This window comes from Topomyia yanbarensis, chromosome 3, assembly GCF_030247195.1.
Source record: "Topomyia yanbarensis strain Yona2022 chromosome 3, ASM3024719v1, whole genome shotgun sequence".
Lineage (NCBI taxonomy): Eukaryota > Metazoa > Arthropoda > Insecta > Diptera > Culicidae > Topomyia > Topomyia yanbarensis.
Genome location: NC_080672.1, coordinates 288069440 through 288141528, shown reverse-complemented (window position 1 = coordinate 288141528; position 72089 = coordinate 288069440). Strand labels below are relative to the sequence as shown.

Genomic DNA, 72089 nt, shown 5'->3' with positions numbered 1-72089 from the left:
GATAAAAGTTGAGGAATGCTATCTAGTTGTTGTGTGTGTTAACCTTCCAAATCCCACTGGCCGGCAGCGTCATTATGAAAAAAGTTTCCTGCATATGGTCTGGCTTCCCCAACTTAATCTCGGGATTTAGTAAGTGTTAGTTCCAATGACCCATTTCAGAATGACAGAGACTTAGCGGTACATTCTGAGGTCATTTTCCCGTCGGCAAGCCCCGCTCAAATATAATACGAGTATCAAATTCATACCTGTATTATTATTAAACTTTCGATTCCTTGCCACGAAAATGTGCGCATGGAATTGACAAGTATTTAGTGTATATTATATTATATTTCCTGATTGTACATCATATTATCATGATTTAATCTGTTCCACAATATTCCGCCACGTCACTCGGTCAGTTGCTGCTTGTCTCCAACCTCTCAGGTGCCCGATACTCGCCAGGTTGTGCTCCACTTGGTCCAGCCACCGGGAACGCTGCGCTCCTCTCCATCTTGTACCTGTCGGGTTGGAGGTGAAAACCAACTTGGTGGGGTTGCTGTCCGGCATCCTCACAACATGCCCCTCCCACCGTACCCTTCCAGCTTGAGCTACTTTCCGGATACTTGGCTCACCATAGAGTCGCGCAAGTTCGTGGTTCATCCTTCTCCTTCACACGCCATCCTCCTGCACACCACCGAAGATCGTTCTCAGCACCCTTCTTTCGAAGACTTCGAGTGCTTGCCGATCCTCCCCGAGCATTGTCCACGTTTCGTGCCCGTAGAGAACCACCGGTCTAATCAGTGTGTTGTGCATGGCACATTTCGTGCGGTGGTGAAGCTTCCTGGATCTCAAAGTTTTGTGGCGCCCATAGTAAGCACGACTTCCAGAGATAATACGCCTTCTGATCTCCCGGCTGGTGTTATTGTCCGCAGTCACCAATGAGCCTAGATAGATGAACTCGTCAACCACCTCGAACTCGTCGCCGTCGATCGTAATACTACTGCCCAAGCGTTCCCTACCGCGATCGGTTCCGCCGGCCAGCATGTACTTCGGCTTACGACACATTCATCTTCAAACAATTCTCAACAATTCTAGACAAACTCAAAAGCCAAATGTCAAAATCCTCTTTAAGGAGAAATTCTGGAGAAAATTACAGAGGTATCTCCTTATTGTCGTTGACTGTAACGAATATGCACACTTGGCTTTAGTGGTTACAAACCTGCAAATGGCAGAGGCAATGAGAGGGTCAATACTTCGGATAATTATTGGCACTCCGATACTGCCATGATGTTCTCTATATCATCATCTAGACTTGTGAAGCGGTGCCATATAGTAACTACTGGGATAGGTTGAGAGGGTTCTACTGTGAACGATAGAAAGATAAATGTACTAAACTTGGGCATTAATAGTTTTCAAAAATATATAGATTAGAAAAATGTATAGGTTGTCACGTCTTACTAGGACATCCCGGACCCTAACATAAGGTAATCTACCTCCGGCCCGCAGCGAATCTATTAGTTGGGACTTGTTAACACAATTCTCATCGCACAACCAAACAACATACTTGATGTCGATTCTCACAAACGCAATGATTACTCTCAGCAAGTCCTATACAATGGAGATAAGCATCACACGGAAGCGAGCAATTTGGCATAATGGGCATTTGGTATAACGGTTATTTGGCATAACGATCATTTGACATAATTGATCACACTTAATGTCATTTGGCATAATGGACACTTGACATAATTTATTTTATCTCCAAGATAACGGTCATTTAGCATAATTTATAATTTTGCGTAATCTCACTGAAGGCCATTTAGTATAACAGACGAATGTGTAGTTTATCAGGTGAATAACCCATAAGGTTAAAACTGCACTAAGCAATAACAATAATGTGTTCATTACCTGATATTGAATATATTTCGAGTGAATATATTTTATAACTGATTTTGCCTTTTTTAAATATGGGTAGCTCTTTTTATTTTCGGCGAAGCGGCGGCCCCTCACAAGCAAACCTGTGATCCACCCGGTAGCCCGGATTACTCAAACATAAGGGCTATAAATTAATTTAAGTCCGGCGAAGCGACAGCGATGTCGAACAACACGCGACTTGGGCGTAAATGTTATTTATTAATTTGTAAAGAAGAATAAACTTAAATAATTAATTTAGGTTCAAGTTCAATTTTAATACTATTAGTAAACAAACTCGTTTAAATTCATTTTGAGGGGACGGGCATAGCGTATTTGGTAAATCGATTGCCTTGTACGCAGCTCACCTGTGTTCGATTCCCAACCCCGCACATAGGGTTAGAAATTTTTCTAAAGAGATCATTCTGACACGAAAAAGAGGCGAATGACAATAAGGTTAAAACCTCTATAATCAAAATCAAAAATTCATTTGAATATTTAGGTAACTGCCAGCTGGTAGCTTAAACATTTGAGCTATATGCCAACTGCTTACAACTGCATAAGTAATTTTCCCTCGAACGATGTGCATTATTGTCAATTTACAATCAAAAAGCGTAATACATATAGGAAAGGGATATACCCAAAAAACATCCAAATAATTAATAACTTTATAACTACATATCCCTATGCCAAACGACCGTTATGCTAAATTACTGTTTTCCTTAGCATAAAAATATTTATGCGAAAAACTTTCAGCAATAGCGCGGCTCAAAATTATGCCGACTTCTCGCACAGTCTTAAATTACGTGTTTCTCTGTAGTTGTAAAAATGGCAAATGACCTCCACTTCTCAAAATTATGCCAAATGTGCGATATGCCAAATGCCCGTTATGCTAAATGACCTTATACCTAATAATTTTATGCCAATGACTTTATGCCAATTGACCCAGACCCGCATCACACGTGTATTGGTTGGGCATGATCCATGACATCCTACAAATAAAGTCCCGGCTAGCATTCAAGCCCTTCAGTTAGCAGCAAGCTTCCGTGCTGATCGGTCGATTTATCTCGGACGCGTTAAACCGAAGCCTTTCTCACGAACTATTCCAATAATTTATTTGCCAATTTTCAACTATTCCAATCGTTTATTTGACAATTTTTCATCGGCGCTCTGAAGCATTGCGCTATCGTCGCGACAGTGCCTTTCCCCATTGCGCGAAAACACATTTCGCGTAGACTATTCGTAGTTTCCGAAACACCTTTCCCACGATGTAATCTTGAAACTCGCCGGAAAAGAACTCGGTCTCACACGAGAAAATGTGCTTCAAATTCAACCAAGCAGAAGGCTGGGATGTACCTTTTGAAGGTCAACAACCTTGTCTGGCAGAAAAGATCGTCGAAGATCACGATAGTAAACACGAGTTTATACTCGACGGCAAAGCACACAAACTGCGGATTACGATGGAGGACGGGGCGGTGGAGGTGCAGATCTTTGATCTACCCGAAGACATCACCAATATCTGCTTTCCTAGCTGAATACCGTGAAGTACTTAATATTCGTGACCTCCTGTGGGACAACCGATATGGTCCTTTCGAAGGTGTGAAGACCGGCGTTCGTGTCGCTTGAATGGTGGTGAAGAAGAACATTCCTTGTCTCGTCACGATCCAGGAAGAAGACACCGCGATCGGTTACAAGGAGCAGCGGCAAACTTGCCTACACTGTCGAGAATTTGCACACATCGGCATTCCATGCGTGCAAAATAAAAAACTGCTTATACAGAAACTCTCAGCCGACCAGTCATGCGCAAACGTGACAAAAATGCATGCACAGCAGAAAGGACCGGTAGAACCGAACAAAAACCTACCAAATTGGGCGAACCACTACAATCAACCGGGATCAAAGCTCCCGACACGAGAGTCGATGCCACCCAGTCAACCAACCTCAAAACCTCGAAAAGCCATCGGGACACGATCTGCAGCCGCACAGCAGAAAAACACCATACCTCCTCGTGCGGCGCCATCCATCACGAATCAGAAACCCACAGCGACTCAAGTGACAATCCAACCTCTCTCGGCCCTAGCCACAATCGGAAACGTCATCACACAGCGCAAAAGCGATGGCAACGAGACAGACAGCTCTCAAGCATCCCAAGCTTCGGCTAGCAACCGACGCTCACGCAGGCTACTGCCGGGGAAGAAAATGCGACACGACGAAGACGATTTCACCACCATCGAACACGGACGCGTCCAGATCTCCGACGAAGAAATGTAAACAATGGTAGACTTCATCAGTTGTAACATCGGAACCATCAACACAATCACCAACACTACCAAACTCAACGCCCTACGCATATTCGTTTGCTCGATGGACCTCGACATCGTGTTCCTCCAGGAGGTTGAAAACGTACAACTCACCATACCTGGCTAGCCTAGACGGAAGATTACTAGCTTTGCGTGCAAATAACATCACACTGTGCAATTTGTATGCCCCGACGGGATCTGCCCAACGAGCCGAACGCGAGCGCTTCTTCAATACAACGATCGCCTACTACTTTAGCCACCGAACCGCACACACACTCCTAGGAAGCGATTTTAACAGCGTGCTGCGAGTATGCGATTCCAGCCCGCTCTACAAGCGACCGTCCAACAGCTACATCTGCAAGACGTGTGGCAGCAACTCCGACCCCGAGAGATTGAATACACTTACATTACACACAACTCTTTCTCCAGACTCGATCGCATATATGTCAGCGCAGGGTTTCGAAATCATCTGAAAACAACAGCAGTTCATGTCTGGTATTTCTCAGACCACAAAGCAGTCACAGCGAGAATATGCCTTCCTCTCCCGGATCGAGCACATGGTCGTGTGTTTTGGTCTTTCCGTCCCCATCTCTTGAGCACCGCAAATATCGACGAGTTTTAAATTCAGTGGCAATATTGTACTCGCCAGCGCTGTAACTTTCCGTCGTGGATGAAGTGGTGGCTATCGTGTGCCAAACTTAAAATAAAGTCATTTTGTCGGGAGAACCTATCTCAACCTACCAGCCTGCGGAGCGAGAAAGATGAAGAACAATCATTGAACAACTACGGAATGAGAGAGACGAAATCATCGACAATTCAACTGCCATCCGGAATCAAATGGTTCAGTATTTTACCGACCTGCACGCACGAGCCGATGTGGAAGAACTACAAAGCGACGGTCCCTTCCGATGCGAAAGAATCATCCTAGAGCACGATATCGAAAATGAAGCCACAATGAATGAAATCACGACTGTTGAAATTCTAACTGCCTTCCGCACCAGTGCCTCCAGAAAATCGCCAGGCCCTGATGGATTGGAGAAAGAATTTTACCTGCGAACATTCGACGTCATCCACCGTGAATTAAACCTGGCATTGAATGAAGCAATCAGATCAAACATTCCAGACCAGTTCGTCGATGCCTCCAAGAGGGAGGGAAGAGAGAAGGTCGATACAGGCACTCAGACAGTGGCCTTCACCTTCTATGGAGCAACCACGTCGCTCGGAGCGGCGGCCGAGTTCCCCTCGAAGGGAAAAGGCAAGGGCAAGGGCAATCGTAAGACGGCGCCGAACGCGAAGCGCCCTAGGAAGTCGCAAGGCGAGGGTGCAAAAACCGACACCACACGGCGTGCAACCGTTAAGGCCAGACGCCGTTTGGTCGAGGTAAGCGAAGGCGAGAGTGACCTCGCTGAGCAGAGCGTTGGTACCAGCAAACTGGCGCGACCGGGGCAGGGGGGCGTTAACCCCTGGACGCTGGTCACCAGGAAGAATCTGGCACCGAAACCGGAGGTAACGCGGCCCGCGAAGAAGGCCAAGGACAGAGGCGAGGCCTTGTGGTTAAAAACCGACAAGGACAAATACGCCGACGTCCTAAAGTCGATGAAGGCAGCCGAAAGCCTTTCGGCCCTTGGGCAAGATGTGCGCAGCGTGAGACGCACCAACACGGGAGAAATGCTTCTGGTGCTGAAGCGAGGCGCACAATCTAGTGCGGTGTACAAGGCCTTGGCCCAAGAGGTCCTTGGTGAAGGCGCCCAGATCAGGTTGCTATGGGCGGAAATGACTCTCCAATGCAAGCATCTGGACGAGTTCACGACCGCAGAAGATGTCGTCGCAGCCGTTAAGGAGCAATGCGACGTCACAATCGAGCGAACTTCTGTGCGTTTTAGAGAGGGACCCTCTGGCACCCAAGTAGCCTACCTCAGGCTACTGAAAGCGGATGCCAAAAAGGTAACCGAGAAAGGTAAGCTGAAGATCGGCTGGTCGGTATGCCCAATTAGCATACCCCAGCCGCCTTCAGTGGATTTGGTATTAGTTTTCAACTAGCAATAATCGCACCTCGGTTGTACCTAATTGGTTACGATATCGCCACAAATCCTACGAGTGCAAGGGCATAGACAGGAACAAACTATGTCGTCGCTGCGGCGAGGAGGGGCATAAGGAGCGGGGTTGCACTAAGGCGCACAAGTGCCTTATCTGCACCGCTAAGAAGCAAGCCCATAAACATGCTATGGGCGGACCTTCGTGTCCCTTCGGTGAGGTAAATAAGAAGAAGCCGTGAACGTCACACAGCTAAATCTTAACCATTGTGCAGCAGCCCAACAGCTGCTATGGCAGTCGGTCTCGGAGTCGAGGACAGATGTCGCCCTCTTATCAGACCCGTACAGCATCCCTGCCGGCAACGGCAATTGGGTGTCGGACGGGTCTGGAATGGTGGCAATCTGTACAACGGGACGGTTCCCGGTTCAAGAGGTAATACACTCCTCCGCCGAGGGTGTTGCGATTGCCAAGATCAATGGTGTATTCTATTGCAGCTGCTACGCTCCACCAAGGTGGCCAATAGAACAGTTCAACCAGATGATCGACAGGCTCTTGTCAGACCTAGTGGGCCGGAAACCGGTAGTCATAGCGGGAGACTTTAACGCTCGGGCAGTGGAGTGGGGCAGCCACTGTACAAATAGCAGGGGTCAAGCGCTAATGGAGGCGCTTGCGAAACTCGATACTGTGCTAGCTAATAATGGCTCCGCTAGTACATTCCGTAGAAACGGGGTGGAGGCGTGGATTGACGTAACATTTGCCAGCCCGAGTCTGGCTCCAGGTATGGAATGGAGGGTAGGCGAAGGCTACACCCATAGCGATCATTTAGCAATCCGCTTTAGGATCAACTATAGTGTGCAGTATCCGAGGGCGGGAGATCCCTGTCAGGTACGCGGGTGGAAGTCCAATCACTTTGACAGCGAAGCTTTCACCGCGGTCCTGGGACTGGAGGCCAACACCGACAGTCTAAGCGGGGATGCGCTGGTAGCTGTTCTATCACGTGCGTGCGACGCCACTATGGCGAGAAAAACACTGCCAAGAAACGGCAGATACCTGGTATACTGGTGGAGTGCCGAGATTGCAGCCCTACGGTCAGCCTGCCTCAGAGCTAGACGTAGGATGCAAAGAGCTCGCACCGAGGATGCAAGAGAGAACCGCCGTGAAGTGTTTCGAGCTGCGAAATTGGCCCTTAACAAGGCTATTAAAAGCAGCAAGAGAGCGTGTTTCGACAACCTGTGTGAAAGTGCCAACGCGAATCCGTGGGGTGACGCCTACAGGATAGTGATGGCCAAGACCAAAGGGGGCTCTTTACCCCCAGAACGGTCTCCGGACCGGTTGGCAACGATTATCGAAGTGCTATTCCCGTCTCGAACCACAAGCCCCTGGCCACGTGCACTACGAGACAATGCGGGCACGGCCGAAATGGTGGCTCCAGTGACGAATGAAGAACTACTCGCAGTGGCTAAATCCCTAGCAATGAACAAAGCTCCAGGACCGGATGGAGTTCCAAACAACGCTCTCAAGGCAGCGATCATAGCGAACCCGAACATGTTCAGGCTAGCTATGCAGAGATGCCTTGACGAGTGCCGTTTCCCCGATAGATGGAAAAGGCAGAAATTGGTGCTGTTGCCGAAGCCCGGGAAGCCGCCAGGCGACCCATCGGCGTACAGACCAATCTGTCTGATCGACACGACTGGCAATCTGCTTGAGAGGATCATCCTCAACAGGCTAACCCCGTACGCGGAAGGTACGGACGGCCTGTCAAGCAACCAGTTTGGCTTTCGGAAGGGTAAGTCCACAGTGGACGCTCTCAACTCAGTGATAAATACTGCCGAGATAGCGATCCAACGGGAAAGGCGAGGCAGTCGATACTGTGCCTTAGTGACACTTGACGTGAAGAACGCATTCAACAGAAGAACGCAAGCTGGGATGCCATCGCGCTCTCGTTACACCGGCTTAGCCTACCGGTGGGTCTGTACCGGATCCTGGAAAGTTACTTCCAGAACCGCGTACTGCTATTACCGCCGGAGTCCCGCAGGGCTCGATCCTAGGCCCGGTGCTATGGAACCTCATGTATGACGGGGTTCTGAGACTGAAGTTCCCTCCGGGGGTCAAGATCGTCGTAACCTTGGAGGTCTACGGGGAGTCAATCCCTGAGGTAGAACTAACCGCAGAACACGCGATCAACACGGTGGAGGAATGGATGAGCGCGAGAGGCCTGGAGCTCGCTCATCATAAGACGGAGGTAGTTATCGTCAACAACCGCAAGTCGGCACAACATGCAGTTATCCATGTGGGAGAAGTCGCGATCACTTCACAGCGAAGTCTGAAGTCTCTTGGAGTCATTATAGACGACAAGCTGCCCTTCGGCAGCCATGTCGACTATACATGCAAGAGAGATGCTGTTGCGGCTCTATCGAGGATGATATCCAACAGCTCGAAGGTGTGCGCCAGTAGACGTAGCTACACAGACCTAGGTTACTGGCAGGCGTTGCCGTATCTATCCTCAGGTACGGCGGCCCGTCATGGTCAAGAGCACTGAGGGTAACCAGTTACCTACAGAAACTGGAAAGCACCTACCGCGTGATGTGCCTCAGAGTGATATCTGCCTACCGCACGGTATCACACGATGCATCCTGCGTGATAGCGAGCATGATGCCAGTCGGCCTCGTCATTCGGGAAGATGAGGAGTGTTTCGAGCTACGTGGAAATAGAGGAGCCCGCGAGCGCACCAGGGTGACCTCGGTCGCCAGATGGCAGCGTGAGTGGGACAACTCCTCGAAAGGTAGGTGGACCCACCGGCTGATACCTAGCATATCAAGCTGGGTGGGAAGACCCCATGGGGAAGTTCACTTCCACCTGACACAATTCCTGTCAGGCCATGGCTGTTTCCGACAGTACCTCCACAGGTTCGGGCACGCGGAGGTCCCAGCCTGCCCGGACTGCCCAGGTGTAGACGAAACTGCCGAACACATACTGTTCGTATGTCCTCGGTTCGACGTCGAAAGAAGAGCAATGCTTGACGTCTGTGGCTGGGACACAACCCCTGATACCCTTATTCAGCGGATGTGTCAATCGGTGGAGAAGTGGAACGCAGTCTCGGCTGCTACCACCCAGATTGCCTGTAGGATACAGGTAATTTGGCGAACCGAGCAACAAACGACGGGCACGGCTAACTAGTGATTGGTTAGTTGGAGCGAAAAAGGCCGAGCGCAAAAAAAGGAGTGAATGGTCTGTTCATGCTGAGGCAGGTTTGGCGCAGTGACTGACAACCGCGTAAGGGGTAAACCCAGCCTCCCCGAAGCAAGGCAGAAGAGCGAGTGTATAGGCGTATAAGTGGACTGCCTCATGCCAAGATGGGAGGGTCGTAGCATAATATGTTGGGACTTGGCTATCGATGCCTCGTGGCGTGGCAGAGGAGTGAAAGGGTGAGCATCCAAGTCAGTCTCACACGGTATGTTAAGGGTGAGCACAAAAGTCAGCCCACATGGTATGGTAGAGGCTAGCACAAAAGTAAGCCTAGCAAGGAATGAAAAAGATGAGCACACAAGTCAGCCTCGCATGGTATGTCAAAAGTGGGGCCTTAAAAAAATGTCCCACATGGTATGCCAGGGGGAGTGACAGGGGTATAATAGAGTGGCACGATCGAGAGTGAACCAGATGATAGGGTGAGCACCCAAGTCAGCCTCACATGGTATGGGTGGGGCGAGCACAAAAGTAAGCCTAGCAAGGAATGAGTAAGGTGAGCACGCAAGCCAGCCTCGCAAGGAACGAAAAAGGTGAGCACAAAAGTCAGCCTCATGTGGAAGTGTTTGAGAGTGAATCAAGGTGCGATAGAGAGAGCACCCAAGTAAGCCTCATACAGGACGTATGAACGCGTGAGTGAGAGTGAATGAGTACATTAAGTACAGCCATCCCCCCAGAAGTAATACCGAGAGGTAGTTCCTGGGAGGAACGATGGCGGAGCCCAATGGAGTTTAGTCGGTATTAATGGCAGCGTCACCATTCGAGCCCGACACGCCCCCAGTGCACCCCGTGCGGTAGCTTGGACCCTACCAATAGCACGTGTACTGGGATAGGACGTTAAGGTCTTCTCCATTCTAAAAAAATTAAAAAAAGACCAGTTCGTCGATGGGGTTATTGTACTCGCGAAAAAACGAGGGGCATGAGGCACCATCTGTGCGTACAGGCCAATAAGTCTGATAAACTACGACTATAAAATTCTCTCTCGGATCCTAAAATAGCGTCTTGAAAACGTTCTTCGTTCGCACAGCGTGCTGACCGACGCGCAAATATGCTCAAACCCGCACAAGAATATTTTTCAAGCCACCCTGGCCTTGAAAGATAAGGTCGCTCAACTAAAAACCAACAAGCGAGGAGGAAAATTAATTTCAATCGACCTCGACCACGCGTTTGATCGAGTCAACCACAACTTCTTATTCCACACCATGCTTTTACGATGCCCAAAACAGGCGTGTGGACAGCAAACCAGCTGAACGAAATGCGGGCTTTGTTCAAGCGATTCGAACGTATCGCAGGCGTCCGCTTGAGCGAATCAAAAACTACAGCAATTGATGTGGGGTTTACGGTAGATCAGCTATCAGTACCGTGGCTCAGGACAGAAAACAAAATCAAAATCTTGGGTATAATCTTTACCAACTCGGTCCGGGAAATGACATCGCTAAACTGGGACATCCTCACGATGAAATTTGCTCGCCAAGTATGGATGCAATCGCTGAGCAAGCTGACCCTGCCCAAAAAAGTCACACTACTAAATACCTTCATTTCGTAGAAGATGTAGTACATGGCAGCAAACTTACAACCGACAACAGCTCAAATGGCTGAACTTACGGCAAAGAAGACGGTGGTTTAAAACTACAACTCCCGGCGATTAAGTGTACAGCGCTGCTGATAAACCGCCACATACAAGTGATTGAATCCTTCCCCTATTACAATTTGAAGTCACGTAAATAAAACTAAACAAAATTCCCCTATTACTCTTCCTTCTTCCGTCAAGCAAATCCCTCGCGAGCAATTTACCTTTCCTGCCTAAAAACTATCTTAGAAAACATCCCAACACTTCCTACCTAAATTCGCCAAAACCCAATCACCGATCTAATTACCCGCTTCTTCATTGAGCGTACCGACGGAGCCAAAGTGGAAATTTCCAACCCGAGAACAAACTGGAGACGTGTGAGTAAACCAAAAAGTCCCACTACTACACACTATGAGGAGAGCAGACGGTGATAACTGCACGTACTGCGTAGAACCAGTGGAAACCATGCAGCACTAATTTTTCGAGTGCGACAGAGTACAAGAGGCCTGCACACTACTACGAGTAAAAGTGCTGGCGGTGATCGGCGAATGGCGTTTACAAAACGACGAATTGATAAGACCTTCATTAGCACGATTTGCGACGACAAATGACCTTCAGTGTGATCAGTTCTCAAAATAGTGCCAAATGAGCATTGCCAAATAACCGTTATGCCAAATGTCCGTTATGCTAAATGAACTTATACCTAACAATTTTATGCCAATGACTTTATGCCGATTGACCCAGAACCGCATCAAACGTGTATTGGTTGGACATGAGCCTTGACATCCTGCAAATAAAGTCCCGACTTCCTTCGGGAAAATAGAATGTAGCCACCGTCCCAGAAGCCCATTGCTCCACGAAATTTTCCACATATCGCGCGTTCTCTAACGAGAAATGCTAAAAAATTCATTGAAGCAAATTGGTCCATCAAAAATGTCACCTTTTAATGCGCCTACCTTGGCTAAAGCGTCCACAATCTCATTGCCCGCGATAGAGCAGTGTTATGGGACCCAATCCAAGGTAATCTGGTAAGATTTTTTCAGATAACGCACTTTCCCCAGGAAAAACGGTGAGTGCTTTCCAGGCTTCGCAGTACGGAGGCCCTCAATGCAGCTGAGACTGTCCGAAACGATGAAATAATGGTCGACGGGCAAGGTGTCCATGATTCCAAGAATGCCAACTAATTCGGGGACGCAAAATGAAGCAGGATAACTGAGTTTGAAAGAAGCAGCAACATTGATTGGTTGAGAATTGATCCGTCAGTGTAGAACATTTTGCCGCAGTTAACTTAGAAAAAATATTTGCGATCGGTTGTGGGCAAATGTGATCCGGGATTCCACAAATCTCTTCCTTCAAGGATGTGTCGAAAAATACAGTTGAATCAGAATTATCCAAGAGATGAAAACGGTTAAAGTTATACGAAGATGAATTGATGATCTGTGCTGTGTAAACGAAGTACAAGGACATAAATTGGGTTCGAGAATTCAGCTCGACAAACCATCCGCAATTTTCAATCACCAAGTGGTTCAAGATATCGCATCGAATGAGCAGTTGATTTTTCAACGGACTTCTAAACTCATCGTATGGATCAAGTGCATGCAACCCAAAGTAATGCGCAAACAACGATACTAGATTCTCTCTAGTTTGATGAAATATATGTTCGCAGTTGTTTGGTACAGCCTGATCAGGTCTTCTGGAATGGCACCGCCATGTTCCGATTGTTGTACGGAGAAAGTTTATCATCTGTTGGCACTTCTGTTTCAGATATCTAGTGTGACAGCACTGGGTACCTTTGGAGTCGAACCATATCCCGAAAAATTTGAGTATTGAAACCTGAGCAATAGTTTAATCCATTAATTTAAGCTGTAGTTTCGCTGATTCACGCTTCCTTGAAAATACGACTAGCTCAGCTTTCTCCGTTGAGAACTCAATACCCAACTGGAGAGCACAAACAGAGTGTTCAAGGTATCCTGCAGTGGTCCTTGTAAGTCGACGGCTTTGGAAGCAGTAATAGAGACCGCTCCGTCCGAAAGCTACCCTAACATGCAGGAATTGACAAGATATTCGTCAATGTCATTCACGTAAAAGTTGCAGAGTAGGAGGCTAAGACATGAGCCCTGGGAAAGACCCATTTAGCTAATTCGTCGATAAATCACCTTACCAAAAATTCATGCGTTTTTCAGACAACATGCTTAGCAAAAAGCTTAAAATCGGTGAAAGACTATGCTGGTACAGCTTCTCAGAGAATCTTGAAAGAAACTAAATCGAAAGTTCCCTAATATTCAAGAAAACTGATACCATCTGCCTTTGCTACCATAGGTCATTTGAATTTCTGTTGAGAGCAACACAAGACAATCTTTCGTCCCTTTGCCATTGCGGAAGCCAAATTGTGCATCTGACAGTAAGCCATTTGCTTCAACTCAATTGTCGAGGCGAGATAGGAACATTTGCTCGAAGAACTTTTGGGTAATCGGTCGATACGAGATGTGGTCAGAGGCAGGTTTTTCTGGTGTTTGGATGGCACAGGAACAATGTTACCCTCAAGAAACTTGTTAAATAAATTCAACAAGCGTCTCTTGGCAAATCTGGCAGATTCGTCAACAAGTTGAATTTGATTCTATCTGGCCCTGGGGCCTAATTGTTACATGATAGGAGAGCAAGTGAGAACTTCACCATCGAAAAAAGTGTTTCGTTTGCGGTATCGTGGGGGGACGCGGCGCGGTAGATCTTCTGTGCCGGTACGGAATCTGGACAAACCTTGTTGGTGAAATCGAATATCCATCGGTTTGAATATTCCTCGCCCTCGTTAGTATCGTTTCGGTTTCGCATAGTGCTCATTGAAGTTTCTCTCGTTACCCCGTCGACAAACCGGCGCCAGTAACTACGTTTCTTGGCTTTCATGAAATTCTTCATTCGCTGTTCTACCGTCGTGTACTGTCGATAGCTAGTGGCTAACCCGTCGTCCCGGAAGACTTTATACGCGGCAGCCTTCTTCGTGTATACGTCTGAGCACTCCTAGTCCCATTACGGAACGTTTTTAGGTGTTCACACTTGGTACTCGTTTCGTCTTAGATTGAATCGCGGTACCGAGAATCAGGTCGGACTGAAACTTGTACTCTTCCTTTGGAGGAAGTACTGATTCGGTAGTTTCGGATATCGCGGTCGCTTAGCTATTCCAGTAAATATTCCGTGTGAGATCATATGAGACATTCATTGATTCCAATGATGCTGAACCATCGGCAGGTAGTCACTACCGTGAGGATCCGGTATAACCTTCCACTTGCAATCTAACCGTAGCGATGTCGAGCATAAAGGTATGTCCAGTGCACTTAATCTTTTCCTAGTTTCCAGCCCCTCGCAAGAGTTGTAAGAGGTATTATCGTCAGTTGGCGAGAAAGCATACGGGTTTTCCGATGTAAGTAGGGAAGCTCTTTTAAGCATTTCACCGTAAGAACGTCTGGAGTGATCTTTGACGGATCGCTTTAGTTTATCTGCGCGAGGTTTGTACACCGGGGAAACCCACTTTTCAGCAGGCTTCCTGCATAGATTGCCGAACCGCAGCTTGTTGCTACAGTAGGTGGCCGTATGTTATAGCTGTTTGCAGTTAAAACAATTCATGACCCGCGGCACAAACAGACGAACAGGTAGACGAGCCCCATCAACGTAGTTCGGCAAAGTCACGCGAAACGAGTCTGATGGATAGATAATCCATCGTGAAGGGGCTATTGCTAGCGATATCGTTGGCCTGTTTCAGGCCAGTCACGACTACGCGTATTTTATCTGACTGGACCTATTTATTTTTGTGCACGACTTGATTATTAGAAATAAGATTAATATTAAGGTCACCATCATAGGGGCCTTGTTATGCCTGTGGATGTATTAAACTAATAAATAAATAAATAGATGCAGACTACAAAAGGCTGAATTTTTTTAATTCTTCAAGCAAGTTAGCTTGCCTTTTGGACAGCGTTGCAGTAACAGAAGAGTTCGCCAATAGAGCAGACGAAGGTATGATACATAAGGATTGTCAAGTAATTGGTGTGCTTTCAGGACCTCGCATCACATCTCAGTTGATTCAGTCTGTAACGTAACTTTTATTGATATAAGTCAAGGCAATGGGAGACAGTAGGTTTTATTTCATCGTTACTATTATGCGTAGGACATTGGGTAATTGTTTTGAAATAATTCATCTGAACATTCCAACTCGACAACATTTTAGTTCATAATTTCTACATATTAAATTACCGTACCCATCCCCCCTCACCCCTCACTACGCCCTTTTGCTCAACTACCTACGCTCATGAAATTGAGCTAAGGCTTTTGAATAATTCATCCAAACATACCAATGTGGTAAAACTAAAATACATAATGTTATTTTGGAATGCTATATGAAATACCATTGGTACACCCGCAGTGTTGGCAATAAAAATGATTTTTGGCATTTAATTCGATGTATCGAACTTTGAACAGCTATAACTTGGCTTAGAGACATTCTAACGCCATACATCCTTCGGCAAAATTGTTCAGCATATCCTGGACTATACTTCTATCTATTTGTTGGCACACTACAGGAATAATTGTAGTCTGTAGAATTAAAAATGCAAAAATGTAGGTTTTCCCATACTAATCTCCATACAAATTTCAAACGCAATGCGCTACGCCGAGTCAACACCAAAAGACCCCAAATTTTGCACAGTTGTTTGGGACCCCAAAAGGAACCAAAAAAGTGCTGTGCTTGGTTGATGTGGCTTTGATTACGTTTTTCCATATAACAATGCCCCACCCTAATAGATATACATAATAAATACCTATACCTCATGTATGACGTGATGGTCGGAAGAGTGGATTAGTAACTCCTCCCTTTAATGTAATTTTTGTAATGTAATTGTGCATTTGTAACTTACCTTAGACACTGGTATCTTTTTCACTTTTTTCAATTTAGCTACAGGAGCTTTCCTACGTGCTCGCGGCAAAATAGTCTTTTGCTCGACATTATTTTCAGGATTCTGGTTTTCAACTTCATCATTTTCCTTTGGCTCCGGCAGATCCTTTTTGACTGCTTCAATCGCATGAACGTCACCTTCGTCTGATTTTATATTGGTGCTGGAAAACACCTTTCTCTTTTTGACAACATGACGAACACTGCTGGCAATAAGTGTATCGTTGCGCCCGGATTCATCCTCGCTGTTCTCCACCACCTCATCAGAATCCGGATGGATCGATCGATCATAGGCTGTAGTTTTGGCGACGATACGCGCACTAGCTACTTCGCTGAATGAATTCATGCTTAAAGCAGAAATACCAAAGCTGTTCGATGTATCAATGGTCGTCGCAACAGAACTATTCAACGAGGGCAAGCTGATGTTACTCAGTCCATACTTTTTGGTTCGAGAACTGCTAGCCACCAGAGTAACTGTTTCTGCATCCGATGTTTGGCGAGAAAGCCAACCCTCATCCAATTGATTCAGTGGCTCTTTCGATTGCTGTTTCAGTCCAGTACTCTGAATCGGTGACGTTTCTTGAGCTTGTTTTGATTTTTCGTTTAACAATGTTTCCAGATCAGGAAGAGCTTCCTTCCAGTCTGGTGTGACTGACAAATTCAAACTTGCAGTTGACATCGACAAAGAACTATTGGAAAGATGACTGGAAAGAGATTTGCGGGGATTCCTCTTTGGAAGCATTCTAGTAGTACCCATCAACAGTTTTGTGGGAGCTCTTATTTTAAGTTTTACGGGAGTTTTCTCCATCGATAGGTTTGGTGTCATTTTCTTCTTGTTCAGTTCCTTGCCCCATGCTTTAGTATTCTGCTCCAACTCGTGCTCCGCTTCAAACACTGTCACCTTTCCTGCAATCTGATCTGTGAGTAGATTACTGATAGATACATTTGCCGACTTCAATTCACTTAAATTTGAAAAGTTTTCTTCGACGAGACACTCCTGTGAAAGACTCGATTCCATTTGCGACACTAGAGAACAATCAAAATCTTCATCATCATCCAGTGCATCTTGTAAAGTGTTTTCCAACAGTGATGTTTTAAGTTTGTAGTACATTCTATAGGCATCTCGCACATCCGTCGAAGAGTCCCGAATATCATGCTGCAGAAAAAACACATTAAAAATACTTTGTAACACTATTTCAAACTCACCATAGATGCACTACCTTGGAAGGAATTCGTCCATGTTTTTTGCGGAAATCTTTCTCCCATAGTTTTACCTTGCACTTGTATTTTTGGTACCTGATACGGAACGTTGAATCTTCCATGACAAATATCAGCTTAGAGAGTTCCCCAAAACCATTTGTATTTTGCTAGTTATAATTGCTTCTAAAACTATCGATAAAAAGTATCTATTGCACTGACGACGTGAACCGTATAAATTGCGCGCGCGAACGAAACAACAAAACAAAAGTTTGTCAAAAAACGAGGGAATAGACAGATCGATTCGATGACAACCTATCGAAGCAATGCGTTGATTTATACCAGATTTGGCCAAAGGCCTTTTTTGACTTCACTCTTTGCGCAACTGTTCTCTACACGCAACCATAAAATAACTTACATAATAAGTACTTTTAACTTAAATTTAGGTACTTTTGAGCTGTGCGTCGCTTTCGCACTTATTAGTGTTGTCAAAAACAAAACGAGAGATTCGACTCAGTCGAGGTCTTCCGTGCAGTAAGGTACTTTTAGGTTGTTTGGGGTATACTCAAAATTAGGTAAATTCAACTTAAATTTAAATAAATCAAACTCAAGGTTGAGTTATTATTTTTGCTGTAGTTAAATGCAAACTACCTTCAACACGGTTTACCTAATTTTACCTGCCTGCACGATACCACGAGATTGAGTCAAAAGTACTGAATTTTAGGTAGTTTTTCGGTGGATTTGGCGTTTTTGGAACGTGGCTGTAGTCCAATCAATATATATATATATATATATATATATATATATATATATATATATATATATATATATATATATATATATATATATATATATATATATATATATATATATATATATATATATATATATATATATATATATATATATATATATATATATATATATATATATATATATATATATATATATATATATATATATATATATATATATATATATACAGGGTGTTTGGTTCATGGTTAAGAATCTCTCGGTTGGTGATAGACTGCCATATTTGGAGAAAAAAATTGTTCTACACATACCATCAAATCTCAACCGTTACAGAGTTATTGAACTTTTTGTGTAAAAAACTTATTTGTCTTAAAATATCTCTAACTTTAAAAGTATACTTTGTATTTTAAATATTTTAGTTCCATTCGAAAGGTGAGAAAATTTCGCATTGAGTGATGCCCTCACATGTTTCATATGCAAAAATAACGATTTCGAACCCACTACATTTGTGGCGAGCTCATGCTGTGTTAACTATTAAATAGCAGCAAAATGAAAAGAGATGTAGATAAAGTGTCAAATTAAAAGTTATAGAGAACATTAAGGGGCATCAAATGAACAATAGTAACGATAAATTTTGTTGATTAATAATTAGAATAATTAAAAAACTCTCCAAAAAAACACAGTTTTGAGTTATTTCGTTAGTAAAAAATCATTTAGTACAGTTAACTAAAAGACATTTGTACATACATTGATAGGAAATTTTCTCAGCTTTCCAATGAAATCTTGTAAATAATGATATGAAGCATATTTTTAGATTAGAGTCTCTTAAGCACTTGCAAGTCGGTTACGGGAAAAGTATAGTAATGAAATTACTAAGAAATGAGAAAAGATAGAAATATGACGTCCAAGAACAAATTATGAATCGTCCTAAAACTCAACTTTTGGATACTGGATATTGCTATAATCACACTTCATTATTTCGAGAAAATTAGCAAAAACCTCCTCAAAAACACTAACTTTTAACTACTTTACAGTTAAAAGGTAATTAAAACTAATTACTTAAAAGATATGAGAACATCATTCAATAGAAAATTTTCTCACCTTTCGAATGGAACTGAAACATTTAAAATACAAAGTATACTTTTAAAGTTAGAGGTATTTTAAGACAAATAAGTTTTTTACACAAAAAGTTCAATAACTCTGTAACGGTTGAGATTTGATGGTATGTGTAGAACAATTTTTTTCTCCAAATATGGCAGTCTATCACCCCCCGAGAGATTCTTAACCATGAACCAAACACCCTGTATATATATATATATATATATATATATATATATATATATATATATATATATATATATATATATATATATATATATATATATATATATATATATATATATATATATATATATATATATATATATATATATATATATATATATATATATATATATATATATATATATATATATATATATATATATATATATATATATATATATATATATATATATATATATATATATATATATATATATATATATATATATATATATATATATATATATATATATATATATATATATATATATATATAGGTGTGGCAGAACACACGGTTTGCTAGTGTTGACAACCAAAAATATGTAAACAATCCTTTTTTTTATTTCGACTATGTTAGTCACATTTTCTTTTTTACATTTTACCGACATTCAATTAGCTAGAGATTTCTGGGTAGGGAAAGTTATGAAACTTAGAGCCATAGTACTCAGGTGAGAGCAAGGATGTGAAGTAAACAGATCGGAAAACTAGAATTGGCAGGGTCATTAGAACAGGCTTAATATCGTACGGGCTTAATCTGTTAATGAGGGTCGAGCTTAGGCAGAATAACTACGAATCACCCGAGTTCACTAACATGTGTCCTGATAAAGGTAGACGTGTCTATCCTTACCATGACAACCGACAAAAATTAAGCCACGAAGATCACCACTGAAAACCTGTCGACGATTAGCATCAATCTTAATGATGATTGCTGCTGTTCATCACTGTTTGCCTTTCAAAAAGGCAAACAGTGTATAATGTTTATCAAGTCACGCGTGTTTTTTGAAAAGGGCCAATAAGCATACTGTCAAAATACAATTTGAAGGGAAATTCCGGACAAACCATTAATCGCAGATTATAAGTCATAGCAGTAGACGACAGAGAAAACTTTTCTCTTTCATAAAATGTTAACATCCATTCTCGGCGAGTTACGGTTTGTCCGGAATTTGCGCTCAAAGTGAATTTTGACAGCATGCTTATTGGCCGTTTACAAAAAACACGCGAGAAGTGTAAATCAAGACGGATACAGGTGGGCACATTTTTCTATGTGTGAGTGCGATCATTTTTCTTCGATGAAGCCGAAAAAACAAGAGGATATGAAAAAAGGAAAGCATAAACAAATGACGTAGTGGGCCTTTTTGTTGCCATAAGTTTTGTTTCGGTTCGGTTCATTTTGCACCACGCGCCAAAGAATCAGGATACTCGCTCGGATGTTTATCCTAATAAAAATAAATTAAACATGAACTTTAACCCATATAGTGCAACGATTCCAAATATTGTTTGGATGATACCCTGAACAGGTCGTCAGGCTCTTGTATCATACGATGTTTATTAGGCTATGTTTACTTCAATACTCAAAAGTGTCAAATGACCCCACCTTGCTTTGTCTTATCTTGAGACCTTAAAAACATAATTTTCTAAAAAAACATTTGGCATCCCTGCTGATTGGCAAATTTTCATGCAAGGATGCCAGGTACAGGGATTAATCTGTGTTTTACAGATTTTCAATGTTCTGCACAGATTTCCAGTTTTATGTGTTTTTTTCCACGCCGTGTGTTAGCTTATGTGGAATGTTGATACAGTACTGCTGATTGATTTATATGAAGATCTAACCCACGGTGTGGAAAAAACTGCTTTTTTCATTTTCGATTTTTGCCCTTTCTCTGTTCAACCTTAATACACCGATTTCCACAGTTTTCTGATATAAAGCACTGCAGACTAGCACAGATAAATGGCGTTTTTGCTTGATCTCGAAACTGAGTGAGCAATGATGTGAAAATCGCCTCTGGAGGAATTTGTTTCACATGATTGCTTAGCTTCACTCACCATTTTCTATCGTTTTTCCCCGTTGGATACCACCAGTCCGACATAAATTTCTCAATTTTTGACCGCGCGCTCAATGTACACCACGTGCAAAACCCAAATTAATATTAAAAAGGTCGCGACTTAATGTTTTGAGACAAACTTGTACGTTTTCTTCAAGCCAGATTTTTACCCATAGGCTGCGCATAGATTTCAAGAAATATTACCTGGCATCCCTGATTTCATGTGTATGAGTGAGTTTATTATTGCAGGTGATGGGATGGTGAGTAGGGAAAATAGAAAATTTGTGTAGATGAAAAATACAAGTTACCACCAAATTTGTCAGCAATAAGTTTTTTCACGTCTAAAATCGTGAAGAAGTATAGCGCAGTAATATTTGAGACATAATTGCATCGGGATAGCTCCATTGTCGCTTAGCTATCTTCCGACACGGTACACAGAACAAAAGTTAGTGAGATCCTAAAGTTTGACATAATAGCAGTAGCAGGAGATCGAACGAAAGTTTTGGGCTACAGCATCAAGAATAGGTCGAGGAATAAATAGTCTAAGAAGCACTTTTGGTGCTGTATCATCGGTGTTTCGGTCGTAAAACAGGCGCAGACTATCTTTAGCTTTGTGAAATTTGTTTCTGGAAGGGTAAAATGATCAAATTATTCTCGCTAAAGCAACAGAAGAAAGATGGTGAGGCAACGCCAAAAACTGGTCCCCAGAAAAAAGCTTTCACTGCAGCACAGCTAAGGATTACGAAAGGTAAACAATGGAAGTGAACAAAATGATATATTTTGTCTTTATCTGCAAATAGCATTAATTTTATTTGATTATTTGTTGGTGTGCTTTATTTCAGATATTAACGAGTTAAACCTACCTAAAACCTGTGCCACTGAGTTCCCTGACCCAGACGATCTGCTTAACTTCAAACTGATCATTTGCCCAGATGAGGGTTTCTACAAAGGTGGTCGATTTGTGTTCAACTTCAAGGTGAGTCTTGATACAGAAGTTCAAGGTCGAAACTTTGTGGAGAAACTGGCTGTGAATTTATCGCTACGTGTTTGGGTTTAGTTAAACCTAATAATAAATATTCCGGAAGATATCTTTTTTATATTGTGCATTCCATTCGATTCGTTATAATTGAGATTAGAAGTTTGCAAACATTTATAAACATGTTAGCTTGTGTTGATTCGTTTGGCGCATTTACTACTACCCATTGTGTACAAATTACCTACATGGGCACGTTCGCAATTTACTCCGAAGAGTAGCGCATTGCCATATAATTTCATTATTTTCCTGATCTGAAAGGAAAAGCTTGGATTTTTCACTTTCCTATGAAGGAATAATGAATCTTACTCGCTCCTAATGTTAACTCTAACCAAAACTACCTTTTCTTGACCTGATGCACAGTGTAAACTAACAGATTTTCGTACGCAATAAAACTACAAATTACCTTACTGATAAAGATTTTAGCTCCTTGCCATTATGGGTTAGGAACAATCAAATATCTTCAAGTTATAGCTTTCTGTACATAGGTTCGTTAATGTATGGCTTAACTCTATGGTCGTCTTATTGATCAGTTTCATTTCAGTTTTGTCCAGACATAAACAGATTAAGAGTTAAGCGTCCAAAGGAATCCAAAATGTAACATTTTGTAATGGCAATTGAAAAGATAAGAAAATGATTGAAGGTTAGAAAAATCCGTTGCATTTCTTCTAATCGCTTCCGTGCCTTTTATGCAAAATTCTACAGTTGCATGAAAATAAATGTTGTGGTCGAAGACTACAATACGTTACACGGCCCGGAACATTCGCTAATGGAAAGATACTGGGTAATTACGAAGAAGCAACTAAAAAATCAAAAGTTTCTAAAAATGCTGAAAATATAACGCGAATAGAAGATAGCTGAGAGAGAAAAGTTACAGATAATACTATATAATACATATCACAATCTGAATCGTTTCTTAATTTGGATAACGAATTAATTTTTGACTACGCCTTCTACGTAGTGCAATAATTTCGAGAACAACTTTTAATTGCAAAGCTGAAAAATATCTAATATATATAAATTACATCGATACCGCTCAGTTTGATGCGTTGTACTTCGGACTGAGCTAATGGAAATCAAAGATTGCATTCGCCGAGGTTTCGTTTGTCTCTTCCGTTTCACCATGCATAACGCTAGGGCAATCTATAAAAACCAATATGCCAAGAAAATTCAACTTTTAAAAATATGTCTTGGTTACGATTTCAACACGAAGATGTCTTTAAACTAATATATTTCACAAAAAGATTTTTATTTTTTAACTACGGGACTTACAATAGTGTTGTTCTTGTGCCTAAATTAGACTCATAATAGTACTCTCTAACGCAACCTGATCACAAACGCGAACATGCAATTGCAATCATCTACAGATACTTACACCCGCGATCTCGCCAACATTAAAATACTTCGGTAATTAAGTGGACGTTGTACCACCTATAAACTTATCAACGCGGTCTCAAGCATTAACCCACCGCTCGCGCGATCATAAACCGGTTACCTCTGGAAGTCTATACTCGGTCTTAGCAGCCTAGACTCATGTCTTCAGTTGAACCAATAAAAAAATCACACTCTTGCTCACTAGACAACATGACCGGGAACTCTAGTGATATGCGGAAAACTGATTCCCTTCTAGCATCCGTTCCATACACTAAAAATTAAGCATTAGATTCACGGTCCTTTCAAGAATACACGCGAATATGCAAATTTATGCACATGAAATTATACACGCTAGCGCATTTGGTGAGATCAATCCAATGTAATTTTTATTATCCATTATGTTGTATATTATGTAAACCACACCAATTCCACAACCCAAATTCCTTCCTTACTAACAATATCAAATATCCGTTATACCTATGGAGATTGCGTGGGTTCCCCGAGTCTCCTTAAGTAGGTATTCAACTAACTTTCCCATCCCTTTTGCGATCGTAAGGACATGGCCAGGTGTGCAATGAACTATACTATTGTATAAAAAGATTTCACTGTATCAGCCACCCATGATGAGTGTGGTCGTTTTTGCTATGCTATGCTATGAAATTATACGCGCTAGCGCAAGCGGCAAACACGTTAACGTACAAATGCTTGAATTCTTCGCGATCATCCACACACACTTACGCCCGAGATCTCGCAACCATGAAAACACCCCGGTGACTAAGTTACCGGTTTAGCACTTATAAATATACAAACGCGGTTCTAAGAGTGCACCTACTACCCGTGTTCGCGCGATCATGAATCGATTACGTCCGGAAGTCACTACTCGGCCCTAGCAGCCTAGGTCCGTGCCTTCAGTTTGGTCAATAAAAGATGACGCCCATCCACTAGACAACACGTTCCAGGCCGACCCAGAAACTCAAGTGATAGTCCTAAAATCTGATTTACTAATTACGGATACAGCTGATTCATTGTCACCTCCATTCTAATCGTCTTGCTCTCGATATTGGCTCCAAAGAAATAAGGTTCGCTAATTTTATTCACCGCCTTCACAAGTATATTTACCTGAAGGGTCAGATTCACTGTTATAGTCAACACGGAGCCGTTTGAAGTAGTCATGTATGTTGTCGGTCTCCTCACTAGCGTCCTCAATGAATTTAACAGTATTTTTGTTGATTTTTTAACCGATTGCAGCTTTTATGAATGTGGCCTTTTTGTTTGCGAAAATTGCACATAAAATTAGCGTATCTTCCCTGACTGGAGGACCTAGGCGCGAAACGCGATCTTCCCCTGTAAGAATATCGATTAAATCTGCTATCCCGATCATTCCTACTCTTCGATCTATTACGCCGCAAGTTATCATTACTACGCGTCTCGTATCTAGCATCCCGTCTCCCTAGACGGTGCTTTATAGAATTAACATTAACATCCGCATTTAAAAGCTCATTTTTATTTTTTTTCTGCCGTCCGAATAGTCGATTCTTCCTCGTCTAAAAGGCGTTGTTGCAATTTTTATCAAATACCAAAATACAAGTTGATCTTTAATAGCCATGTCGCGAAATCACATTGCTCAGCTAGAAGTTTTACTCCTAAAATAAAATTTTCCCCGGACTCCGTCGGTCCTTGTTTCCGGCACCTGAATTTTAATCTTAGGACAGTGTCCAGCTCAACATTGTCGAACCTTTCTTTTAGTTATTTTGTAATGGTGTCATAGCTTTACGTTTTCAAATCTGTGCCTGGATAAAGCAACTTTAGTTCTTTGAAAATGTGCATTCCGGAAAAGCTCATAAAAATGTTTTTCTTTCGTTCGTTAGTGATACTTTACGAGAAAAATGCTGTAAGCACTATACATAATTTCTAAAAGACGTGCCTATTGTAGGGTATGAGCCAGTAAAGCTCTGGTCACGACACCTCACTGAGCAAAAAGCATCTGAGAATTTCATAGGTCTCGGCATATGAACCAACCTTCTGACGATGCCATTGAACGCTTTAGAATGTCATAAGCAGGCTTATGAATTCATTTATCTTTATTCATGAACTCCACAGATGTACAAATAATGTATTTCATAAAACAGTCTTATGACTTCGCTCCAATATATCCGTTTAAGAATTTTATAAGTTTTTCTCATGAAACCCATATGAGATCTGTTATAGATTCTGAAAAATTATATTTTGTTTTTCATAAACGTCACTTTTGTGAAAAGTTCATAATTGTTTCTTATAAATTCAGTACTGGCCTGGACGGCCAACCAGGAGCTAATAGTTTCAGGCCAGCACTTTTCGGTTACCGCTGTTTGAAACAAAAGAAGTTAGATTTTTAGTCAAATTGCAACAAAATTTTTAAATAGCTGTTTTTTATGTTATTCAATGAATTATTGTGAGCATTGCATCAGTTTACATGGTTCCGATTATTTGAAATGAAATAAGTTGTCTGACGCGTATTTTATAATTATCAAAATCATTTAAGAAGTAGCAATCATTAGCATTCAGTTGTCAAGTCCAGTTTCCCAGTTGTCTTAAACCAGTTTCCCAGGAAATATTGACGAAGCGTTGCTCATTATGTTAAAATTTTTAATATTCAATGAGAGTTTTCTCTTCAATCTTCTGAAGGGATCTACACCTGGTGGTTCATTTGTCCCGAATTGAGTTCTACAAGATGACCACACGAATGAACATGGTGAATGACGTTCATGTTTGACAATTCTCGGTGGTTTGTTTACTTTGTCAGTTCCGTGAGTTCGAGTGCAACGGGTATGGGTACTATTACATTTAAACTCACGTAACTTTCATGTAAACTAACCACCGAGAATTGTCAAACAAAGTTCATCCGGCTCATTTTGTGGGATTATGTCAGTTGGTGTAAAACCTATCAAGGTTGATTTTTACTGTTGCTTTTTTGTCTACTGAAAATGGTCGAGAAATGTCAACAATATTCTATTTTTTAAATAAAAGCGCAATAATATCCATGAATAAAAAATTATGGAATTCATTCCAACATTGTGATAAATTTCATAAGACATGGAAATCATTATTTCTACTATGTTTTCTTCTTATAAATGTCGGCAATCTTCATAAATGGGCACCTATGGCGTTCATTCGGACATTTTCATAAATTTTATAAGACTGCCTTATGAAAATAATAAGAGATGGATTTTGAAAATTTCCCCTCTAAATCATAAGACAGATTTATAAAATCCATTTAGAATCCTTATGTCTGAATGTCATAAGACGTTTTTATGGAAATTCAATGTAAATTTTGCTCGGTGTATGACATACGAGTCGATGCTACCAATCTACATCATGCTACTAGGGGAACGTCACTACAAAATAATTGCTATATTTCGTTCGATCTTGCATGAACTTTTATTTTTGCTGTAATTTTAGAAAAGTTAAACCTTTTTCTATGAAATCGAGTATTCGAAAAAATTACAACAAATTTATCCAATTTTGCTCGAATTTCGACCAATTTGATGTAACTGGCAACTCTTCATGCTCTATTTTCCCTATTTTCGAATCATTCTATAATTCTGGCAACACAATTTATGTTTTTATTTGTCCCTGCAGTTATGCTGCTGGAAATATTTTGTTTTGATTTCATCGAGTACTGAAACTGTCAAAACGTGAATTTCGAGTATTTTTTTTTCATGCGACGCTTCAAACCAGCCCAGCCCCTTGACAAGGACGACGTCTCGGTAAAGCCAGCATCACTGCCTTGAAAATCGAAACATTAATTTTGAATCGAATGATCAAAAGCTGTAATTAGTTACTAAATGTTGTTTTCTGAATAATACGGTGTTAAATCATCCCGCAAGATGCAAAACGTCGTGTGGAATGCTTGAATATCGTGTATAGTGCCGAACATAATTCTTTCTTTGGGGCTTTATAGCTATAACGCCCCATATATGTAGGTCGCTGTCAAACTCCATATGATGGTATGGGGTTGCCAGAGGGCTAAACCAGCCCTCTGGCAACCCTATACCAACATATGGAGTTTGACAGCGACGTTATCGCTATAAAGCCCCAAACAAAGAATTTTGTTCGGCGCTATGCACAATATTGAAGCATTCCACACGACGTTTTGCATCTTGCAGGATGATTAGATGCCATATCATTCAGAAAATCGGTACTTAGTAACCAAATACAGCTTTTAATGATTCGATCCAAAATTATTTTGATTTTCACCGCAGTGATGCTGGCTGTACAGAGACACCATTCTTGACAGCGGGCTGCTTCAAACCATTATCAAGCAATGCAGGCAATTGGATCCGAACCAACAAATGCCAATCTTTATCAATCGATTTAGAATTTTAAATTATAAGTTCATTTCATCAACAAATCACGGAGTGTCGTCCTCCTCGCCATGCCTGCACCAAATTAAAATTCTCGCGTTTTTTTTGTTAATGGCCAATAAGCATGCTGTCAAAATTCATTTTGAGAGAAAATTCCGGACAAACCATAGCTCACCGAGAATGGATGTTAACATTTTATGAAATAGAAAAGTTTTCTCTTTCGTCTGCTGTTGTGATTTATAATTGGCGATTAATGGTTTGTCCAGACTTTCCTCTCAAAGTGAATTTTGACAGTATGCTAATTGGCCCTTTTTAAAAAAACACGCAAGAATTGGCAAATCAAAAGTAAAACTAATTAAGGAAACGCACGTACCAAGGGCGTCCTTCGCTCAGCTTGCACACTTACCGGAAGCTTGAAAGAAGGTCTGCCAGTCTGCGCTGGCTTTCGCTGCTACAGCAATCGATTTAGATTCCGGATTGCTAAATTCCTCCTGTGTTCCTTAGACCGCTCAGAAAAACAATGAATTTTTGAAAACTATCGTCCCACTCCTGAATCGATTCTTAGTCCCACCAGGAGTACTTGCACCAAATTTGAAGCAAATCGGACAAGTCTAGCTAGCGGACCAACGTGCCTGAAGTTTGCACGGGTTTTTTCGACAATTTACATGGAGAAAACCTACTAGCTTGCATTTTCGCCGCTAGGTGGCACTGCATGCATCGTATTATCACTATAAGTGAAAATAAGAAAGATAATTTAATTGTTTACAACTTTGTCGAAAATTAACTTCGAAATTAAACTTTTAACGAAGTGATGTCTGAATCAGTTTTTGCATGGGGCTTAGCAGTGCATGGTTGTGTACCAGTGCTCGATTCCCACGAACTATACATTTTTGTGAAATAATCGTTAGGTTTAGCTCAATAGTATGTTCAGAAGAATTATAGTAAATAATACGAGTTATGTTTTGGTTAGAAAAATGTATTTTCGCCTGTGACCGCATAGAGGGTGCCAACACTATTTTTTCATAGAAGAGACTAGCAGTCTTCGACAAAGTTGTAGACAATTAAATTATCTTTCTTATTTCACTTACAGCGATAATACGATGCATGTAGTGCCACCTAGCGGCGAAAATGCAAGCTAATGGGTTTTCTCTATGTAAATTGTCGAAAAAGCCCATACAAACTTCAGGCACGTTGGTCCGGTAGCTACACTTGTCCGATCTGCTTCAAATTTGAAGCAAATACTTCTGGTTGGACTAGGAATCGACTTAGGGGTGGGCCGATAGAGGTCAATTTTTTTCTGTCACTCTAGTGTTCCTGGTGGCTTCACTCCATACGGACGTTGCCACCATTAATTTATTGTAAAAGGAAGCTCGATAGACGAATCCTATCAAAAAACTGTAATGTAGATTGGCTACCTCGTTTTTGCGATTTCATGCTCCTGGATTTTTTAGTTTTCAGTTTTCTTGTCTATACCGACAAACCACAAGCAATTGATGAGCTAGAGGTCAATACTGAACGAGTTACTCATGAAATTTCCCTAGTTATTCGGAAAAAAGTGTTCAAAATTGAACCGATAGAGCTTCATAAACGGCAAAAAAATGCAAAATTTTCATCGAGTAGGAAAAGGTCGAGTTTTATAATCTGCTGTTTTCTCATGGCTTAGTTACTGTCTCTTATATATTTCAACGACCATAGTACTGTTTCTACAAGCTAAATTACAGGAAGTCCATAATAGCCGTTGTAAATGAATCATTCCCTCTAATCCTTACTGAAGGTCGGTCCCAACTATCCCCATGAGCCCCCAAAGGTCAAATGTGAAACGCAGGTCTATCACCCCAACATCGATCTGGAGGGCAACGTGTGTCTCAACATCCTGCGTGAAGACTGGAAACCTGTGCTCACAATCAACTCAATAGTCTATGGACTGCAGTACTTGTTTTTGGTAATGGACCGTCTATTACGGCCTAACATATGCTACAATAGTTTTGAGCTAATCATAATATCTATTGGCAGGAACCCAACCCTGAAGATCCGTTGAATCGGGAAGCAGCTGAAGTGCTACAGACGAATCGACGCCTTTTCGAGCATAATGTTTTTAAGGCAATGCGTGGCAGCTACATTGGGGAGACCTACTTCGAGCGTTGTCTCAAGTGATATAAAAACTCTACACCTCTAAAATGTTGCGTTTATTTAATTATTCTTACGATTGGTGGACGCTATTATATAGACTTTAAGTATAACTAAATGGCCGAAACGGGAAGAAGAAAAAATCGCCAAGTGTGGAGCAAGTGAAGGATACACGATCTGATGACATTTCGCAAACAGACAGAATAGTTTAGTGCAAACTTGATTATAAAAAATGATAGGAACTGTAGATGAAAGAAGTGCAAGTGCAAAACCGCGAAATATTCAGTTATTAAATTGTAACAAGTAAAATATATTTGTATCGAACAGAAAAAACTGCTTTGAGTCAAAAATAGTATAAAAATCCTTATAACCTTATGAAAATAAATCGCAGTTTAGAGGTATGAAGAAAAAGCTCCTCTTATACTGAAAACCTTGACAGCGACATGTACATGCCGAAATGCAGTGCAAAAATTTCGTAGTGGCATGAAAAAGTCTAGAAAGAAGCCACAAAAAATGTTTGTAACGAAAAGTGAATAAATAAATAAATAGAAATATATCACACAAAAGCCGATTTCTGTACACTTCATAAAAATCTACTGTATTCACTTCTTGCAGACTTGTTAAACACAAAGTAGTAACTAATATGTTCTACGATTAATGATTGTACTGACATTAGCGACAAGAGCCAGATTTAAATATAGAAATTTTACCCGACAACTGAAAAAAACTTGTTTTTCTGCATTCTGGTTTTCATTTTAGAATTCAACCAATCCACAAACCAAGTGTGTAGCGCGAAATTTGCTTTGGTGGGTAGGGGGGGTTTTTCTTGTCAAAAATTGTTGATTTTTTGAAAATGCTAAAATTTATTAAGAGTTTGATCAATTATTGCAAATTCAGAAACACAAGTAGTTTAAGGCTCAAGTTACCTCAAGGCTTGGTAGTGTGCGTAAGAAAAATTGTGTTCAGCTTTGCGACCAGATTATCCATTTAAACCTTTCCAAAACTCTAAAAGAAGAATATCAGTCGATTTATTAGATCACCACGATTCAATTTATGCAAAATACCTGCTGGAAAAACTATCGGCTTAGCTGAATGGTGCTTTTGAAAAAGTGGCTATGGTTTTTTCATTGCGCAGTTGTGTTGCGTACCCCAGTACGGTGTGGTAGTGTGACAAAAAATCATAGCCACTTTTTCAAAAGCACCATTTAACGAAACCGATAGTTTTTCCAGCAGCTATTTTGTATGATTTGAATCGTTGTGATCTAATAAATCGGCTGATATTGTTCTTTTGGAGTTTTGAAAAGGTTTAAATGGATAATCCGGTGGCAAAGCTGAACACAATTTTTCCTACCCATACTACCCAGCGTTCAAATCTAACACATGCTCAAAAAAGGTAACTTGAACCTTAATAGATGCCATTCCAGCCTACAAACAAGGTGAACCAATAGGGAACAGTTAAAACCTTCATTATTATCTTGAATAATATGACAATGAAGTCAAAGAATGTGGACTATTAAAGTCGTACAAATGCTCAAAAACTTTTCACCAGTCAAGATCACATAATTTCGAAATCATCAATGCTGAAGGTTTAACATCTTCTAAGAAGTTTTACAATAGAAAACAGCACATCTGTTGATATACAAATTCGTGTGATTAATTCTCATAGAAGTAATTGTGGAGAATTAACTCTTCAAAAATAGTAAAAGACTTGGTGCCTTCAGCAAAGTTGTTGATAATATCATTTTTTAACAATTTTGTTGAAAATCTGAAGAAGGCTACATGAATGCAGCATATCGAGTTATAAAACAATATTTAGGAAATTTTTTAAAGCCAGTTCTCTTCAATATGACTTTTTTGTAAATTTCAGAGACCTTCAAGGCAATTGTAAATTTTATTGTTTATAAACCGCAAAAGAGATTTATCAAATACAGTAATATCAAAATAACTTGTTTCAAAGGTTTGTTTTACATATAGTATACTATATTTCTAGACCCTGTTCACTTTGATAAAATTCAGTCTTCAGCTCAGCAACGCCATCGAACGTGTTCACATAGAACTAATCATCTACCCATTTCACACACTTACACTACTATAGAGTATCACAAAGCGCGCGCATATGTGAGAGCTGTAATTTTTTTTTCGTCGCTCCAATGCACACAGCGCGTTTGTGAATATCATTCTGTTCGCACCGACATGAGAGCGAAGAGAACGGTAGATAAAAGCTGTACGCACACGAGGCGACAGGACACACGCCACAAAATATTCACTATGAATTTTGTTCTACCTATTCCAACGCGGCAACAGCAACAGCGTTGGAGTAGGTAGAACAAAATCCATAGTGAATATTTTTTGTGGCGTGTGTCCTGTCGTCTCGTGAGCGAACAGCTAAAACGACATCATCAAAGAGAAAGGAGCACACCCTTCTGAAGCGCATTAGCTAAGCGGTAAAGAATGACGGGTAGCAACTGGAAAAAGTATACTGAAAGAGTCTGTTTGAAAAATATTTTTCGATTCTCGTTTTCATTCTGCGGCTACCAATACAGATTAGAGAGATCTATAGCCGAGTCCATAACTGAGTCAGTCTGCCGGGACTCTCATTATTTTTTTTAATCATGAAATGTTCGGTCAGTTCCTAAAAGATCTGCACGCCGAAATCTTTCCTATTCCCTTGAAACCAATATTATATGCTGCCTCCAAAATCTGTAGCGCTTTAATAGTAACTGGTTGGCTTTTTTGGATTTAATTTCCGTTGTAAATGTTCACTATAAACGATATGCTCGCATATTTCATGAACGATAGAAAAAAGTTCTCCAAACGAAAATTATAATCTTTCCGAATTCAGTTTCGATCAAGTACAAAAGGATTTCAGTGGTTTTCCTATTGATCATTTCATTCCACTAGCCATTCTGCTCACTCTCATTCATGAAAAGAACTACTTTTCCGAAGGCATCTGACATGCTCGCGCAAGTGCACGCTGAAAGAAATTTGTGCAAGTGCGTTCTGCTGGTTCAATGAGAACTCGAAAGATGGTGTTGGAATCACTAAGATGATGTTGACGAAGGTTTCTAGAGAAAATTTACAATAGGACGTAAGTAACAATGAGAGATTCTCTTTGGGGTCTTTCTCTTCTGTTCATTACTCGGCCATTTCAACATTTACTACTCTAGTCTTTGCATAATATTGTAGTTAAAACTGTCGGCTTTCGATATGTACTGGAAAATTAGTGCAAAGTGTTGTAGTGACGTTGTAATAAACGAAAGAGAAAGTAAACAAAGAGAGGCTCTCAATGTTACTTACGTCCTATTGAAAATTTTCTCTAGGTTTGTTCGTGTAATCTGACAATGGGATACAGTGACACAATCTCATTTTCGTACACCGCTATGTGGAATACTTATATGCATTTTACAAGTACAAATTAAGTTTACGAGACATTTTATATATGTAGAAACAGTTTACTAGACAGCATAGGAATGATACAATAATTATCTTTGCACTACAAATGCTCATTTTTTTTAAAAAATAATCATAATTCTAAAGATAGTCAAATATTCACGCAATCTCATATTCGTACAGTACACATATTTTTTCAAAAATCAATTGAAATTTCTATAATAAATATTCAATGTGCTAGTTTTTATTTGTAATTACAGTTTTCAATCGTATTGGAATGCTAACCACTAGTTTGTGTGCATTCAACTTAAATTTTATCCCATTCTCCTAAATAGTAGTTTCTAAGATCATTCTCATTATAATCCGGATAGTTTCGCACTTTTTATCCAAATACTCCCATTTATTTTTCTAATCAGTTAATAAACGGGGTCCACAGTGGAGAATCCATAACATTCAAACAATTATAAATTTACTCTAAACGCTTTTTGCACACCTTATGCTTTAGGTTCTTCTCCTGATCGAATTTCCAATATCCACCATTTCTTCGTAAAAGTACCATTTTATGGAAGCTTTGCTTTAAAATTTATTTTAAGATATTCATATTAAAATACACATTCTGATCCATCATTCCATCAATGAAGACCATATTTCTAGCACTAGTGGACATATAATACCCCATTCAAAAAAGTCCACTGTCTCTGCGCTTGGCTGCTGTTATAAGGCTTTTACATCCAGGTCCGAGTTCGATTTTCTCCACTTGAAACAACAGCCATTTGAGTCAAAGATGTTGAATTTGGACTCGTTGACAAAGTTTACAATCTTTGCAATATTGTTGTTGTTTAGTAAATAAAAAATCAATTCTTTGTTTTTCTCATTGATGAACAGTTTCTTGCTCAGAACACAGGCATTCTAATTGTCCGTTCTCCATACATTACGAGCCGTACCAGAGCAGACTTATACTTAAATGCTATGATTCAATTTTCCCAATTTTTTCTAATTAAAAATCGTTTATCCCTCATCGTAAATTGTTTACAGTTCAAGTTTTTCGCAATATATGCTCTACCATTCACCACATCAAAGCTGTTAACGACATTTTAAATAGTGGGACGCAACCTTTGAACAATTTCAAAGATTTCAGTGATTTACCTTCATTTTGGTGAGTAATAATTAGTTTTCCTCCCATAATGGCAGCTAGTTTACTTTTTTTAACCATTACGTTAACTTGAGGGAATTTTTTAAACTAGTGTAAAGGAAACTGTGCCAATGAACAGTTTTCTGTAATCATAAAATCTATTTTTCTAAGTAAAACAAAAAATAAAGAAATAACAGGTCTTAAAATTGACAAATTAAGTGACTTTTCAAAAGTGTACGAATATGAAATTGTGCCATTTTCACACCAAGTCATGATTTTTTATGTGTAGTGTACAGAAACTTGCACACTTTAGATTACAAATGATAAGAAAATGACAGATGATGATTCTACTATCACATTTGCAAAACAATACCTATATTAAATAGCGCAAACATTTATGAAATAATATTAAACATAAACACTAGAGGTGTACGAATATGAGATTGTGTCACTGTATCTTGTACTTTATCATCTTTGATATTTCTCTACACTGAACATATGGAGTATCCATGTCTTCAACAAAGTTGTTTAAAATTGCATTTTCGATAACTTTGCTAAGAACACCAAGTCTCGAGGTAAATTTGCTTAAAGATTAAATACTCTATAATTGTATTTTTTTGAAACACTTAAGAAGACTATAAGTAATAGTTGAAATACTAGTATCAGATTGAAGGCGAAAAGCAACTGTTTTTCATTATTATCATTGGAGTGGAATTAAACGGAAGCCATCTAACTTGAAGATTGTTTGTAAAATTCTTCAACAATACTTAACATCGAAATTTGACAGTTTCGAATGAATGTATGTGATCGTAGCCGTGTAAAAGTTATCGAGGATTTATTTTACTTTGCTTCACTATTCAAGCTCACAAATCAACAACGAGTGCTAGTACCTAGCACACAAAATTTTATTACGCCATTTAATTCAGCACTCAAACATACACCATTAATAGGGGGAGTGGGGATAGATGATCCACTTTTTTTGTTAATTGTTATATGTATTAGATCTTTTGCGATAAGATATTATATATGCATGAATATAAAAGAACACACATTGCTTTACTATACTGCCCATAATTGCCTGTCGGCCCCATGTTCTATGGCATTTCCTATCTACATGGAGGCAGGCAGTATATTCAATACTTAACAAACAAAAGTAACGTGTTATCAAAATTATATGCATTTTCGTTGAGTATGTCAAATGGAACCACACCAAAAAAAAAAATGATGTTCGCACGTAAAAATTAATGCTGAACGCGATAGTTGTGTTGGTTTTTCGATATATTTGTTTAAAAAAATACGATCATCAACACGAAACATACGCTTAGGGACACGATATGTCAGGCGTTTGGGAGCACAATAGTTCACTACCGAGCGTCTCACAGCTAAGCAACCAGGTGAACCGGAATGAACAACTTCAATTCCTCACTCTGGCGTCGAGGCGGATACCGAAGAAGTCATTTGCAAGTACAAAGCCTGACGCAGCTGCCGAAATAACATGTTTTTTCAACATTTCCTTTCGCGGTTCATGATTTTGCAAACCATTGGCCACTTCTCATTTTCTTACTTGAATGACGTCAATTCAAATTTTAAATAATCTGCAATATTAAGGTTGCACGGAGAATGCGCAAAATTCGTAAACGAAAAAAGCAGTTTTTTTCCACACCGTATGTCAGATCTTCATAAAAATCAATCAGCGTGTGTCGAATGTTGTTACAGTACTGCTGATTGATTTTTATGAAAATCTAACATACGGTGTGGAAAAAACTGCTTTTTTCGTTTGCGAATTTTGCGCATTCTCTGTGCAACCTTACTACTCTTCAAATAAATGTTGAACCGGTGATTTTCTAAGTGCTTACATTGTTTAATTTAATCTCAAATATAGTGACCTATCGTACCCACAGATTTTAAAAATGTCGAAAAAAGTACCTTCGCCTTATTATATTTAGCTTGAAAAATATTTAGCCAGGCATAAAATCATCATTGCCAAAACATCGCCAGATGTATAACCTTTTCAACAAGTGCTTGTTTGTCGAAATCAGTGAATACCATCGGACGAGCTCGCCGAGGAAAACTGCCGTAATTGACCCCACTCTACTCTACTATTAGAAGAAACAGCATTTTGATACGAACGTACGAGATAAGATGCACGTGCGCAGAGCAGCAAGGTCTGAGCCATGGCACGATAAAGGCTTGTACAAAAAGCAGGGCGGAACAAGCGCTTTTACCCGATTTTTTAAACTTGCATGTCTCTGTTGAATTATTCAATATATTATCGCGATTTAAAAAAATATTCTATAGATTAAAAAAAATATGATCCTCGACATTTGGTTGAAAACCATTGCATAAAAATTTTGGTATTTATATAGTTACCGATTGTTATACAAAAAAAATTCCCTTTTTCGCTTTCGAGATGGTCAATTTCCCTCAATGCAAATGTTGCTTTCAGGTTTTTGCAATTGCATGCACGGCTGATTCGTAATGATCAACAAAAGGGTCGCCGTTGCTAGGATAATGTTTGTATCCCAGCAAGTTTGTTTTTCGTGTGCCTTGATTCCAGACAAATCAATCAGCTTTTTTGTAGTTGATAATTTTGCTAAAAAACTCCAAAAGTGCAACTAAAAATAAAGCAATGGCTTCAGTAGGAGTAGGTGAGATCCTTAATTTAGAACCAGCTGCGATTATCGGTTTTGATGGTATGTTTAAGTGGTAATGGATATAAACCTGAATAGATGATAGTGTGTTCATTAAAAGGTCACGTCATTGCTGGGTTGCGGATCCATCCAGACGGAAGGCACCTCATCTTCCCACTGGGTAATGAAATCTCAATCTATGAACTGGAGACCAACAGGCAAACATTCTTACGAGGTCACACCAATACGATTTCAACTGTGGATATTTCACCAAGTGGTAAGATGGTCGCTTCCGGCCAAACAAACCATATGGGATTTAGGGCTTACGTGATCATTTGGGATTGGCAGAGTCGACAAGAGATATCCCGGTACGAGTTGCATCGGGTTAAGGTGCAGTCGTTGTGCTTCACGTGCAACGAGCAGTATCTTGTTAGTTTGGGCGGAAAGGACTGTGGATCGATCATTGTTTGGGATATTGAGCAGAAGTATGTGTTCTGAAATAATGAATGTTTTCTTTAGTTTTTTATGTAAATTTAACTTTTGTGTAACGTATAAATTAATGATAATAGTATGGCTATTTGTGGGACGATTGCAACCAAAGAAACGACAGGTGATGCGACAAAAGTTTGTGCGCTGAACAAGCGTTGGACCACTTTTGTCTCTGGAGGAGATCGTAAGTTTCAGTTTGACATCACTCGATTTAGTATTATATCCATTGTGAATTCTAGAGAATCTTCGCGTCTGGAACATTGACCCGGAAAAAAAGCGCTTAAACGTGCTGGATGTGGCTGTTGGTAAGTTAAGACGGGAATTCACGGGTATGCGGATTACGGATAACGATGACATTCTCTACGTTGGAACAATGAGCGGAGATGTCGTTAAAATTGGATTGAACGTCAGTTGTAGTCCTATGCAGGACAAGATTCCCATTTTGTTGGGTTGCTTCGGGAAGCACAATGCAAGAAAACCTGTCGGCAAAGATTGCGAAAAGTATCACTATGGTGTGCGTGATTTGTTAATCTTACGCGACGGTAAACTGATAATTGGAGCAGGAGATGGGACAATTGATATGGTTCAGGAGAGGAATGTTAACTTTAAAAATTATAATAGTCCCACATGGCCACAATTAACTTCGGTATATATTGCATTGCTTTTTCTTTAATTGATCATTGTTACGTGCTAATTATTTACACAACTTGTAGCTTCAATCCACTAAAGTCGGAGGAGTTATAACATCTCTCCAAATTGTGAACAACTGTACACTATTAATCGGTACAAACGGCTGCGAGATCTACTCACTTGAACTGAACAATCTCTGTTCTAGTCTGAGATTACTGAAGACTTGCCACACCAATGCAGTCTATGATATTGCCTTCCCTTAGTTAGTATACCCTACTAATACCTACCCGCAACTCAAACAATAAAACAAACTTTACTTTTAGCAACTTCTCCTTGGTGTTCGCCACATCGAGTCACGAATCGATTCGAATCTGGTCTACGTCACGCATGCAGGAACTTTTGCGCATTGTCGTTCCGAATTTCGCATCTTCCTCTATTGTGTTCGCCCGCGATGGAAAAAGTATCATCTCTGCTTGGAATGATGGAGTCATACGAGCATTCACTCCACTGACGGGAAAGCTAATCTATGCGATACCGAATGCCCACAACAAGGGTTGCTCGTCATTGGCGGTAACGAGCAATGGGAAAATTCTGGTCAGTGGTGGTATTGAGGGGCAGGTGCGAGTGTGGAAGATCGAACCGTTCGTGCAGAGCATGATCGGTGTGCTGAAAGAACACTACGGACCGATCGAATCCGTTCATATCAACAATTTCGATACCGAAGTGGTTTCCGCTTCTAGAGATGGATCGTGCGTGATTTGGGATTTGATTCGACTTACCCGGAAGCATGTCATCTTTGCTCACACGCAATTCATTGCGGCACAGTATTACCCGACGGGTGTACAGATATTGACTGCTGGGTCTGACAAGTTGATCGGCTACTGGGAAGCATTCGATGGCAGTTTGGTGCGGGAAGTGGAAGGATCCAAATCTGGACCAATAAATGCAATCGACATGAACATGACCGGTGAGCACTTTGTTTCGGCCGGAACGGATCAGATTGTTCGATTGTGGGATTATCAGCTAGGTGAGGAAGTGGCCGTCGGTATCGGCCATGCAAGTGCGATCACATCCGCGCGGTACAGTCCAAATGGTAAATTCTTAGTCACTGGTTCGACCGACGGAGGAATTTTCGTGTGGACAGTTCCGGAGGTAAGCATATTTTCATTCATATTTTACCTAGGGTAGTTCGGGAGAGATGTCGCACATATCTAAAAATCAGTCCTACATCAAAATTATCAAAGTAAACCATGATGAAATCGTTTTTTTTCAAATGCGACAAGTATCTAAAATACACTGAAATGGTTCTTGTCATGAAAAAAAAAAATGATCAAATTTCCACGAACATTTAAAAAACAAAGGTCAATTCGGGAGAGATATCGTAGGTGTGGGTCAGACATGGCACCGTGATCCCAAACTGAAAATGGTGAACAAAAGTATTTTAGCTCTCTTTGATGATTTCGTGGTAAGTTGTCTTCAGCTTGGTGCTATGAGGCTGGATTACGCCTATAAAATGGCTAGCGTCTTCACTTTTCTTAAGGGGGTATTCCTATTCTAGAAACAGTTTTATTCAATAATATAAAAATATTTTTTAATATCATTTCTATTTCTAGAAACAGTTTTATCCAATAATATAAAAATATATTGCACAATTTATTGTAGTGGTTTCCAGCCTGAAATCGCAGGTGCGAGGGAAGGGTCAATATTTCGGATAATTATTGGCACTCCGATGCTGTCATGATGTTCTTGTGAGTTGTCATGATGTTCTGGATGGATGGTTATCAAGAATAGTATTCATCGTAGACTCGTGAAGCAATGCCATATTGTAGATACAGGGAGAGGTTGACGAGATTCTACTGTGAATAAGAGGGGAAAATGTATTAAACTGGGACATCAATAGTTTTCAAAAAGATGTAGATAAGAAAAATGTATGGGTGCTCACGGCTTGCTAGGACGTCCCGGTCTGGGTGATCTACCTCGGGCCCGAAGGGAATCTATTAGTTTGGACCTGGCAACACAGTACTCTGCGCCAGAGTTAAAAATATTCAAATTCATGGAATGAAAATTGATCATTTTCAGCGGCATTCATTTTCAATATGCAGTTGCGCAGCTGAAAATGTCAAACGAACAAACTGCCCATTCATCCATGCAGATCGTCATTCGTCTCCGATTATTACACGAAGCGACCGTGCAGCAACGAGTCAAACGCATCAAAGTAGGCCCTGGCACAATGTAAGCGATGATGATTGTTGTTTCATATGCTTTACCGGCATTTAAAAACATTTTCCTAGATAATTAGTGAAATGAATATAGTGTACGATATTGAACTGAATGAATAACATGGATATTTGAATGAACATTTTTTCTATTCACCGCAAATCGCATCAGGTTCATTTTCAGCCGTCAAAAAAGAGCTTCGATTATTTTTAACTCTGCTCTGCCCACAGCCAAACAACAAACTCGATGTCGTGATAGCCGTTTTCACAAACACAATGATTACTGTCAGCAAGCCCTATACGGTAGAGATGCTCATCAAACGTGTAATGGCTGGACATGAGCATTGACATCATACGAATAAAGTCAAATGGTAAAATTCAACACAAAAAATCTCGAAAGTCTCGCCTACTATGTTGAAATAAAAAAATACGTGGTGAATATTTTTGAATACTTGAAAAAAATTGATCCGGACAAATAAAAAAATTGCTGCGAATTTTGCGCGGAATGCCCCATATATTACATTTTTATTATACACGACATTTCAACTATATACAAAAAAAGAAATCATTATTCGATGTCTAAAATTTTGTAAAAGAAAAAAACAGCCACGGTAACATTAAATTGAAAAAAGCTCCCAAAAAGTAATATTAAATTGAAAAAAGTCCCAAAAAGTCGACCTTTATAAAAAAAATTTCGAGGTAGCATAAAAACTCGACGTTTCATGCATTTTAAAGATGTTTGCCATAAAAAATACGAACTGAAAAAAATAGAGTTTCGGCTTGCATGGAAATTCCATATGTGACCGGACGGTTTAGTCTATATTTCCGGAACCATATAAGCGATCTGTACGAAATTTTACAGACAACTGTGGGGATATTATTATTGGGACTATGTGAAAATCGGCCCAACCATTTCCGAGAAACTGATGTGATTTTTTTAATATTAAAAGATGGTTGCTTTTTCCGGGCACTTCCGGAACCGTTTATGGTGGTCAATGTGATTAACGAAAGTTTGGTTGGCCGTCAGTGACCTAGAACTGCCAATTAAAGTTGTTTGAGAGAAATTTTAGCGAAATTTTGACCTTTTGCCTTTCTCATATAAAGAAAGGCTGTGCAATCACTCCAAAAATCGATTTTTCAACCGAGGCTCGGAGAGCCGAGTGTCATATCCCATTCGATTCAGTTCGTCGAGATCGCAAAATGTCTGTGTGTATGTAAGACACTATTGATTTTTTAGTTGATCGGACTTTCGGTTTCGGAGTTACGGATTGAAGAGTGCGGTCACACAGCAAATTGCTATATAAACTGGTAACCCTATGATGTCCGAATGACGTAATACAAATTCAAATACGTTCAACATTACTTGGATTGGCTAGTATAGATCAGTAATGACCAATCAAATAAAATACCAAAGCACCAGATATTCGAGAATGTTTAAGTCATACTTAGTTGCGTTTCAGCTTCGCCTCATCAGAAACCGACACTAACTTATTGTCGGAATAGATTAGCGCCGGCTTGACGCAAATCCCTTAAAACTAAAACACACTTTGTGTTTCAATCGAACGACTGATCAAACGTGATGTCCCGTTCGAGCAGAAGTTCTGTTTATGCCGATGAGACACAGTGAAGCCGAAACTTGTCTTGGCTTGGCAGGCCTATGCGAAAGCACTATGCTATATTTTACCCTAAGGAGGAAAATTTGGTAAAAGCCAAAATTTATCACTAGGGTGAAAATTTGTTGATAAAACCAATTTTTGCACTTGAGGGCAAAAATCCTTATTTCATACTCAGTTGCGTTTCGGCTTCGCCTCATCAGAAACCGACACTAACTTATTGTCGGAATAGATTAGCGCCGGCTTATAGCATAAAATATAGCATAATGTTTAAGTACTAATTTGCTATAATTAATTTTTCAGCAATACCAGATCAAAATGTCACCTACAGGTCAATGCATGGACGTCACAGATAGCATAACGAAGAAACAGTTAAGAGCGAAAAAGTCCAACGAAAACGTGCGCCAACTAGAATCGGCCCGATCAGATAGATCCAGCCAAATTGCAAAATGCCCGGATGTAGATCTCACTGCCCAACCAACGATCGATCCATGCGTGGACACGGCATCACTCGTTGATGACAATGAGCATCAAGAACTTTTGGAGACACGATCTGTTCACTCCCAGAAATCACAAATATTTTAGTGCTTTATATTTATATTGCTAACATTATAATTGTATTGTATTTCTATTTTATACCGAGTTTTTTCCTCAATAGAGAGCAAGGCTTTTAATTATAGATGTTATAGAAATGAGTTACTTTTGAGTATGTTGCCGATGAACTTGTTGATTTCGACTCGAGCGGTTTTCAGTTGGGGAAAATCATCATCTTTGGGTTCGTACATATTGGCACAGTGAGCGGTTCCTTTGATAAATATAGTGGGGATGTTGCTATCATTGCTATAGATTAGACCTAAGCGATGCCATGGATCGATGGAACCATGCACATATAACACGTTGGTAGTCAGAGGGTTCAACGCACCATAATTTGTGTTGGTTCGATATATGGCTCGTTTCAGTGTTTTTTCATCAAACTTTTCCCCATAAATGTCAACGCACTGACGAATAAAAAAATCTACTTGAAAACGATCTCCAAAAACCGAATCCGGTTGATTAGATGTTTGGTAAAAACCAAATTCGTTACAAGTTTGAAAAGTCCATTGACGGGCTGAAAATAGACGCTTCCGGTTATATTTTATAAAATTGCAAACAAGTAACTTACCTCCACTGGAAACCTCAGAGTCCCAAGATGTGTTTTGCATCTGCTTGACCGTTTTATCATACACATAATCCAAACATTTTGCACCGTCTTGTTTCATAACTAGTTCATTGACCGTTGCAAGTCGAGCAACGGGTGTTCCGATACTCTGGTTAGTCATAATGTCACATACCTGGTCAATGGTAATCTTTGCATGTGGACTGTTATCCTTGTTGTACTGAACAACGCCAGCAAAATTCGACGCTATTGCCTCGAAAAGACTTGCAATGTCCAATGAGTTTGAAATCGACTTCTCCACCGGATCACATAGCTTAAACTTATCATTCAAGCTCCGCTGGCCAATCATATGCTTCAACAATGTTTCTATTTGCGATATTGCAGTTCGAATATCAGAAACACACTGCGCTGAATATTCTTCGAGTGAATCGACTACCACTTTAAAGTACTCTTCGAAATCGATCTTGGCCAAAAGTGGTCCACTGCTGCTGATGGCACCATGAATCAGGTGCGGATACTTCTCCCTTAACCAGGCAGCCAAAGATCCCGGGTATGAACCTCCGAAAGCAATCCAAAGGTTTTGTTCATTCAATTCATACTTTTCATTCATAGCCTCAATGAAATAAGCTAAATCAGCAAGCGCTTGTTCCGAAGTGAGATAAGAAAGGTTTTTTGTAGCTAGATCCTTAGTAGGACGACTTTTACCATAAAAACGGTGCTCTAGTTGGAAACACAAAGCTCCATACTGCTTGGCATAATGAATCCAGGCTCCTTCATTCATCCAACGAGCGGTGGCCTCTCCTTCCCCTCCGATCATAAGGAACACCGGTCCATTACCGATGGACGAATTGAAGAATTTATCGTTTACATAGTAGCGTTGTTTCCAGGTCACCGGATTGGTCGGATCGTTGTGATCCAACAGTTGTTCAAACCAGAGTGTTTGAACATTATGATCGAGTCCTTGAAACGACCACTGGCGACTTGGACCGTCAACGGAAAACTGTTTGCCCCGCCAAAATTTCCGTGTGCTTTCGACTGAATGGTGCACGGCCACTATAGCTAATATGATTAACGGTGCAAACAAAGCTCGATGGGACATTTTAACATTTATATACTCAATAACTTAATTATGAAAACGAGAAACACTATGCTTTTTGTAAATAGTTGAGAAAATGCGAAACTATGCACATTCAAAACGAACCAACTTTCAAGCCGATAACGCTGATTGTTGTGATTTGTGAATGATGACCTTTGTTCGAGATCATCATATCGAGACAAAACTTTCATTGAGGCCTAAGACGCAAGTACTGATTTGGGTCACTTAAAGAATAAAATTTCTCCTTTTATTTTATAAACCGATAGAGCTCATCTTTCTAAAATTTAGATATATTATATGTCCAACTTTTAAAACTTCAGAATGATTTTCAATTGATTTTATAAAAAAATGTAAACTCGTCCGCGTTTGTCTCTATCGATCTTCCTTGACAGTAAATTTAGCCACAGGGGCATTGGCATTTATCCCAGCCAGCCCATAGTAAGCATTGCATATAATGTACACACAGAATTTTATTTATGCATCGATAGCATACTTTTCTCACGTATATGGCACCCCTATCCCATTTGTATTGAACTGACATAAGTCAACATCTCAGCGGTCACACAAATTATGGGCCCCACTGACAGTTCAAATTGTTCTGCTCGTTTTGCTCGAAGCTCGACCTTCACTATTCAGACACGGCACGGCATGCCTCAATCATTAGATGTTTGTTAAAAAGTTTAAATATTGCACCGCCAATTGATGAAAAATGTTATTTTTGACATGTCGGTGAATAACAAAAACTCCACCATGATTCACCAACAAATTAAACGAACTCGAGTATCACAAAATTGTGTCGAATGAAATTGACGACGCGACGTTTTAGATGTTGGCATAGAAATCATGGCGGCGTAGCAGATACCTGACTTTTCTATTTGCTTCTCGTTTTTGCTGTAAATTGTATGCTTTGGACATATTCGGTCTATCCACTCATTGCCAGAATAGAAATGTACAATAACAAAATCATGATTTTCACTGTGACAGTACAGTAACTTTACATTAATTTACAGTAAGTAGCACCTATATAAATCATAAGATTACCTTATGAAACGACATTTATTTTATCAAATCGGTTTGCTATGATTCCATTTTCCATAAGGCATCTTTAGATTGTCATAAGGCAATATTATAAATTTCTCTTATGTTTATGAGAATCATAAGAAGCTCGTATGATATTCAAAGGACTGACCAATGCAATACCTTATAAAATAATAAGATATTTCTAAATGTCGTATGTTTTCATATAAATCTTATGAAAACATAGTTTTGTTACTTTTCCATGCATCATAAGATAAATCTTATGAATTTCGCTATGGGGCCATGCATAAATGACGTAGCATTTTGGGGGGTAGGGAGGGTATACCAAATTTGTGACGAAGTGTGACGAGGGGGAGGGTAGGGTCAGAAGTTGTGCGACGTAGCATTAAGTTTAAAACCCATTGTTTAGAGAAAACAATTTAATGATCCTCCATTCCCAAGAGAAATGAATTTAACTTCAAACAAGTTACTTTTGATGCGTTTTTTCATGAGGTAAATTTTACGATTCGCGGAATTACAAGATCGCAAAAATACGAAAAGATTTTGCATGCGGATTTAACTTGCTACACTGCCGCTATAAGCATAACTGTCCCATGATCTATGGGATTCCCTATATACATGGGGCAATTATGCGTAGAGAGGCAGTACATTAGTTAGCTAATATTGCCAACTAGTAGACTTAGTTTGGAAGCTGAATTAAATTTTCACTTCGAATTCAACCAAGCAAAATTTAGTAATTTGGATGAACGAATGGTTCTTAGAATCATTGGCAGCTGCACGATTGTGAACTGAGAAAACTTGTCTTCATGCTCCCCTTGAAATAAAAAATTCAAAACAAAACTTTCAACACTATATTTGTCATGAAATGGGCTTATTTTGCACGCAATTTGCTGTTATAATGAAAATGTTGATATAAGTCGTCAAACATTTTGAAAGGACATGTATTTAAAATAATTTAAAAACATATGTAATTTTTTTTCATCTCTCGGGCGCTTTGCATTTGACGAGGGGGAGGGGGTAGGTAAATGCTACGTTTTTTACGAGGGGGAGGTTAGAATTTTGTGACCAAATGCTACGAGGGGGGAGGGAGGGGTCAAAAATCGCCGAAAAAAAGCTACGTCATTTGTGTACGCCCCCTTCGTTTTGCCTGGGTGTACACTACAAAAACCATAAACTTTAACGTTTCTACAGTAAGATTCAATGTAAAATCAACTTTTACAGTAAAAAAGGGGGTGGTTATGTATCCCAACATTAAAAAAATCGATTTTTCTCGAAAACAGTTAAATTTAATGTGAATTTACTGTATCAGTTTTTTTGCTGAACAGTAAAATTGATTGTTACATGAAATTTTGTAAATCTACTGCGAGAACTCTGCGTCGAACAATGTTGAAACAGTAATAACTGTAATATTTATTGTTTTATAATCGTTTGTAGGGCAAATGTTCTGGTAAAATTCTATCCAGGTGAATTCTTACTAAAAGTTTATGCATGAAAATACATTAAAATTACATCAGAATAAAAGAGACGAAAATACTAGCGAAAATAGATGCTAACTATTCATATTTTAGTTTCTCAGTGTTCAAATTGAAAACGTGTCTTCACATTTGGCATCGCTGCTCAGCTGGCAAACGTGCGAAAGCGACGGATAATCGAATTGAAGCCGGACGAAAGATGGTCGTATTGAGCGACTGAGCGTAGTGAGTTGCGCTGAGTTTCCAGTCCAGCGAAGTGAGTGTAGTGTGAAGTTTGTGTAGCTTATTTTTGTGGAAAATCATTGTTTTTTCGATTAAATAGCCACGAAAATTACTTGTAGGCGGCGATCGTATCATCTACTTGTACTGTGCGGTGAAATTTAGCATAAAATCGACAGAAATTCATCGTTATATGATATCCAGTTGATGACAGCACCATAATTGGGTGTTATCTCTTTCTCGCCTCATACTAGTAGATTAAGCGAAAAAAGGAGAACGGAAGTTTTTTTTTGTGTGTCAGAAGCTTGATCTTCGGAAGGGGTGGAGCGGAAACCTCAATTACGACAACGAAACTCGGCTGAATGTGAGCTTGCAGAAGATTACTATTTGGATTGTGATGATTATGGCGGTGATGATTGTGATCTAGCTGCCAGTAAATATAGCAACAACCGTTTTTGATGGAGTAATGTGGACGAAGCTTCATGATCATTTTGAGGCAGTGTGATAATTGTGTTAGTGGAGTTTTTATTTGCTCTCGCTAGTAATTGTTAATTGGTTCGACGTGGAAAAATAGCGAAATAAGAAAAAACGGTGCAATCTGAATACAATAAACGCAGAAGAGGGTGTTTGCTAGCTGATAAGGCCCTGATCGCGACTGGCGTTTGTGACGAAGAAGCTAGGTACAAAAATGAATGAGATTGAGGCGTTGAGAGTCGAAGCGGAACAGCTTAAAAATGCCATTCGCGATGCTCGCAAGGCAGCCTGCGACACGTCGATCGTTCAAGCGACCAACCAGTTAGAAGCGGTTGGAAGAATACAACTCCGAACTAGACGAACCCTTCGAGGACACTTGGCCAAAATTTATGCAATGCACTGGGGCAGCGATTCCCGGTATCTGGTTTCTGCCTCACAAGACGGAAAGCTGATAGTGTGGGACTCGCATACTACCAACAAAGTTCATGCCATTCCGTTGCGATCTTCCTGGGTAATGACCTGTGCATATGCTCCATCCGGGAATTACGTTGCTTGCGGCGGTTTGGACAACATATGTTCCATCTATAATCTTAAAACACGCGAAGGAAACGTTCGAATTGCAAGAGAATTGGGTGGTCATACGGGGTATTTGTCGTGTTGTCGATTTCTCGACGACAATCAGATAGTAACCAGTTCCGGTGACATGTCATGTGCGTTGTGGGACATAGAAACTGGCCAACAGGCAACATCTTTTCAAGGCCACTCCGGAGACGTCATGGCCCTTTCACTGGCACCTCAAAACAAGACCTTTGTATCGGGGGCATGTGACGCGACAGCCAAACTTTGGGACATTCGTGAGGGTCAGTGTAAACAAACATTCCCAGGTCATGAGAGCGATATCAATGCGGTAGCATTCTTCCCTAGTGGGCAAGCGTTTGCCACTGGATCGGACGACGCCACATGTCGGCTGTTCGACATCCGTGCAGATCAGGAATTGGCCATGTATTCACACGATAACATCATCTGCGGTATCACGTCAGTGGCATTTTCCAAATCTGGCCGCCTGTTGCTGGCTGGCTATGACGATTTTAACTGTAACGTGTGGGATACGATGAAAGCGGAACGAGCAGGCATCCTGGCAGGGCATGATAACCGCGTGTCCTGCTTAGGCGTTACAGATAACGGCATGGCTGTAGCTACCGGCTCATGGGATTCGTTTTTACGCGTTTGGAACTAGGTATTTATTTTTTATTCTTTTTAAGTCAACCTATGTATTGTATTTACTTTCAATGTATGTATGCTGAATGCCGGCGTTTCTCAAACTTATTTTTTAAATTGATATTAGCGTACATGTTCAAATATCGAATAAACTTGAACTATTTAGGTAATTATTCTGATACATGAATCTTTTGTTGAATGAATGGTGTATCTATTTGTTAAAATAACCGTTAAAGGGCAAGGTCAGGAACATTTTCTTTATCAGACTAGAATATTCCCAATAGTGGATTGTGTTGGGCCTATCCATTGAGGAGTGCTCGGGTGGAAAGCATTTAAACATTCTATGACTATGCGAAGAAAGAGCCAACAATGAATATTAAAAAAGTACAGTAAGGTGTGCAATTCACTTATTGATTTATGTATGTATTGAATCATGATTGTTCGCACATTGAAGCGTTGTTATAACTTTTTGTAAGAACGTCCGTAACTTTAAATCTTTCGTAGTATTGGTAATACAGCGCTCAACTATGCACAGATATTATTTGAAAGTAGACATAATCTGCCCATAAACGCATAAGAGTCCCATGTGGTTTTTTGTCGAAAATGAGTTATCCGTTGGATTGTATTCTGTATCACCACTAAATCACACTGCACAAATAAAATTACCAGCTTTGTTCAGAAAATATCAAAAAAAATACCAAAACTTGGTTGTCCCATCCATTTGGCTCAATGGATGGGACAATCTTGAACAGCGTTTTTCTCGGCTTGCTGTTTTTCAACATGGGACTCTTATGCTGTTATGGGCAGTAATAAAATACATTAAAATGTCGATTTTAAAACTACGCAAATAAATGGCATAAATCTAAAGAATACATCCTTTTGAAAAATGTATGTAGCGCCACTATTTGGTCAAATCATTACCAGTAGATGCGGATAGACTTACAGTAAGCTGTATTAGGGATCATCCATAAATGACGTAGCATTATATGGGGGAGGGAGGAGTTTTGTATTTTGTGATGATGTGTGACGACAGGGGGGTAGGGGGTCATGTCATGCTACGTAGCTTTTTTAAAGGGGAATAGAATAGAATTTAAAAAAAAAAATTACGGTGACAAGGGGGAGGGGCAGGGCTACCGTCAAGCTACGTAATTACCAGGGGGTATTTGGAGGTTTGCGACGAAATGCTACGATGGGGGAGGGGGGTGTTAAAAATCACTCAAAAAATGCTACGTCATTTATGGATGATCCCTTAGTGTATCAGGTAACTTTCCTATTATTTTCTGATTTTTTAGCGGGTCAGTGCTTTCGGCAAAGTTGATCACAAACGTTTAAGGTGGTATATCGAATAGTATGGGATTCTTCCACTGGGAAGCGCTAGTGAACCAGAGCATGTCATTTTTTTATTTATTGCTGACTCTTTGGAGGGTTGTTGTTTTCATTTTCCTTCGAACTATAACCGAAAACGGTAAATGTCACTAAGGAAAAGAATAAATCGATGATATTCCGAAAATAGGCACACTAAATTGTTAGATGGCGTTTCTCTTTCTCCCTTAACTAAACTTTTTTAATACTGATGCAATGTTTATGAAATTAAATTTGTTCATGATCTTTGCGTGCATAGAAATTTAGATTTGAAAGTCGTAAAACTCCTGTGAACCATTTGTGTAACACCACTTACACTCACGATGGTGATCGGTAAAGGGGCTACTTACAACAGGCACAGATTTTTTTTTGATTAAGGATGTTTTAACCTTAGAGTTTTTCGCCTCTTTTCGGGATAGAGAAATCTCTTTTGAAAAAAATCTCCAACCCTATGTGCGGGGTTAAGAATCGACCCCAGGTGAGTTGCGTACAAGGGAATCGATTTACCAACTACACTGCCCGCCCCTACACGCACAGAAATAATGACACAACCTACTTAAATACAGAATAATACTACACACTAATGACATGAGTTATACTATCATCGAAGATACCGTCCTGCTAACAAATCAGGAATTCGAGATACGGTAGGCCAAAAATGGCATGCTCAGCAGCGCTACTTAGTGGCAGAACATTAAACTATTTTGTTCTGTAAATCAAAACATTGCTGAAGACACATATCTGCTGAAAAATTAGGAACTTTTGTTACAGTGGATCGAAAAAACCGTGCTCACTAGCGCCGCCGGTGGTAGAATTTCGACATATTCGCCCAATCAAAAGGTCATAGTCTATTGCCTAAGTTGTGCTCCAAACGATACTATCTGTGCTGTACAAAGTACAACGCGCGAGTTCTCGTATTACAAAATTTGGCGCCAGTACCGGAGGGTTAAGTAACAACTGTCCTGCGACTTCCAGGAGAACCAACTACGGTCGCCACTGTTCTGTTTCCAAACTTCAGCGAGTTTTCAACAGTGTTGCCACAGTATTTGACTTCCATTTGACGAAAAATACAATTAAAGCTAAGTTTATGTCTGTCGTTAAATTTGACTAGTATAAGTAACCTGTCTGTTGTTGGGGTACAACAAATAAACAAATATTAGAATAACGACCCATGCGAATATGCAATCGACCACGGGGTGATACCAACAAATTTATACACATACACGCTAGCATACGCGATCAAACACCTTTTACAGATAATGGCTCGAGCGATTTGCGATAATACAAATTTAATCACAAATTCGAACATGCAATTACGATCATCTACGCAATCCTACGCTTGCAATTTCTCAAACTCAAATGTTAACGTGTTAGCTCTTACGAACATGTACCCATGGTTTTAAGCACCATCGTATAAACGTCCGTTTGTACGCGATAATTAATCTTTCAAGCCCCACTCTTGGTCCTAGCAACCCACAGTGTAAATTTAGCAGGTATTTTAACTCTTTGCTAAAACTAAATAGCTTAGCCTTACAATATGTTTAGGAAAGTTGTTGAACACCTTTCTTTTCATTTAAACAGAAGCTGAATCGGTTCTAATTTTAGAATGATTTAAAATTGAACTGTTTAACGGTTTTAGATAGAGCTTGATTGTCTTCGATGAAAGCAACACAATTTTTCTAAAAAGAGTTGTAGAACAACACTATTTAGAAAAATTTACTGAATGCGCGCAAGCTCTAGCTTTTATACTTTCCGTTGCACGACAAATCAAAGTGTACGTTTTAGGGTGTTTCTTAAAAAACTGTTTTATTTCTATAACACTTGCTGTTTACGCCAGGATCTGGTCGATACTCAAGCCCGGGAAACAGTGAAACACAGGGCGGACGAACAGCACCAGAAACGAAAACAAACTTGGCTGGCCCCGCACGGGCCAGCAGAAGGGCGTTCTTTTCCGCCTGCTTTGGACAACTTTCAGTCCACACAACACTGAAAGTCTCTTATAACATAACATTTATTTACACTATTTACATATGTTACATTCAAATTTCACAGCGCGACGCACAGTCAGTTGTGCTGGACTGTGTTGTTCGGCGATAAACTTTGTACTGCCGTACTGTCCTGCTGCTCCAACAGGACATGAGACGGCTGAAGGATGACCCAGCCGTGTGCGATCATCTGCTCTCGGTGCTGCTACGGCGACAAATTTGCGTAGAAATCGCTGTACAGTGAAAACTTATTGTTGTCTTCTCCAGTGGCTAACATCAGCAGTCAGCTGGGCAACGATGATCGTAGCGCAGGATTTGCCTTAGGTGATTGAGGCTGGAGAATAATTTCATCTGTGCTTCGGGGGAGAAAATATTTGATTTCGCACACTATCTGCAAGTGCCGATTTTGGCGGTCAAAATCATTTTTCTGGTGCGATGTTCACTTCGGCGTGAACACTTGCAATATTTTTTTTACACTTAAGTACCCTTTGGACAACTTGAGCCCTCCCCTAGGTTGACGGTATTGCAAACATCATCAAGCAGCACATGACAGACAACTGCTTTAAGATGGTTATTGCATTACGCCTCGATAGTGGTGCATCGAGGGGACCGAGAGGGCTTATGGGCCTTTTTTATGTTTTGTGTTTTTTCATACTACGCACCAGCCCAAACTAACAGTCAGCTAACAGCCTGTGCACATTGGCGAGGCAGGCTGGTGGATCGCCGTGGATTGACCTTTTCTGTGGGCTGTGTTTGCAAACATTGTTCAACAGCTTAATGGTAGTGTTTATGGGCACAGCTCGCAATGGGAGTTATTGCGTGTCGTCTAATGGTCAGCTTCGTCATCGTGCACAGGTCTGTCTGTGTGTGTTCGGCTGAGAATTTGTGACAGTTGGATCAGGAAATGGATGCAGAACTGGCGCATATGATCGAATAGTTGGTAAATCCAGTGTTCAATAGGTACATTCGCTTCTATTCATTCTGAAGATTAGAGTGGCAAATTAAGGTATAATTAGTTTAGCGACGCACGTGAATCATCCACTCCCGGTCAGCATAGCATGATGAAATCCTGTTTCTGTTGTAGTTCTATTAGTTTGCTGTTCCACTACTGATGTATATCAAAAAAAATATCGGTCAATTTATACTATTCTAGTTAATCTCTTTGCATCCTATTTCTTTATTCAGCATATTATGAACCCTTTTGTTACTATATCCTAAATTTGATTCATATTAACACCAACTAACACAATTAATTGTATATTCTCTCATATACACTCACAATCTCTCCCATTCCAAACGTATAAACGCGCGGTTCCTTCGCGATAACACAAACCTGGCCACAAACGTGAACACGCAATTGCAATCATCTACACATACTCAAGCAAACCCACCGCTCGCGCGATCATGAATTGGTCACGTCAGGAAATCTACCCTCAGTTATAGAAGCTTAGACATACCTTCAGTTGGACCAATCGCTCATACTCACTAGACAACGTTCCACGGCGACATGACCGGGAACTCTAGTGATATAGGAAAACTGACTCTTCTAGCAGCTAGCACTAAAAATTAAACATTAGACTCACGTTCCGCTCGCAACCATTCAAGAATACATGCGAATATGCGAATGGCCACGCGATTATAACATCGAATCTATGCACGCAAAGTTACACGCTAGCGCAAGCGTCAAATACATTAACATACAAACGCTGGAGCCGTTCGCGAACACACTATCCACGCTAACAGACAGATATGCACCCCTGGACTCGAACGCTAAAACTCCCACCTTCCATGCACACACCACCACAGGACTCATAATTAGACTTTACATACAATGTCACACGCAATAATTACAGGTTTTCGTCTGGCAACCGTGGGAAGTACATCTCAAACGCAGAACTTATCATTTCAATTATGGCTTTGGATTTGCGTTGCCTGTGTTCAAGGCACCATAGCTTCGTCCGTCAGGTCAAGGATGTATAAAACCCGCTAGCCACCACCCTCGGCCCTAGTTGCCCATAAAGTGATAAAAAGTACCCTTTGGACAACTTGAAGTTTATTTTGGGGCGCACAACCAACTATTCAGAGAACTTTTACGCTTTTTTTCAAATAGCATTATCTTTGATTAGGATATTGATCATTAAATGTCATATGAAGCATCATGCTTTGACATTAAATATTCAGTATCCTAATCAAAGAAAAAAAAATTGAAAAAAAATGGCAAACACGATATTTTTGTATATTTTTCAATATTTACTAAAAAAAAGTTAATTTTTAGTAAAAAGTACACCACAGTATTACTTTTTTTGTGAATTTATTGTAGAATAAAAAATAAAAGGCATAGGTAGAATTCCAGCGACAAAGTTTTTAAAATTTGATTTTCTTCAATTTTCTGGAAGGCTGCAATCTCTATATCGAACCATTAAAAAGTTAATTGTCTAATTTTAATAAACTTATTACCCCCTGAGCTTGGGTGATGAGCCTGATGGGCGCGTACTCTTGCTTCGTCGATAAGAGTGGGAGATCCGAGCGAGTGCTGGTTCATTGATCTCTGAATCTCATGACTAATAATCATTCGATCGAGTGTTTTGGCGGACGGCTGATATGGATGCTTCTCGTTTCAAATGGGGGAACATACTGGTTCGGTTGTTCGGGGACTCATTTGATCTTGAGCATAGTGATCGAGTCATTCGATTCGGATCAATGGACTGTCATCTAGAAGAGATGATCAGGCGGGTGTTTTTATCTTTTAAATCGCTCTGTCGCTCTGGCTCGTGAAGATGGCGAGTAACACTCGTCTATAACGAATCGGATTCGCTGTTTTCAGAAACAGAGATGACAATCTCTTATGGATGGAACCTTCTCTTAAACATACTTTTCAGCCACTAGTTAATGCTCAACTAGATCAACTTAATAAACTGAAACACGTAGCTTTTGAAGAAATCCTATCCACGTGAACCACGTCACCAAACACCCAAAAGTAGTTTAGATGCATGTTGCGGCAGAGCGCAATCTGTGCACATGCCCCCGCCGAAATATTATCTGTGATAAAGTGCGCCAAATAAAATAAAACCCAGTCCCTTTCAGCCACCGCCAGCGGCGGTCGGTTGATCATCGTCCAGCACTGTATATTATTTTATACTTTCGTATCACAGTCCGTCTTTTGTTTCGCCAATTTGTGTTTCGTTCGATTGTGCTGATTGAATATCGGAAGGCAGGAATAGGTTCTACCGCTACGATCGATCATATGGTGCCGTGACCAGGATACCGCCGTACAACAACCTGCCGACCGCTAATTCAAATGGATTTCATGTGAGGACAATCGGTTACGGATCTATTTCGCGTCACTTCAGCTATGCCGGTGTGGGCAAGTATGCAGCCGTTTAGCAATATCATCCCCCTGCGGAGCTAAGCCGGTGTGGGCGTACTTGCAGCCGCTTAGTGGAATGCATTACTCCAGCGGGATCCCAGTTGCGCGGATCGCAACGTCCCCAAATGCATTCATCAAACAGCAAGTGCTCCGTCGAAGTAAATCGCTGAACGCCATCATCTCACCACAATGGAATGCCACTGTCCAAATTTGCAACAATGGAAGAAACGTTTAGAAGTTCAATTTCAAAGTTCCGCAGTTCTCGTCATTTGATTTAATTAAACCCCAATCAACAATCATGTAGTTCTTGATATAAAACGTTCGTTTTGGTGGTGGAGTATGTTGCGGCAGAGCGCAATCTGTGCACATGCCCCCGCCGAAATATTATCTGTGATAAAGTGCGCCAAATAAAATAAAGCCCAGTCCCTTTCAGCCACCGCCAGCGGCGGTCGGTTGATCATCGTCCAGCACTGTATATTATTTTATACTTTCGTATCACAGTCTGTCTTTTGTTTCGCCAATTTGTGTTTCGTTCGATTGTGCTGATTGAATATCGGAAGGCAGGAATAGGTTCTACCGCTACGATCGATCAATGCATGTAATATCTATTTCTTTATCGCTCTCGCAGGTTGATGGGATTGACGATATTGTAAACATCATCAAGCCACAATAGATTCAATAGAGTTATCTAAATATAAGGACCTTCGCTTTTTTTAGTTTCTATTTGCTCCAAGTTCTACTACTAGTCATCATTTTTTATTTATATAAGAAGTCCGCTTCAGGATGTTGATTACAATACGCCTCGATAGTGGTGTATGGAGGAGGCCGGGAGCGCTGATATAAGCCTTTTTTGTGTTCTATACCTTTCCTATTTACCCTCTCATAGCCGACAATCAACTAGTAACAAATAGATAATTGAGGAAGGATGTGCTCTGTGTGGTGGTTGGCTATTCAAGTATTGGTAGAGTTTGAAGTACTAATGTATGTCTTTCATGTGATGATCATAAATTCAGCTGTATCTTGTACCTATCTAATCTATTACGTCTCCCATCTACTGTTCTTTTAATTCTTCTTTTCGAGTCCTATACTGCAATTTTACACCCGCCTTCAGCTGGGTCAACAAAGATGGTGATAGTGAACGTCTTAACACTCACACATTCTCAAACGCGGTCTCAAGCGGGAACCTTCAAAAATGCCCTCGCGCACGCGATTACGAATCGATCACGTCCGGAAGTCTATCCTTGATCCTAGAAGCCTAGGTCCATGCCTTCAGCTGGACCAATTAAGAAAATACGCTCATACCTATTAGACAACACGTCTCATGGCGACATGACCGGGAACCCTATCGATATAAGGGATCCCACTCTCTGCCAGAATTCTAACCGCGCACCGAAAATTTAATATCAGACTCACGGTTCGCGCGACCATTCAAGAACACACGTTACAAAATCACGTCAGCGCACAAACGTTAGAGCCCCTCGCGATTTTCCAAGCAACCTACGCCCACGAATTCGCAAACATGATTACACCCCGGTGATAAGGTGAAAATCTCAGCACTCATAAACTTACCAACGCGATCTCAAGCGTCAACCTACAAACTCCCGCGCTCGCGCTATCATGAATCGGGATCGTCCGGAAGTCTCTATCATCGGTACCAACAATCTAGATTTTTGTTAATAAAAAAAATAATAAAATTGAAAAATAACTCCACTGGACAAAACGTCCCATGGCGACATGACCGGAAACTCTAGTGATATGGGGTAACTCTCTCCCTGTCAGAATGTGATCCGTACACCGAAAACTAAAGATCAGAATGATGGTCCGCGAATATATGAATGGCCGCAGGGTTTCGAAATCGAATTTATACACGTGAAGTCACATACGCGCGAGCACACGCGACAAACACGTCAACATACGAACGCTTGAGCCCTTTGCGATCATCTACGCACACCTATGCCTGCGATCGAGTAAACTTGATAACACTCCGGCAATTGTGTGAACGCTTTAGTACTTACGAACTTACAAAAGCGGTCTCAAACGAGAACCCGCAAACGCGCGCGATCATGAATCGGTCACGTCCGAAAATCTTTAGCCTTCATTCTAGCAATTTAGGTTCATACATTCAGTTGGACCAATAAAAAAAATAAAGTTCATATCCACTAGACCACGCGTTCTACGGCGACATGATTGGGAACTCTAATGATATGTAAGAACCCACTTTCTTCTGGAATCTGAACCGTACACAAAAATTAAGTATCAGATTCACGGTCCGCGCGCGATCATTCTTGAACACACGCGAATATGCGTGTGCCTTTCGGTTATGAAATAGAATTTATACACGCGAAGTTACATACACGTTAGCACACGCGACATACAAACGCACACGCGATCGAACACGTTAGCTTACAAATGTTCGAGTCCTTCGCGATGATACACGCGATCGCGAGTCCCTGCGCCCGCACATACCTGAACTGTACAATGACTATCACATTCAGAATCACGGCCCGCTACAATTGGCCTAATGCAGTGTTTTAGTGGGCGACATTGCCTGTCTCGTCTGCAAATTGTAGTATGTGATTCTGACGGGGAGCCCTTCCGAGAACCAAGCTCTACAGCTCCAGTAGGACAACTCTCGAAAAAAAAATTAATAAACTTATTACCACACTACCCACTATTTAAGATAGTGGAAAAGTCTTGTAAAGCGCAAAATTTTATCATGAGATTTGAGTTGTATCTTTTATATTATTGTCAACCGTGAAAGTGATTTAAATATACTATCAAGGGACAATTTATGAAAAACCAAATTTTCAATATAACTTTCGCAGTTTAATTTTTTTTTAAAATACCCTTTAGATGTTTTTCAGAACTTCTAAAAAAGAACATTTTCTTCGAATTCATCAAAACTCCAGCTTCTATCATTTAAAAGATATTAGTACTTATAATATCAAAAACAGAGTTTTTGAAAAAAAAATTTGCGCTATTTTAAGAAATATCATGCTCGCCATTTGTTGCTTAATTATACCTCGAATTATGACCTTATATGTAGTTGAAAAAGAATCATCTTTTATTTATTTTATTTACCCCAGTGGTTTAAACATACTATCAAGGGGCAATTTATGAAAAACCAAATTTTCAATATTATTTTCCCAGTTTTAATTTTTTTCTAATATATCCTTTAGATGTTCTTCAGAGCTTTTGAAGAAAGACTTATATGTAGTTGTAGAGGAATCATCTTTTATTTACCTCAGTTAGTAATATTGGTATTCCAAAGAAAAAGTCGGCGAAGGCGAAAAAGCGCTCATAACTTTTCAACGATGATAGCTAGATATGTGGCGACATGAAACAAATTATTCGCCTTAAAACAATCGTAAGGTTTACTGAAGGCTGCTTTAGTTACAATACCGCAAAATTTATTTAAATAAAACGAATTTTCGTAAAAAAAATTAGAACCACCCTAACTGTTGTTTTAACAAAAGGAATGGGCTCCACGAAAATTTCAACAAAGATATAATAGGGCTGGCGCGCACTTAGGTGTAGTTTTAGTTGTATCTCGAAATTCCTGCTAAATTTGCATTCTGGACCACTGTATAACCTAGGGCCATTAGCTATGGAGATGCGTTTCGATTTCCGCTCATCAGAATCCGATACCAACTTAGTGACCGTACTAAGCTAGCGCCGGATTGACGCTAGCTCCAAAAACGAAAACACTATTTGTGTTTCTGAGCAAACTCCTAGTCCTGCGTGATGTCCCGTAAGAAAAGAAGTTTTGATCAAGCTGATGAGAATTATTGGAACAAAAGCTTGGTTTGGTTTGGCAAGCCAATGCAGTATGATACATTTTTGCTTAGAGGAAAATAACTTTGGGAGAAAACTGCTTATTCTCTCCCCACAGCGATTTTTTTTTAGAACCATATATGTAGCTAAATTAGTTATGAAGATGCGTTTAACTACACGCTTGTGATCCGCATACATTCTAATCTGAAGGTGTCATTCGTAACAGATTTCACTTCTACGTATTGCGATGTTGTTCTTTGCAATTCTGCTTGGGCTGAATTTTTAAACATGATCCAAACAGAGTTTTTAACGTGGTTAAGCTGAGTGTAGGTCATTTTCGTGAGATTAAGCTTCATGCTAACTGTTACGAGTTGTTGCACTAATTGAACTGTGGGTTTAATACGAGTTTTTAAAGTCAATCGCAATAGTGTTATTCTCTAATACGGGTACTTTTATTTCCTTTGACTGACTAATTTCACTGCTCAGCCGGCGGCAACGATACAATACTCTTTTTGGGTAACGAACAAAGCGTCTGCTTGCTTCACTGGTGTCTATAGCGCAGCCATTTATTTGCTTCTACTTTGTGCGAGATGAGAAGATAGACTGATGGTCTGTTTTAATCACTCAATAGTGTCTCGTCATTTCTCTTTTCAACTTTCTTTTCTTACATGGAAATTATAAAAACAAACAGCAAATCTGGCCGCTGGCAGATGTCCGTCAAGATATCGGAAGCTGCCAAATTTTTCAAAATGGCACTACCTTCACCGATGTAAAGTTTATTTTGTGCTCAAATAAATTTATTCCACTTTCTTTCGGAACAAACCCCCTTTTAAATAATAAGTAAAATATCCAAAAATAACGTTCCAAAACTAACTGCTTTAATTTCGCTCAATTTTGTTCTCAATATTTCAGGCAAGCATACGAGACAGGGAATGATGGCAGATCGCATACAACGAAAGCACAAACTCATACATCAAGCCAAGAAGCGAAAAGGGTGGAGAGTGAACACGCTAAATATTTATACACCATCTCGCCACACTACAATCGGAACTACGAGATCATATGGGCAGCTTAGGATAGGACCGGAAGCAACTAGCGCAGACCAAAAGTTTTAACAGTTAACAGTGCCTTCAGAAAAATGTTATTGATACACCAGATTATATTCACCATTGCAAAATCACAATTGTTTAGTAGTACAACAGTCACTTCCTCTTTTTTCGGTAAAGACAAACGGTTAATAAGGTAAATCAGCACAAGAACATAAACGATGCAGCAAAGATAAAACTTATAGTTTATATGTAGATATTTGATTTTGCTATTTACACGTTCATCATTCTATTACATTATCGAAGTAGTACTAGGAACGCACAAAATGAAGTTATAAACAACTTTCATTACTTGTTTAGATAGTATCTATTTAACACAATAGATTATACAGCAAGTCTTCAAACGTATTTACAATCATTCTGTTGATGAGGGGCATGCATTTTAGCTTGTATCTGAAAAGTTACGGCCTAATCGGCGAGATCGGAGCATTCAGTTTTAATTTATTTTTTGTTCTTAGGGAAGCAGAATGGAAAACAAAGGTCGATTTGCAAGTGTGTTATGTTTTTTTATTCGAGGGGAAAATTTGTAAAAGAACATGGAAATATAGTGGCGAAACGAAAATATTCATTTATATTCTTTAGCAAAGAATAGTAGTATCCAGTTGTAGGCGTAATGAATAGAACTAAAGGAAGGAAACAATTTTAATTACTTGATAAATATAATTTCTTGGTCGGAAAAAGTGATGCGCCGTCAGTTAATTTGGTAGAAATATAGAAAAATGGCCTTTGCTAGCTTGTATGGCACGCGAAAACCTTGGTATGAACATCATCGAGACCATCATTGAGGGACTACTGATACTTTCCGGAGTGTGTTGAATGGTGTGAATGAAATAAGCGCTATGTAAGCGGTTCAAATGCACGAGATGCTGTGTGTTATCATGCAAGTCAAGATATGCAGTTTGAATGTCGTGGTTCAGCAGCACGAAGCACACTAACTAAAACAAGGTCTGTGTCTCCCTATGATAGCATGTAAGTATCGTTCATAAATTACTACGCTGCGAACTAGGGTGGCTTAACTCAATGATATGGCGGCCCGTTCAATCAATTTATAAAATACGTTATAATGGTTCCATTTCCTAGATAAAGCCTATGAAAACGTTGGTTTCTATTCCATGCTCGGTCTCAAAGTCTCACAAAGCATTCACTTTAATCAGTTGACTTCGTAAAATGCTTGTGTGTATATACTACCGCTCTACGTATAACTGTCCCATGTGTATAGGGAATCCAATAGCACATGGGACAGTTATGCGTATAGCGGCAGTATATGTGTTCATTAAAGTAACACATAAATGAAGCAAATCAAAGCATTGGTACTACACTCCGTAACAGTACTTGACCTTCTGTTTTTACAAACTTCGCAGCCGATTTTTAAATCACGTAAATTGCGGGGCTTGGGCTACAATCTGACAGACCACTAACAATCTTTCCTGTCTGGGGCTCAAAGGACGAGTGGCTTGTGGGACCAGGACTTTACTCTTTGAGCTGCTACAGGGCACACAGAGATGTCGAACGGATTTGCACCATAAACCAGAGTGACATTGATCACTTTCCGAAATACTAATTACCTATTTTTAGAAGCAGCGCATTTTTCCCGCAAGTTTAACCTTATGGTTTTATCTGAAATTGCTCGCTTGCTACCATTTTTCCAAAACAGATTTCAATTTGAAGTTCCGGATTCTTGGAGGATTTTGAAAACCCATATCGTCGCTGTTGTGCTATCTTATGACAAGCGAGAAAAATGATTTTTAAAGTTCGAGATTGAATATCTTGTAACTTATAAATAGTAGAATTAATTCAGAGAAGACAATTGATGCTTCTATCTATGTTGTATTTATCTCCTAAATATTACGAAGATCGGTGAACTACACTGCAAGTTTTAACTAAAAATATAAACAAAAGTCACACTCACGTGTCATAGGTGTGTATTGATGACAAAATTTGTATAGCGTGCGTAATCGTGCATGGAAAATTTTCCATAGAAAAAAAGCATCAATAATAAACTTTTATTCATATCTTTGGTTTAATTTGGTCTATAAACAATCGGTTGGATGCATTTTGAAGGAAATGAATCAGGGAATCTATAAAAAATAGTAACTTTTCGTTACAGTGTTGCCAAATATGCTATATTTTGTTTAAAACTTAAACTGTGTTTTACTCGCAAATCGTGTATTTTCCTGTCGAAATTTTTTATGCCATTGTGTTCCGGAGACATTTTTACATATAAATACATCTAAAACTTCAATGTAACTTGAGCAAATCTAGAGATACAGTGATTTGAAGCAAAAAGCTCGTAATTTCCCATAATCTTTCTCGCTATATCTTAGTAACCCAGTAGAATTTCAAAATTCTGAAAACGCCACTGTGTAGAGATTTTTTCAAACAAGTAATGTGGCATATCTAACTCAGTTTGCCCCAAAATGGCGCTTGTCATAAGCACAACAGCAACGATATGTTCATCCGGATTAAGTTCTTGATATCAATGTTTTTCATTCAAATGTTTGTTTAAACTAATTCTGAAAAGATAATCATTGTTCAATAAATGTCAATTTGAATTGTAATACTTCAAAATATTGTGATAGAATTCATTACTTCTACTAAAGTGTAAGATTTTTTTCTTGTATAAAATACGGATACCCTTCAGAATAGTAAGATAAGGTAAAATTTCGGTTTTCGTGATTTTTATATGGTAAAATAGAACAATACAGGGTGTTTGGTTCATGGTTAAGAACCTCTCGAGGGATGATTGACTGTCATATTTGGAGAAAAAAAAATCGTTCTACACATGCCATCAATTCTTAACCGTTACTAAGTTATTGAACTTTTTGTGTTAAAAACTTATTTGTCTTAAAATAGCTCTAACTCAAAAAATATACTTTGTATTTCAAATCTTTTAGGTCCATTGGATAGCTGAGAAAATTTTCCACTGAAAAATGTCCTCATATGTTTCAGCTAATGAGGTTAAGTAATCTTTTCACAGCAATTTATTTAAAATTTAACAATTTTTATCGATTTTTCGTTCACTTCGTGAAAATCTTAATAGTTAACATCACTGTTTTAATAATTTAAATTGTTAGTCTTGAAGAGTTGTACAATTTGTTCTTTGACATGATACACTTATCTTGTCTTGTTTTCATGTGTTTATTATCATATTCACTAATACTAGCTCTTATTGAAAAAGTATGGCACTTATTGCACCTTTTCTTATTTTTATTCGAAAGCCAGGAAAATTTTGCAGAGAAAAATGTATTAATACCTTTCAGTTAAATCAATTTAGAATTCTTTTAGAAGTTAATTAGTTTAAAGTTAGTGTTATTATTTGCATTTTCGTTATTTTCTTAAAATAGTAAATAATAAACTTCACCATTATTATCATGGAATTAATGCATCTTAGCAAGTTCTACAATTCTTCATTTGACTCCATTCAATTATCTCTTTTAGTTTCGAAGCAAAATCATTTTTATCTTCTCGTTTCATATGCAAAAACGATTTCGAACCCACTGCATTTGTGATGAGGTCATGCTGTGTTAACTATTAAATGGAAGCGAAATGAAAAGCGATAGGGATAAAGTGTCAAATAACAAGTTGTAGAGAATATTAAGGGGCACCAAATGAACAATAGTGACGATAAATTTAGTTGATTAATAATTAGAATAATTACAAAAATCACCAAAAACGCAAATTTTGAGTTATTTTACTAGTAAGAAGTCATGTAGTACACTTAACTAAAAGATATCTGTGCATACATCGAAAGGAAATTTTTTCAGCTTTCTAATGAAGTACTGGTAATAGCGATATAAAGCATATTTTTTAGATTAGTCTTTTAAGAACTTGCAAGTCAATTACAGGAAAAGTTTAGAAGTGAAATTACAAGGAAACGAGAAGAGATAGGAATATTATGTTGAACAAATTATGAATCGTCCTCAAACCCAACTTTTGGATAATAGATATTGCTATATTCATAATTCATTATTTTGGGAAAATTAACAAAAATCTCATCAAAAACACTAACTTTTAACTACTTTACAACTGAAAGGTAATTAAAACTAATTATCTGAAAGATATGAGAACATTATTTAATAGAAAATTTTCTCACCTTTCCAATGGCACTAAAAGATTTAAAATACGAGGTATACTTTTTGAGTGAGAGGTGTTTTAAGATAAACAAGTTTTTAACACAAAAAGTTCAATAACTCTGTAACGGTTGAGATTTGATGGTATGTGTAGAACGATTTTTTGCTCCAAATATGACAGTAAATCACCCCTCGAGAGATTCTTACTCATTAACCAAACACCCTGTATATTCACTAAAAAGTATAACAAATCTGTATTTCATCAGTTAATAGTAAAACACATTCCAAATATAAATAATTCGATATGAAAAACAACTCGGTCAATAAACCTGATGTGCTCGTTGTTTAGAAAAAATATATAGGGTGATGAGCCTATTTGCACCATGTTTCTATTATCACCCTACCCATTTCAAGCCATTGATTAGAGCAGTGTCTGCCATCTTTGTTCAACGCATTGAGTCAAATGGTAGCGCAACAATAGGGGCACTCGATTCGAGTTTTCATTGTGCTCAAACACGAGAATTTTACTGTTTTCAATGCATTTGTGTTATTCTATTGGTTCTTAACAACGAAGCAAAGCGGTTGATGTCAATTTTTACGCATTCCATTGATTGTAAGGCAAGAGATTACCGAATTAGTGAGGCACCTTGCTTAGTATGGTGATGGATATGGTATGGTGATTATATATGATATCATTATTTAATATATCTATGGTATCCACAAGGAAGCGCATTGAGGAGTACGAGATGGTTCTCACTACTAACCTGACTCGTGAACTAAAGAAGATATGTAGCGAGGTTCAGAATTTGAGTACCATAACCATCGAAATGGCTTCTCAATGTAATTAACATAACGGTAACCAGTCGTTTTCTACCCGTGATGCTTTTGATGAATTAAAATCACAAACCAGCCATTTTGGCGTTGATATTTTAGACGAAATAAGGGCAATCACCGCTACAATTAGTACACTGGAAAGCAGTGTAAGTAATTCTCGTTTGACACCGCTGCAGCGGTGTCTCTCCCCAGTCTGCTATACCCCAGTAAAGTTCATCCGGAAATGAACTGGAATTCTGGCTGGTTCCAGTTCGTACACGGGCTCCAGTGACACAACCAGTTACAAAGAGTAACAAATCCAAAAGAAAATATGCTACAAGATACAGCAACATAGACAACAACTACAATAATAACGACAGCAACAGCAAAAAGAACAGGAACCACAATAAGTGCAACAACAGTAATAACAATTACAACCTTTTGTACCGTGTAAGTCCCCGACACTTGCTTACGGATCGTCTCTATATCAGGGGAATAAAACGCGAACGATAACAATTAAAACAAACTATATTTTATCGAACACATTAAAAGCACGGTACAACTTTATACAGGACGTAAACAAACTGAAACTGACAACCACAAAAACATTTCATTGATGCGCTTATCAGGCATCACACATTGACAGCTATGCTGCCGAGTTAGAGCCTAGCGCTGAACGGGGTACTAATTAATACACCGCGATAGGGTTGTCCTCAACATCTCCCCTCTTAATAAAGGTGGTACGGATCAAACCTGTTCGGCGGTCTTCGGGTTCGTGAAGAACGTCTAGGTAGATTTAACACGGATTCGACTTCGATGGCGGATTCGAATTCAGTTGATGTTGATGTTGTTGATGTCGATGACGTTGATGGGAAAGCCGAGACTTCCTGCTGTGGTGTAGACGACGCAAGCGCTGGCACTGAACCTAGCAAGGTATGCTCGTGACTGGAGACAGGTGATAATTCAGATCCGCTCGCAACAAGGGACGGTGCTGGCGTGCCAGAAGATTGATTTGGTAGATTCCAGGCACGCAACAGGATGTCGAGCGGTAACGAATACTGACGAGAGGTGGCTTGATTGGCAGGTTGCTTTGGTATCGAGTCGACAGCTAGGCGACTCCGGAGTTGGTTGATATGGGAACGCAGCATTCGGCGATCATCGACCCATACGTTATACATCACGTCTCCTATTTTTTCGATGATTGTTCCAGGAGCCCACTTCCAACCGTTACGGCCATAAAGCTTAGCGTAAACCGAATCGTTCCGGCTGAAGAACCTCGGTTTTGTGTGATCGTCCGACGGTGCCACTGGAGTTCGTACCGTTGGGGGACGTAGCAGCTCGAGACAGGTGCGTATTTTGCGGCCAAACATGACCTCGGACGGCGACTTTTGGTCTGGCAGTGCCCGGTTGGGTGTACTTCGGTACGTTAACAGGAATATGTCTAACGCTTGCTGTATCGATCCTCTCCCCTCTCGAATTTTTGTAACAGCCCTTTTGAACGTGTCAACAAATCGTTCAGCTTGGCCATTTGATTGTGGATGAAACGGAGCAGTTGTGAGGTGTTCGATGCCGTTTGAGGCGCAGAAATCTGCGAATTCAGCGCTCGTGAATTTGGTTCCGTTGTCGCTGACTAGTGTAACAGGCATACCCAACCGAGCAAACAACCCACCGAGAATGCTGATGGTTGCCGCCGAGGTTATACGGGACGTTTGAATGATTTCTGGCCACTTGGAGAAGGAGTCGACGGCGATCAGGTAATATTCGCCTTCGATTGGACCGGCATAATCCACGTGGACGCGCTGCCACGGAGCGGTCTGCTTGGGCCACGGCACCGGTGAAGAGTGAGGAGGTCCCCTGGCTACGGCCGCACAGTGTTGGCATGCCTTGACGAAGTTGACGATGTCAGCATCCAAACTGGGCCAATACACGTAGCTTCGAGCGAGGGCCTTCATACGCTGCATACCAGGATGGCCACAATGGAGCTGTTCGAGGCATCGCTTGCGATGGAGCGACGGGATGACGAGCCGTTCGGCAAACATGATGCACCCATCTACCACGGAGAGTGATTCCTGTCTGGCATGGAATCGCTGGATGTCGGATTCTGAATGTTCAGATTGCGGCCAACCGTGCTGAATGTGATGGTAGACTTTTCGGAGCAGTGGATCTGCTTGGGTGCTTTGTGCGACGGCTCTGAAATTGAGAGGCAAAGCTTTAACTGTATGAGATACTACCGACCTGAGGTCCTCTTCCAGGTTGATGCTGGCGATGATATAGTCCTCATCGGGTTTGACGTGCTGGTTGATCAACCTCGAGAGTAAGTCTGCGTCGTCGAACTTGTGGGTGGGCACGTACTCGATGTCAAAATCGTAGAGCAGTAGATTAAGCGCAAATCGTTGGAGGCGGTTGGCTGTGTAGACCGGTATTCCCTTTTTAGATCCAAATATACGGAGCAAAGGCTGGTGGTCGGTTTTCGGTCGGTTTCCGAAGAGCATTTTGTGAAACTTCGTGACGGCGAAGACGATAGCTAAACCTTCACGATCCGGTTGGCTGTAGCCTTGTTCAGCTTTTGTGAGTGCTCTGGAAGCATGTTGGACGACTTTGATTGTGCCGTCGGGGAACTTGTGGCTAATCGTTGCCCCGAGCCCAACGGAAGAAGCGTCGCCAGAGACAATGATCTCCCGCTTCGGATCATAATGTGTGAGAAGTAGATCCGAGGAGAGTATTTGTTTGAAGTGCTCGAACGCTCTCTGGCACTCATCAGTCCACTGGAACTTCGCATCGCCCTTGAGAAGGTTGTCCAGCGGATATCGTAACTTGCGCATATTGGGAACAAACTTGCCGTAGTAGTTGATAGCCCCCAAAAATGATCGCACACCAGATACATCGGTTGGAGGCGGCAGCTTGGATATCACTTCGATTTTGGCCGGATCTGGACGTAATCCGCGACTGTCGACAATATGACCCACATACTGCACTTGCTGCTTGCGGAAGGTGCATTTATCGACTCGAATGGTGAACCCGAAATCCTGAATTCGTTTTAGAACAGCCCGCAAATTGCGATCGTGGTCTTCTTCAGTTTTTCCGCCGACGATGACGTCATCGAGGTAGCCACACGTGCACTGCAGACCGGCTAGCATTGTATCGATGAGCTGCTGGAAGGCACCAGGTGCGATCTTCACACCTGGCGGGAGGCGGTTGTAGGAGTAGAGGCCACGATGCGTATTGATGGTTAGCAACTTACGGTACTGTTCGTCGACTTCCACCTGCAAGAAAGCGTCGGACAAATCGATCTGGCTGAACACCTTACAGTTAGTCAGCTTGGCGAAGATATCGTCCGGTAGGGGAAGTGGATACTGATTTGGTTGGAGCACAGCGTTAAGCCCCGTGGAATAGTCTCCACAAATTCGAATGGAACCATTGGCTTTACGGACGACAACGATCGGAGCAGCCCACTCCGAATATTCGACTGGGGTGATGATATTCAAATTTTCCAGTCGGTCGAGTTCCTGGTCAACGGCATCATACATCGCGTACGCAACCGGGCGCTTAGGGCAGAAGACGGGTCGAACACTTTTTTTCAGCTCCAACTTCACTTTAGTTTTGCTGCACAAACCGAGCTGATCGGTGAACACGTTTGGAAAAATCGATTGCAGTGCAGTGGGTGCCGCAGGAGAGCCTGACACGTGACAGCAGAAGGTGTCCATGGGCACGGACCAAAGGTTGAAACTCTCGACTAAATCGGAACCGAGTAGATGTAGTTGTTTCTCGGTAACACGGATCAGATCACGTCGTGTACTTTCTCCGATTGTGACGTCACACTCGAATTCCCAATCGAGTGGCAAAATGTTACCAGATGCTGTCTTCGCTTTGACTGTTGCTGGCAAAAGCGCAGGGCTACCGAGTTTCTGCCAACTCTCCCTGCTGATGACAGTGATGTCAGATCACTGTCAAGTTGCAGTCGAATATCCGTTCCAGATAGGCCAACAGATACAAATCTGCGCCGCTGCTCCACGCTGCATACGTCGACCACCACCACTTTGGCTGAGACGTCTCGCTTCTTACGTCTGCTTCCAGGTTTCCGAGACTTTGCACTGTCGCAGTATCCTTCACGATGTCCGACTTGGCCGCAATCGGAGCACTTATGGTTGTCGTAACTACAGTCTCGGACGAAATGTAATGCACCGCAAAGCCAACAAGGATAACTTGGCTTCCTTCCGGTAGCACTCGAAGACAGTTGTGGTGACTCTCGGTCACGCTCGCCTAATCGCTTTCCACCAAACTTCTGTATCGCTTGCACTTGGTTGTATGGTGCTGCAGACTCAATCATCGCACTGTCGTGTTTGAGGTTGTACAGACGCTGACACTCCTCGGAGAGCTGCTCCAATGTAACGTCGTTATTGTCCTCAATTTTTGTAAGGAGACGGGTACGAATCTCGACGTCATTCTCCGATTTCAGACCACACACGTATACTAAGCATTTGAACTGTTCTTCCGTGAGCTTTCCCAGTTCAAATTCAACGCAAGCCTTGTTTACCCTACACGCGAACGCCACATGATCCTCAGTAGGATTCTTCGCGATTTGCAGACATCGGTATCGACGACTGATAACCGACTCTTTCGCTCCAAACAGGTTCTTGAGCTTGTCAACTGTCTGTGCGAAACTAAAATGCTTGGGAAACTTTGGTAAAATGAAGCTTACGTACCTCTCATGCTCTGCTAAACCCAACTTTCGCATTAGGAGACGAACTTTTGCCTCGTCATCCAGCCTAGCAGCATCCTTCTCGAAAAGATCGTCGTATCTAGAGTACCACACTGCGAAAGTGGCATTACTCTCGATCTCGTACCGGAATTCCTTGATATTGCTTGCCAAGGAGTCAAGGATCTGTTCCGGGTTCGGTGGTACTTGCACGTTTATTGACGATGCAATAGTACGAAAAAACTGTTGTTGCTGCTCGTCGGACTGTTGCTGCCGCTGTACCAGCTGAGCCATAAGCTGTTGGTGTTGGAACTGGCTTTGAGCAAACTGCTGTTGGCTTTGAGCAATCGTCTGTTGCATCATCTGCATTATTTGCATGAGCATATCATTACTGACCTGGGGTTGCGATTGGTGGGGCGGAATGTTTGTAAACAGCTGCTGCTGAGCTGCAGAAACGGGAATGAACGGCTGCTGTTGCTGGTGTGTAGTCACGACGGGAGCGAAGAATTGCTGCTGCTGGTGGGCCGCTGGTGCGGGATTAATCTGCTGATTCAACTGCTGCCGTTGATTTAACAGTCCTGGGGGGTCAACACCATTTTGTCCGTTCAACTCACTACCGTCATCAGCCATCGCACTCCACATTCTTTTCTTCCGCGCGGGTGACGAAATGTTGGGTTAGTTTTGTTTATCGGCGAATAAAAACTACCCACACTCGCGAATTCTCGTCGCCACTTTTGTACCGTGTAAGTCCCCGACACTTGCTTACGGATCGTCTCTATATCAGGGGAATAAAACGCGAACGATAACAATTAAAACAAACTATATTTTATCGAACACATTAAAAGCACGGTACAACTTTATACAGGACGTAAACAAACTGAAACTGACAACCACAAAAACATTTCATTGATGCGCTTATCAGGCATCACACATTGACAGCTATGCTGCCGAGTTAGAGCCTAGCGCTGAACGGGGTACTAATTAATACACCGCGATGGGGTTGTCCTCAACACAACCACAACAAAAAAATAATAGCAACAACAACAAAAATAATAAAAACAACAGCAGCAAGAAGTCCAATAACACCACCAACTTCAATGCAAACAACGACAACAGAAACAACAACAGCCTCAACAAAAACAAGCAACAATAACAGCAGTAACAACATAATAAACAATAGAAACATCAACTACAACAGAAATAATAAAAACAGCTATTACAACTGCAATGAACTCACCATAATAATCGACATCATTATTCATTTTGCTCTTGTAAACATTCGTGTTTTCGTCAATGCTATCGCATTTTTCAGAGGCGGACCAGAACAAACATGATGCAACTGGTAATTGTACAATAGTTTTAGATAATATTGTTACGCATAACGAATTACAACAAACTTCTTCAAAAGTCACTGATACTGTCACTGTCAAAGTTTCAAAGTTTGGATTTACTGTCAAAACTTCAATAGTATGATGAGCGAAATGCATAAGAATATACTACGTTCCTCATTTTTTGATAATTCTAGGTACCGAAACAAGCTGGAATGAGGACATAAATAGTGAAGGGTTTAGGAAGTGTCTATAATGTTTTTAGAGAGGATCGTAATTTACTACTAACCCAAAGAATGTTAAGTGGAGGAGTTCTCATCGCAGTTTCACTTATTCATGTATATTCATCTTGTATCATGTATTTAATTCTTAACCTGTTTCATCAAAATTCAAAGAATTTTAACATGTACAGGTTATAGCACATATTGCCAAAGAGATTTTGTCTCAGTGTATTTGCTATATAAACTATATAAAAATCAATCAAATGAACTATAGAAAAATCAACAAAATTGCTACTTAGATCTGTTATTATCAAACGTAATGAAGATTTCTGTGTTGATGAATCTCATTCATCTTTATGGAAAAATGAAACCTTCCACACAGCTATAGCGTTCGCTGTTTGTGTGCACAAGAATTATAGCTCCATTGACTGTGATTTTGAGGATGTCTTCAATTATAGAAGAGCTAACTATGGAAATATTCAATATAAATCAAACAGCGCAAATTGGCCGTTCCTTTTAAAGTGTGAAGATAACATTGAATGCGCAATGGAGATCTTCACACACATTACACACATTAGAAATTGATATGCTATTGAGTGCAAGCTTAGCAGAAGTCTTTAATTAAAATGAGGATTGTTTTTTGTT

The 72089-nt window shown here is 40.3% G+C and overlaps 6 protein-coding genes and 1 non-coding gene across 8 annotated transcripts in view; 3 read left to right on the top strand and 4 right to left on the bottom strand.

The window, feature by feature from the left end:
- Positions 1 to 17435, bottom strand: part of LOC131693975 (ATP-dependent DNA helicase Q4-like) — a 33643-nt gene extending 16208 nt beyond the window's left edge. Inside the window, exons 1-2 of one of the 2 annotated variants that reach the window (XM_058982290.1) lie at positions 17197 to 17435; positions 15942 to 17132 (exon numbers count right to left, since the gene is read on the bottom strand). In XM_058982290.1, coding sequence (XP_058838273.1) covers positions 15942 to 17132; positions 17197 to 17298 — 1293 coding nt within the window. In that variant the 5' untranslated portion in view covers positions 17299 to 17435. Of the gene's footprint in view, positions 1 to 15941; positions 17133 to 17182 lie in introns of both variants that reach the window. The other variant, XM_058982292.1, reaches the window with a different exon arrangement.
- LOC131694346 (U4 spliceosomal RNA) lies at positions 6138 to 6282 on the bottom strand. Its single transcript, XR_009306460.1, has one exon. It is a non-coding gene; the product is annotated as a U4 spliceosomal RNA (small nuclear RNA).
- Positions 17436 to 21294: 3859 nt separating the features above from the next.
- On the top strand, positions 21295 to 30220 carry LOC131693985 (NEDD8-conjugating enzyme Ubc12-like). The gene is made up of 4 exons (XM_058982305.1): positions 21295 to 21820; positions 21915 to 22048; positions 29597 to 29764; positions 29836 to 30220. Exons 1-4 carry the CDS (start codon positions 21712 to 21714, stop codon positions 29974 to 29976), a joined length of 552 nt encoding a protein of 183 aa, XP_058838288.1. The 5' UTR covers positions 21295 to 21711; the 3' UTR covers positions 29977 to 30220.
- Positions 30221 to 37007: 6787 nt separating this feature from the next.
- LOC131693977 (cilia- and flagella-associated protein 52-like) lies at positions 37008 to 42733 on the top strand. The gene is made up of 7 exons (XM_058982293.1): positions 37008 to 37164; positions 37223 to 37586; positions 37671 to 37774; positions 37830 to 38236; positions 38304 to 38482; positions 38544 to 39372; positions 42353 to 42733. The coding sequence occupies exons 1-7, from the start codon at positions 37101 to 37103 to the stop codon at positions 42632 to 42634; spliced, it is 2229 nt and encodes a 742-aa protein (XP_058838276.1). The 5' UTR covers positions 37008 to 37100; the 3' UTR covers positions 42635 to 42733.
- Positions 42733 to 44446, bottom strand: LOC131693978 (putative serine protease F56F10.1). The gene is made up of 2 exons (XM_058982294.1): positions 43212 to 44446; positions 42733 to 43157 (listed from the first exon to the last, which is right to left on the bottom strand). The coding sequence occupies exons 1-2, from the start codon at positions 44302 to 44304 to the stop codon at positions 42733 to 42735; spliced, it is 1518 nt and encodes a 505-aa protein (XP_058838277.1). The 5' UTR covers positions 44305 to 44446.
- A 2581-nt stretch (positions 44447 to 47027) lies between these two features.
- Positions 47028 to 60998, top strand: LOC131693980 (guanine nucleotide-binding protein subunit beta-1-like). The gene is made up of 2 exons (XM_058982299.1): positions 47028 to 48741; positions 60123 to 60998. Exon 1 carries the CDS (start codon positions 47719 to 47721, stop codon positions 48739 to 48741), a length of 1023 nt encoding a protein of 340 aa, XP_058838282.1. The 5' UTR covers positions 47028 to 47718; the 3' UTR covers positions 60123 to 60998.
- A 5164-nt stretch (positions 60999 to 66162) lies between these two features.
- Positions 66163 to 70537, bottom strand: LOC131687970 (uncharacterized protein K02A2.6-like). The gene is made up of 4 exons (XM_058972077.1): positions 69145 to 70537; positions 67435 to 69076; positions 66376 to 67389; positions 66163 to 66307 (listed from the first exon to the last, which is right to left on the bottom strand). The coding sequence occupies exons 1-4, from the start codon at positions 70535 to 70537 to the stop codon at positions 66163 to 66165; spliced, it is 4194 nt and encodes a 1397-aa protein (XP_058828060.1).
- Positions 70538 to 72089: the final 1552 nt, after the last annotated feature.

Bases quoted from the DNA above. Each gene is read 5' to 3' on its own strand.
- LOC131693985 (XM_058982305.1), top strand. From the start codon at position 21,712: ATGATCAAATTATTCTCGCTAAAGCAACAGAAGAAAGATGGTGAGGCA. The intron at 22,049-29,596 runs GTGAGTCTTGAT...TCCTTACTGAAG, and splicing joins GATTTGTGTTCAACTTCAAG to GTCGGTCCCAACTATCCCCA. The intron at 29,765-29,835 runs GTAATGGACCGT...ATCTATTGGCAG, and splicing joins GACTGCAGTACTTGTTTTTG to GAACCCAACCCTGAAGATCC.
- LOC131693977 (XM_058982293.1), top strand. From the start codon at position 37,101: ATGGCTTCAGTAGGAGTAGGTGAGATCCTTAATTTAGAACCAGCTGCG. The intron at 38,483-38,543 runs GTTAGTATACCC...CTTTACTTTTAG, and splicing joins TATGATATTGCCTTCCCTTA to CAACTTCTCCTTGGTGTTCG. The intron at 39,373-42,352 runs GTAAGCATATTT...TTAATTTTTCAG, and splicing joins TCGTGTGGACAGTTCCGGAG to CAATACCAGATCAAAATGTC.
- LOC131687970 (XM_058972077.1), bottom strand. From the start codon at position 70,537: ATGTGGAGTGCGATGGCTGATGACGGTAGTGAGTTGAACGGACAAAAT. The intron at 69,077-69,144 runs GTGATCTGACAT...CGCTTTTGCCAG, and splicing joins TATTCGACTGCAACTTGACA to CAACAGTCAAAGCGAAGACA. The intron at 66,308-66,375 runs GTATAACGTATG...GGAGTCGCCTAG, and splicing joins GAAAAAATAGGAGACGTGAT to CTGTCGACTCGATACCAAAG.
- LOC131693980 (XM_058982299.1), top strand. From the start codon at position 47,719: ATGAATGAGATTGAGGCGTTGAGAGTCGAAGCGGAACAGCTTAAAAAT.
- LOC131693978 (XM_058982294.1), bottom strand. From the start codon at position 44,304: ATGTCCCATCGAGCTTTGTTTGCACCGTTAATCATATTAGCTATAGTG. The intron at 43,158-43,211 runs GTAAGTTACTTG...GTCTATTTTCAG, and splicing joins CTCTGAGGTTTCCAGTGGAG to CCCGTCAATGGACTTTTCAA.